The following is a 71,868-nucleotide window of genomic DNA, read 5'->3' on the forward strand; positions in this document are numbered from 1 at the left end:
ATACCTAAATTTGAACTCTCACGAAACACAAAAACAAAGTAAATGAGAGAGGATAGGAGATTGGGAATACCTGTGAAAGAAGGAAGAAATGTCTGTTGAATCCGCTGAGGCCATAAGGAAAACCGAAAAGAGCAGCTTGGCACAACGAAACGAAAGAAAAGAAATGAAAATAGATAGAAAGCCAAACACACTCCTTAAAAAGACGAGATCGCCTCGGGAAGCGTGTCTGAGACGATTAAGTGAAATAGCGTCGTCAGATCTTGACACATGGCGACCATCGAAGACAAAAAGAATACGAAACGTCCAGAAGGCGAGTTAACACCTTCACCAAAATGCCCATAATGCACGTCGCCAGTAAAAGCATCAGGCGTGATCAGCGAACGCCCGATGACATATATGAACTAACAACAAGCTTACAAACCACTTCGCCTTGTCCCAAGACTTGTGCTTGGGGGGCTGTGGACCGTCATAACATTCCTAAGGGACTTAATGGCCTCCAGAAGGTCCATTCCCTTGTCATGATCACTTTGCCTTGTCCCAAGACTTGTGCTTGGGGGGCTGTGGACCGTCATAATATTCCTAAAGTCTTAGGGGACCTCCAGAAGGGCTCCAAGATCTCCTTAAGAGGTCTAAGGCCTCCAGAAGGGCCTGGGCGCCCTCCAGAAGGGCTCCCCAGCCCCTGGCGCGCCCTACTAGAGGCACCGACTTATTGGCCATCTAGAAACCGCCTAGAACTACCATAAATACATAAATGCCCCTGTTGCTTGGAAACCAAGTAACCGAAGCCCAAGCCCATGGTAGGCTATAAATACCATTCTTGGGAGCATTCCCAAGGCATCTAATCCTCAGTCTAAACCCTAATATACGATTCCTAACCCTAGAATCCTTACCGTACTTTTTGCAAGTACAGGTCACTAGGAAATACCCTTATGGTATGCCAACAACGATGATGGTAGGCCTACAGAAAAATGCGTCTACGGTGTTTTCGCCTTATAATACTCATTTGGCCTTAGGTTCTGAACTAAGCATCTTGGTCAAAATGTTCAACAATCAATGAATACAACATCTATCATGTCATTAAGACAACATATGGATGAAAGTAACCATGCCATGGTTAATATGCTTACCCAACAGATAGGCACGGGGTTCAATCTATTGATTCATAACATAACCCATAGTTACCAAGTGTTAGCCAATCAAATGGGTCGAATTGCTGATTGTTTTGGTACCCAACAAATAGGCACATATCGTTTTATCTTTGGATCGGATGAGTTTTTGCCTCACAACCAATCCAAACCGCACGATGAACACCCTGGTCCTCCGCCCGCACAAGTACGTAGAATAATCGCTCTAGTCTTATGGGACTCAAATAGGCGGCAAACTCTACCTAGAGTTTTAACGCTACTGCATGTCCAAAGCTGGATTCGAACGAGAACCTTGATTAAAGTAAAAGTGACTCGTCTTTTGTGGGTGATTGTCTTTTTGTAAAAAAGTATGGATTATAATGGATAACACTAGTGGATCACCCCCTCCAAAAATAGAAACAAAGAATAGTAGATAACTCAACATATGGGGTTGTTTATACACGTCAAATTTTTGTTTTTGAATTTCACAATTTGGAGATGGATACGGGTTACATAGAATTTGCCAAAAAGAAAAAAATTAGAGGGTCAAAATCACAATTAAGCCTTAGCCTACAAATTATAATAACGTATTTTAAACATAAAATATGATCTTTTTTTTAGGGAGAACATAAGATATGATCTTTTTTTCTTTTTTTGAAAGATAAGATATGATCTTTTGTTTACAATGAATCGAAACAAAAATTTTAAAGTAAAAACAGATGGCTAAGTAGTCAGTTAGTCTCTATATAAATACCAACTTTTGATTACAAAGGCACGTCAATTGTAGTTTAATTTTCAAATATAGGGTGCGTTTGTTTCAGCTTTAAAAAAAATAGCTTTTTAGTTAAAAGAATCTAGAGATTTTTTTTTAGAGATTTTTAAAAAAATCTAAAGCTATTTCTGTTTGTTTACTATCATAAAAAATCATTTTTTTAAGATTTGAAACCCTTACATTAGAGTTCCTTGCATTTAGAAAAAAATAGATTTTTGGAAAAGCTACTTGAAATGAATTTTCATTTTGAGGCTAAAAATGATTTTTTTAGCAAAATGGATTTTTTAAAAATCTAAAACAAACACACCAAAAATTAAAAAAGTGATTTTTTAGCCAAAAAAATAGATTTTTTTTCAAAAAAATCCAAAACAAACCGGCCCATAAATAGACTTATGATTTATTCTACTTTGGTGTCAATGTTATTTGGCTCAATGTGCTTCGGTTCAAGCTATAATTTTGTTTATATTAATGTGGATAGTTAAATTTCTGATGTGCTTTTTTTAATATATAATTCAAGCTTTTAAGTTTTAATTTTAATGTAGTTCAAAGTTATTATTATTTTTTTTTTTGCTTTACAAATTTCTTATATGTACTTTTTATAATGTTTAAAATAGTTAGCTTAATGTAGTTGTTTCTACATCAACCATTTGTTTTTATGGTTTGTGAGAGGAATTGTTGATCCAATTCTTTGCTGTTTGGTTCTAAGATTTTGATAACAAATAAGCAAGATAAAAGCTGCTTGGAGCAGTAAAATGAGCTTTATAGTTATTGTTAACTTAGAAACCAAAATTCATAATTCATAATTTTATAAAGACTTAGGATATTCAGGCTTTGAAATATTCTACTCATACGAAACAACTTTATCCTATTAGTAAACATGACTTTTTTTCCCTCTAAAAAATAGCATAAAATTTGATCTCTATTTAGTTGATAGCTGCAAGAGTAAAATCCAGGAACTCCTTCCATCTAATACTATGTCTCATTCCTCATGACCATGACATAACTTTCATCGACATGTCTACGGTGCATAACAGTCGTCTTTGCTTTTATGGTCGGTTTCACTCACTTAACTCACAAGTTTCTTTAAGCATGACTCGCAAAATATAAGGAAGAGAAAAACTATTTTTTTTTGTCAAGTAGCCTAGTGGCTAGAATTCACCTATTTCAAGGTGAATAAGTGGGGTGTCCGGAGTTCGAATCTCAGCCCCTGCATATAATAATGCATGTCCTTGCCAACTAAGCGATGCTCACGGGGACTTGTAACAATATGCTTCTAAACAATATTTTTCATTCAATAACAATATGCTTCTAAAGACAGACTTATAACGAAAATTAAAACAAATATCGAGTAACAAAGCTTAAATCTCTACTTTTTAGCTCATAAGTAACTAAAATATTAAAACAAACAGTCTTATGGTCAACTTCTTGCGTAAGTTGTGACTTCTGAAATTAATATTGTTGCTTATCTTGAATTTTTTATTCTTTTAGGCAAAAGAACAAATTTCAAAGTTAACTAAGGAGAAAAAGGATGCTATTGAGAAAAATATAAAGCTTCAGCTAGAACTGGTATGTCATTCATTCAGTATGTTTTCTTTTAAGGATGCTTATGCACATTTTATCTTGAACATTTAATTCTCTCTTTTTTATTATTATTTATCTCTTTTCTATTAAAAATAAAAGAAAATCAGGTGATCATGATTGTTTCCTATGATCCAAATTTGTTAATTTTTTACCAGTAACATCTAAAGTGGGTTTTATGATGAAGTGTTCTTTCAGCATTTCTAATTTGGTATGTTATTGAACTATTTACATGAACTTGGTTAAATATTTCTCTCTAATTCACAATTTTGGAAAGATATGATTATTTTAGTCATCAGCATGAATAACTTAAAAGATTTCTCCGATTCCAATAAATGAAAAAAAACACATTGAGACCTATTTGGTTTCCAAATTGTAAGATGATTAATTTTGCTTTTAGATCACAAGAATTTCATTATTCAACTTGCTTTTGAAGTCAACCCACTTGAGTTGGTCCGATGGTGTTGATTTAGGATTTTAGAATGTTCTCTCTTAAAGTCTCTGGTTCGAATCTCCAGTGTCAATTTTGGCAGACTAGTTTAGGTTACTCAAAAACAAGTCTCTGGTTCGAATCTCCAGTGTCAATTTTGGCAGACTAGTTTAGGTTACTCAAAAACAAAAAAAAAAATTAGGAAGTTGAAGCTTAGAAATTTAGTGATCAGTCAAAAAATTAAGGCTCTTTTGGAATGACCTTATAATAAAATATGGGCTTAGAAGTTAATATCTCCATTTTTGTGCTGCAATTAAAATGGATATCTGTAACACTCAAGGCTGACGAGGGCGAGGAGTTAATATCTCCATTTTTGCACTGCAATTAGAATGGATATCTAGCACAAGCACTGCACCTTTCACATTTTTGAGTGAATGTTGTTTGTTGTTTCTCACACAGGAGAGAAAAGTTACTTCTCACAATGCAGATAAAAAAAATAACTCGATTGTCATAGATGTTTTAATAACTTAACAGAAACAATGGTAACACCATTTTTCAATTCGGACTTCAAATATTAAATGCCATAGATGGCCATAATTCCTATTCAAATAAAGCATTTCAAATAAATGCACCAAATGATGTTCCCTAACGTTGAAAATTCTTTGATGACATAAGTTCTTTAATGTTGTTCACTTTAGTCCCAAAATTATCCTAAAAAAGCTAATGTGATTGTTGACTTTCAATTAAAGGTATTATTTTTGTACTTGCAAAAGTACAATAAACGATATTAAGGTTTATTATTTTATTGGTCATGCCTTGAGAAGACTCTCAAGGGTGGTATTTATAGCCCTCTATAGGCCTAATCCTTCGTGACTTAAGTTCCAAGTAATGAAGGTACTTGAGTCTTTCTGCCAAGCTCTAGAGGTTTCCTTGTAATAATTGCTAAATCATTAGAAGTTAATAATTTAATCAATGATTTCTCTTGAAAAATTATTGATCGGTTGAATCTTGTCATGCGTAGAGTTATAAGAGGTGGGAGGCCAAAGACAAATGTCATATATTGTAGACACGTCGATGAACTGTATATCAAGGTCGTGAGGTGTGAAACACATAATATGACACGGATGAAGTATTTGTTGATTGGATTACTCTTGAAGCTGCCAACAAAGCACATATCAGATTTTATGCTATCTTTTAGGGAAAGAAAACTCATGTTCTCTAATCCTAAAAACCAAAGCAATTTAAACAAATGTACAAAATTAAATATTGTTGGAATGAAACGTATTCTAGTGATATGTGCCTATAATAATTTTAAATGATATCAACAATATAACATTTTTATATACAAATTTATTTAGATGCATGTTACAATAGCAGTACACTATACATACATGAACAAAAAAATGAAACAGCAATCGGATGAAAGTGTTGGGTTGGTGGCATATATATATTTTTTAAAACACAAGTTGTACATAGGACACAAAAAGCAAAGATACATAGCTTCATTACCAACCCAACTAACAGGGACTTGAAAACACAAACAGGTGCCAAAAAACAGAGGATTATATTTTTTAGCAAAGAAACCTCATTCCCAACCATGCCACCCCACCATCTCCTTCCATCATCTCCTATTTATACAATCTTTTCGGTATCAACTCCACTCATAAAAAAGATAAGTTGCAATTTTCAATCTACTAAGACTCCAGTGCCACAACAAAACTTTTATATCTTCCACCAACTCATCCACTGTCAGCGATTATTAAAAATTATATCATTTCGCTCCTTCCAATTGCCCAAATGGAAGCATGCATCATCCAAAAGTTTTTTCTAAGCTTTTATGTCCTCGCCTCCTTACTCCAAGTGCACAAATAAATTTGGTGGTGTAATGTGGTGAAATTCAAGTCACCTCATAACACCAAGCCAAACCTTTGACACCTCCTCACAATGTAAAAAAAGGTGATTTCGATTCCTCTTCCCTATCACAGATCACACAATTTTTTGAAGCTTTCAGATTCAACACATGCCGCATTTCAAGATTACTCGAGTTGGAATTAGGTCTAGTAGTAAAGTTTAAGAGAACACCACTACTTTGGAGGGGGCTGGATTCTTCCAAATATATCCATACACCACCTCCCCCAGCCTTTTCAACTCCCCTCCTTGGACCAATAAACCCTCCACTATCCTATCGCACGAGCGCACTGCGAAAACTCCCCCATTTTCGGGTTTCAACCACCAAACATCTTTCTCGTCTCCACCCCAAGCACTTGAATCACACCCACCAAGGTTCGAAGACACAATACCATCACTTGGCAAACCAATATCTCCCACCATTGCTTCTTTTTGGTTTGAGATGGAGTAAAGGCATGGAAACATCACATGAAGAGGTGAATTTCCCACCCAAATACCCTTCCAAAAACTAGTTTTCCTTCCATTTCTCAATTTTCTCACTACCCTTTGTTTGAATGAATTTGAGCCCCACACCCTCCTCTAAAGACATCAACTCCTTCCGCTACCTAAATGGTATATCGTGACCACCTATCTGCCAAAACTCTTATCCTAGACCCGTATTTGTCTTCCAAAACCTTCTTCCAAAAGTGTATTACAATCTTCGATCAACTACCATCGCTATTTGCTAGAAGACTCAAATTCATCAACCTCACATCTTCAGCTCCTAAACCCCCTTACATTTTGGTTGGCAAACATTCCTCAATTTAACCCAACAAACTTTTTGGGCCGCCTATCAAACCTCCCCAAAGGAACTCACGTTGAATACAAACTATCTTCTTTACCATCCTTTCCGGTGTTTCCAAGAAAGTAAGATAGAAAATAGGAACCAAATTCAAGACCGAGTTTAGATGCACCACACGCCCACCTAAACTCACATATTTATTTCCCCAAGAGTTTAACCTAATCTTCTAAAACCAAAATCTTTAAGTTCTCTCAATAAACTCTAGAATTTTTTTTCGGTTTATTGAGAAATTTATTATAAACCTAAATTTTTTGTTGGTTGTTGTCCATGGGATCTTCATCATCTCCAGATCTCATTTTCAATGCTCATGTATTCTGGTGGTTGCTTGGTTCCATCTCAGTATCCTTCATCAAATGTTTCTAGCTTGAATGTTACTTGTTTGCTTGCAGATTTCTATGCTCGAACTTGCCGAATACCAAAGGAAATGTTTTGAATTTGTTTTGGTAACAAAGAATTCAAATGCTACAACAATGTTCAATGAAAGAGATATAGATAAGATATAGATAAACATACATATACACTGCTGATAGAGGTATACTATTGTCTAGATTATCTAGAAAACAAAGCAATTTAAACATTAGTGCTGTTGGAATAAGCAACATTCTACAAATGATGATATGTGACTAAAAGTATAACAGATAAAAAAAATTTCTCCTATTAGTAAACATTAGTTAGTAGTTTTCTTTTCTCCAATAAAGATAACATAAAAATCTGATCGGTAGTTAGTTGGCAGCTTCAGTGTCTCACGCCTCACGATCATGATACAAATTTCATCAACATGTCTACATCATATGACAATCGTCGTCGTTGGCCTCACGCCTCAAAACATTCTGCAGATGACAAGATTCAATCAATCAATAGTTTTCCAAGAGAACCATTGGTTATAAAATGTAAACTATATATGGCACAATTATTAACTTCTACACCAAACATTTAACAATTTTGACAAGGAAAATGATACGAGTGAATCCAACAATTTAATCCTTGAAAATGTTGGCAGTTAACTTTGTCACTGAATTTAACAAAATTTCAAAATAATCTCTGAAATTGAAAATGGACAATCACATTATTGTTTCTAGGATAACGTTTGGGGACTAAAATGACCAACACCAAAGAACTAATGTAATCAAAGAACGTTGGAACCCTTATCTTCTCTCTCTCTCTCTCTCTCTCTCTCTCTCTCTTCTCAAAAATGTGTAAAATAATGATTATAGAACCCTATTTTCTCTAAAGACTAGAGTTTATATAGGCTCTACATAATTGGGATCAACTCACAATGCCTTAATGAGCCTAACCCATTTACTAATCTAATTCAAAATGTTTCTACCCACTTAACGGTAAAATATAATAATAACGGCCACTTATCGGTTATAAAATAATTCACTACAACTCTCTAATGCTTAGTAAAATAATAACGGCTCTCACTAAGCACTAAAAATAATCTTCATCAAATTATTAGATTACCCCTACTTACAAAATGACCAAAATACCCCTGAGTCCAAAATGACTGAAATACCCTTCTAACACCAAATTCTACAATTCCTAACCAAAAATACACACAGAGGCAATTAATCACATAAGAGCACATATAAACACATATAAATAAATAATAAAACAAATCTAGCGAGAAATCGGGCTGTTACATTCCTTGCTTGCCGATTTCATTGCTCGACCTCACCGAATACCAAAGGAAATGTTTTGAATTTGTTTGGATAACAAAAAATTCAAATGCCACAACAATGTTCAATGAAAGAGATATAGATAAAAGTAGAACACACAACAAGAAGTTAATTGTCCAATCGACAAGATATGTACGTTCAAATATAACTTCAAGTCTCTGAATTCAAAACTGACAAGTGATGGGTTAGTGAGTAAAGAAAAAGCACATGCCAATGGCAATGCGAACATAATTGTTTTGGGTTTATTGAGTAATTTTATGAACCAAAACTTTTTCTGGGATTTATTGCAAATTTGGAAATTTTGATTTATGAGTTTATAAGATGATGGAGGTGGATATAACACTGAGATTCATGTTATTTTGATGTGATTTGATTGGATGCTTATGTGAAAAAAGTTATATAGTCAATGGATGAAAATTAATAGGGTTAATTATGTTTCTAGTCCCTATAAAATAGCGACCTTGTAAGTTTAGTCCCTACTTAATTTTAATAGCATTTTTAGTCCCTATAAAAAAAATTTACTTACAATTTTAGTCCCTGCTAAAACAAAGTTTGATTAATTATCCTTAAACTCTTAAATTTTTGAACGATTTTTTTGAGACAAGATTAGAACACTATGAAAGGTTCGTTTACTAAAATTTAGAATTTTCAGACATGAAATGAATTAAATATGAATTTTTTAAAACGACAAAAGTTAAAGATAAAAAGTAATAAAATCTGAATGTAGAAATCAAATTTTGCGATAATTTTTTGCGGAGGAACTTTTAGTAATGTTCTAAACATGTCTGCAAAAAATTGTTCAAAAAATTAAGAGTTTAAGCATAAATTAAACAAATTTGAATTGAGTAGGGACTAATACTCAGGGCAAAAAAACAAAATTAGGGACTAAAAATGTTATTAAAATTAAGTAAGGACTAAACTTACAAGGTCGCTATTTTATAGGGACTAGAAACATAATTAACCCAAATTAATATCACTTTTTTTTTTTGAAGGAAAAATTAATATCATCTTAGAAACTAAAATTCATAATAATTTTATAAAGACTAAGCATATATAGACCTTTGCTAACATCCTAGACAAGCAACAACCATTTTGAGCAAGGTAAGAGATAGGAGCTTTTTAAAAATAATCACATTTGCCACATCAAATAATAACACAGATCTCATGATATAGATTTCATAAACCTGTCTATGATTATCACATGTCCACATTTCATTTCAATGTAATAGATATACACTGCTGGTAGAGGCATACTATTGTCTAAATTATCTAGAAAACAAAGCAATTTAAACATTAGTACTGTTGGAATAAGCAACATTCTACTGATGATATGTGACTAAAAGTAGAACAGATAAAAAAAACTTTCTCCTATTAGTAAACATTAGTAGTTTTCTTTTTTCCAATAAAGATAACATAAGAATCTGATCTGTAGTTAGTTGGCAGCTTCAGTGTCTCAAGCCTCACGATCATGATACAAATTTCATCATGTCTACATTATATGACAATCGTCGTCGTTGGCCTCACGCCTCAAAACATTCTGCAGATGACAAGATTCAATCAATCAATATTTTTTCAAGAGAATTATTTGTTATAAAATGTAAACTATATATGGCGCAATTATTAACTTCTACACCAAACATTTAACAATTTTGACAAGGAAAATGATACGAGTGAATCCAACAATTTAATCCATGAAAATGTTGGCAGTTAACTTTGTCACTGAATTTAACAAAATTTCAAAATAATCTCTTAAATTGAAAATGGACAATCACATTATTGTTTCTAGGATAACGTTTGAGGACTAAATTGACCAACACCAAAGAACTAATGTAATCAAAGAACGTTGGTACGTTGCATCAACCAGTAACAATAGGAGCGGAATTGATTCCCGTCCAAGCCTTAATGAATGTGGTATTCAAACCATACGTGAGAAAGTCTGTACTAGTATTCTTCGGTGACATACTAATCTATAGTAGGGATGAGAAAAGCCATGTGAATCAGTTGAGGATTGTTTTTAAAATGCTGCAACAAAACAAGCTTATAGTAAATAAGCTTATGGTTTTTAAGAGCCATGTGAAAATGGCTTAATGGGTAATTTGACTTATAAAACAAGTGACCTTACAGCCACACAAACTTCACTAGGACATGTTCACACACACTTTATCATGTGATATTTTTTACTTCTTTGAATCTGAAAAAGCTATTAAAATATTCATAAACAGATGACTAAGATGATCTTATGTTTCCCAAATCGCAAATTCCAGACAGTTATGAAATTCAGTTCATGTAAATAGTTGAATCACATAACAAATTTGAACATATATTTTTCATTAAAAAAAACATAACAAATGAACAAATTAGAAGTGATTAAAGCAAACTTCATTATGAAATCCACCTTGGAGTTCACTAATTAAAAAAAAAAAATGAAAATATGCATAAGAAAGTTCATGGAATAAATGCAATACCAATTCTCGGTGAAGCCGTTTATTTTGCTCAATAAGTGAATTCCTCTCCTCAGTTAACTTTGAAATAAGTGCTCTGGCCTGACATAATAAGAAACTCAAAATGAGCACCAATTTTTTCGAACTCAAATCTTACTAAGAGCAATCCAGACATGAATAGGGTCTGCCGCGGAATGGAAAAGAAAATCACAGACCAGTTCAGTAATATAAATCAGTACATAATGTCATAAAACTTGAAAAATTGTGTATTTAAACAGTATTATGTGCTGCATAGAGATTATATGTGAACCACTTTAAGCCAATGAAATAAAAATAAACCTCATCTGGAAACATAGATGCTTGAGGAAATTGTGGTTGAGGACGACCAACATAAACAACTCCCAATTTGTACTCTTCAACCTCATAGCCGGAATCTTTATCAAACTTCATGCAATGAGGAAGAAAAAAAATGAAGTAGTTTTGCAAGATGGGATAAAAATGTTATATATGTCATGTCACACTTACAATATTGTGATTCTTAAATCACTATGAAGAAAAATTCTGTTAATTGTGGTTAGTTACCATTTTTGAAGTGATGTCTTTTGCGGTTGCTCCAGCAGGCGCAGCTACACTTTGAATGAGAAACTCATCTTTGCATTGCATGCCAGGAGGTGCCTCTTTTTGGGCTTGCATTGTAACTACAAAGTGAAAATGTAAACATGACACAAACAATGAATAGGGATATAAAGTAGGTAATGTGAGAAAATTACAATCTTTGAAGATTTGGCTCAGCTAAAATTACAATCTTTTAAGGGTTGATATTTGAATGACCTTTACATAAATGTGAAATCATACGTCGATTTGTTCATCACGGGAAAGTGAATTATTCGGCTTGGATGAATATGATCATTTTCACTCGATGAAATAAAATATTTTCCTTTATTCAATCCATTCCATTCTTTCATGGAATCTTTATAAAAAAAAAAAAAGTCATATAGCTTATAATGGACAGTTATTTTAAAATGTCGCAAACATAAAAAATAGGGGGCACTAGGAGAAAAAATCAGTGTGTTAAATTGCAAGGGAATTTAACCAAGCAATTGGGGTTTAATGACCTTTATCAAACGACGAACTGTTTAAGAGAGTATGAGTTCAATTTCTAGATGAATAAGCAATTTTTTATCAGATATACTTGTTTTCCAAGTAATTTTTTGAAAGCAAACAAAAAAACACATTATTATTCCTGTTTACATGTCTTTGTGATTTTGTGTGCAAGTGGGAGAGTGAAGATGGAAGGTAGAGAGAGAAGAAAACCTGTAATATCACAAATAGACCTAGGCAACACAACTCCATAGATAGGCCTAACATCATAATTCCAAGGATTTGTAGTCTTAACCTGCAACAACACCATCAAAATTCACTCCAAAACAAAATTTACAATCTCAAAGAAAACGAAAAAGAAAAAATTGAGAAAAGAAACATAAAGATTAAAGAGTAAACTATTAAAAAACCTTAAAAGCCACGTAATTATCTGACTTGTTTGACAACTGCAAACAACATGATATCTGCTTATTCAATTCAACTGTTTCATAAAAACAAAGAAGGTAAAACAATTAATAGGAAATTAAAAACCAATCACAAAAGCCGAAAAACTGAATTTTGGACGCAAAGAGTCGTACAGGAAAATTGCAGCTCCTGGGGATGTATCTGGAGATCTGGTGGTTGAGGAGTATCATAAAAAACTCTAAATTTGCACTCTTTAACCTCATTGCCGGACTTCTTTTCAAACTACACACGATGAGAAAAGAAAACGATCAAATTATGCAAGTTGGGCGAAAAATGCATTATATGTAATGTCACACATACAATATTATGATTCATTAATCTCTATATATATAAAGAAACAATTTGTTATTTGTGGTTACCATTTCCGAGATATCTTTTGTAGTTGCTCCCGGCCATGCAACTATGCTTTGAATGAGAAACTTATCGATGCAATGCTTAATGTTAGGAGGTGCCTTCTTTTGAGCTTGCATTGTAACTACAAAGTGAAAGTGTAAATACGTTGCAAACGTACAGTAAATGAAAATGAGTATAAGAGAACAAATCCTGAAAATATGTTGCGATTTTGATGCGATTTTTTTTCTTCAGGATTTTGCCTATTTTGGGATTCTACAATGGATTTGAGTCGTTGAAGGTGAATAAAGTCGCAAAATCCTGGATTTTAGGATTTAAGTCAGAATTTTAACAACAATTACATCAACCAATGATTTATTAATCAACTAGATTAATGTGAATTGCTTACTTATGATGGGTCAAATCTTAGTTAGTACCTAGGTTAAACAGAAAGGAATAGGATATACAGTATTAAGTAATCTCAACTGTTGTTGAAAAAAAATTGAGTTGATATTGTTAGATTATGTGGCTCTAATTCTCCATTTTTTCAAGCCATTATGTTTGACTTTTACAAGCCATTATGTTTGACTTACTTGTGAGGTAAGTAACTCTTGGATTTAATGTGCCTACAATCTTGACCAAGAGAAATCCTAATTTTACAATCCAACATGTGCCTACAATCTTGACCAAGAGAAATCATAATTTTCTTCCAAGCTCTTTCTCTAGGTTGGATGTTCCAACTTTGATTCCTACTCTAGGTTGGATGTTCCAACTTTGATTCCTACTCTAGGTGGATGGTCCAACTTTGATTCATTCACTCTTAAGTATGAGATTAAGGCCTATATATATGTAAGCAACACAAAAGGCTTGAGACATAGTGAGTTATCACATAACAATTAACATACTTTGTAACATACACTTGAGTGTATTTTTGGTGAGAATTCTTGTTCCATTTTAGAGAGTATTTTAGGAGATATTGAGAGAAAATATTGTCCTTTGTCCTCATCACTATAAGAGGACTTGTTGTACTCTTTTCTTTTACATAGTGGAACTTTGCTCGTAATCGCCCGTGGTTTTTTACTTCTCATATTGAGGAGTTTTCCACGTAAATCTTGTGTGTTATTTCTCTTGTTATTTTACTTACTTCTCTTTAATTCCCAACTGCATCGATCCCGTGCTTCCGCATTGCGCTGATATCCCTAACAGATATTTCATTAAACATATGATTTGCAATGCACACATGTACAATCAATCAATTACAATATTTGTGATTTTTCAACAAATTACTTTCTTTTTTACAACCGTAATAAAACATAGTTAATTACATTCTTTATTACAATTTTACCCTAAATACAAAAATTAAATTATTGCACCATTCACATTAAAAAAAAAAAACATGATTATTCCTCTTTAGATGTTCTTGTCCTTTTGTGTGCTAGAGAGCGAGTAAAAAGTTAGAAAAAGAGATGAAAACCTGTAATATCACAAATAGACCTAGGCAACACAACTCCATTATTAGGCCTAACACAATACTTCTTTGGATTTGTAGTCTTAACCTGCAACAACAAAACCATCAAAATTACGACTCTCCTTAATACATAACTTTAGAAAGAAAAAAAAAATAAAAAAATAAATTCAAACACACTTACAAACTGAGAAAACACACAAAGAGTAGAAACATGATTAAAGAGTAAACTAATAAAATACCTTGAAAGCCACATAATTATCTGACTTGTTAGAGAATCGCAAAGTGCATGATAACTGCTTCCTCAATTCAACTGTAGAAAAATAAAATATGAAGACCCAGAAGCAAATAAAAAAGCCAAAAAAAATTGAATTTTGCATCGAAAAGTGAAGTTTTGATTTTGTTTGAAAGCTAACAGTAATGATTACATGGAAAGTGCAACTCTTGAGGATTTATCTGAATACAGAAAATATCTTTTTCTTTTGATTTTAATTTCTCAGAATCCTGAGAATGTTTCTGAATATCGGAACTATCTGTTTCTTGTGATAGTAATTTTTCATAATCTTGAGGATGCTTCTGAAGATGGTAACTATCATCAGGTTCTGATTTCAATTTTTCATAATCCCCATAATTGGAACAAGTAAAACGTGGGTGAATTGAAGAAGAAACCCTTTGTCCCATTGTTTGTGTGACAAAGAGTTGATAGGGTTTGAGAGAAAGAGGTTAAGAGAATATATATATATAGGAGAATTTATATATTTCTTGCTCGTACCCTTTTTGGAATAACAAAACAAAATAAATTAAATAAATATTTTTGAATATTTGATAACAAAAATAAAACAGAAACAAATATTTTTAGAGTAGAAACAAAACAAATGAAAAACAAGATGTCACTGCAAAATATAACTAATCTAAATAACAATAAAATCTTTTTAGAGTTTTAGAATATATCAAATAGAAATAAACATAATAAGAAACAGACAAAATTAAACGAAACCTTTTTGTGATTTTTATTTTATATGTTTTTGTTTTTCTAATCGTATATTTAAAATGAAAGATATAGAATGAAAATAGGATAAATCCAAATTAAAATGAAAGATATAGAATGAAAATAGGATAAATCCAAAGTAACAATTTCAATTGTCTCGTCGAAATTAATCAACAATCTTCAGCAACAAGGTCAAAAACTTGACGAAGGATTTAAAAAGTGTAATAAACTGTTTTCACCTAGTAGTAACATTTATAAAAGTTCCTTTGCGTAGAGATTGTAAATTTTCTACTCAACAATATCAATTGTCTCTAGGATGTGTAAATTGGAGGGATGCACATCGTGTTAGAGTTTAGATTGGAGCAAAGAAAAAAAAAAGTTAATAAAATCAATGTAAGGACCATAGTAGTTAATAGCTGCCGATAGCGGCCGCGCGTAGCGTAGCAGCAAAAACTGCTATGCTAATCGTTGAGGTACAAAATGAGATAAAGGCCACTTCAGTTGCAACAGCGGCATAACGGAGCGGAGCGGATAGCGGCCGCTTCAGCCGCTATTTGATTTTAGTTGAAAATTTTCAAATTGATACTATTTTTAAAACATTTTGTATGAGTTTTCAAATTTCTAAATTGATTTTAGAGCATTTTGGAGATTTTTAAAACCAAATTGACTCTGTTGTATGGTTTCTCTGTTCTTTTTTTCTTCCTTTGTTTTCTTTTGTTTTATGGTTTCTCTTGATTTATGATTTTTTTAATTGTTCTTCTATCTTTTGTTTTTTTGTTGTTTTGATTGATGAATGTCTCATGAGATTTGAGTGTTATATTTAATTTTATATTAAATACAAGTTTTTTTTAGAATTATGTAAGTTTGTTTATACTTTATACCATTATTCATGTAATTTGTTAAAAAAATAATCAAATATCTGACCGTTATTTGTCATACTCCTATATACTAACCCACTATCCTACTTTCGAGGTCGACCACTACGCACGGTTACCCAAGATTGACTAATATGTTGAATTTTGATTAAGACTTTTGATATTATGTTGGAGACTTGCAAACTTTCATAAGATTTGGTTTTTTTGTATGATTCATGAGTAAAAGCTATCATAAGATTTGGGTGTTTTGTAAGATTTATGAATGTTTAATGAGATTTGAATGTTATATTTAATTTTATATTACATATATGTTTGTTTATAATTTATAGTATTATTTAAGTAATTTGTCAAAAAAGTTATCAAATGGCGGTCATAGCGCTATGCATTATCCCGCTATCGCATTTTTGGGATCGGCCGCTATGCACCGCTATCCGTAATTGACTACTATGGTAAGGACATTGATTATGTCATTTTCAATCCTCTAAGTGGTTTTCATTACATTTGAACATAGTAGCCAGCTCCTTAGTCCGACACTAGTACAGTAGTACTCTTGTCTTGAGAAGATTTGCTTAATTTGGGAAGGAAACTACCACTCTTCTCATAATCAGAACACCCTAAGTTCTTAACTTTACTCTTGGTTTGGTGAACTTTTCAAATTTGTCATCAATAACCTTTTTATACCTTCTTAATCTACTTAAAATTGAATCAAGGTGATCACTCAATCGGCATATACATTGAGGACATTCTAAACACTAATGAGAGTACATACAATACACAAACTTTTGGTGGACTTTACAAGTTATAACTTGTCTTAGGTAAGCGGGGGATAAATTTTAGAAAGTAGTTTTATATATTAGGAGCTACGTATCCACTACGTTTTGATCCATGATTAACATTCCAACAGTTACCAAGCCATTATGTCTTCTCAAAGTTAGTTTAGCAAAACATGTTATAAACATAAAGGGTGGCTTGAAATTAAATAGGCTACAATTACAAATAAAATTGCCCCATTGTGTGTATGTACAACAAATAAGCAAGTATAGAATGAACATAAGCTCAGGAAATGAACATATGGATGGAATCCACTCTGCCAGAAAGAAAAAGTAGACAATAGAAAAGTAGACTGTGGAATTTTATATATTTGGTCTCATAGATATCACTGGTCACACTAGAACATCATGACTAACATAACAAGCTTGACTTGGTAAAAGGAACAATACTTCAAACAAAAATTAAAATAAACCAAAAGGGTTAAAGGAGTCTACCGGACCTATTCTGTCCATGGTGTGAAGGTGGTGGTAGGTTTCCCATGAACTTGTTGACATCATAAGTAGGAGCTTTGCTTGAATGGTGATGGTAAGTAGATATGGTGGTGAATGAGTTGAATTGTGATAAATTGTTAAGGAGTTTGGAGAATAGGTAGGGTTGCCTTGATTTTTGATGAGTCTAACGTAATCTTTTCGTTTAGGTGAAGTTGTGATTTGATGAATATGGCAGAATGAGTGGTAAGCGTGGATTATGAGAAAAAATATTTTGGGTGTGTTTTTTAATGGTGAAAAGGAAGGTTAGGATGAATATTTGTTCATAATTTGGTCGATGGGAAGATGAAGGTGGTTTAGGAAGCATTTTGAGAGAATTAGGGTTTTCTTCAAATATTAATAATTCAAATAAAAAAAAAAACTATAACACAGGTTGCCTCCCATGAATTATTAATATTTGAGGAGGCATCCTCGTTTGAGCCTCTTATAAGTCGCCCAAACGTCTCACTTTTGATATGGACAGTGCACACTGCTCAAGTACTACGACCACAAACCAATTAGATTCTCATAATCACAACGCTCTAAGTTCTTATGGATGCTCTTAATAGTACAAAAAGGAGTGAATACATACCAAATTCTTGTCACAATTATATAATAATAAGGGATACATGATGATTACACTTTAACAATCACTTAAACTATTGTGAATCCCTACAACCGAGGTTAGTGGTCAGAGTGATTGGATTATGTCATGGACACCAGTAGATGCATGTCAAGCATTATAACAATTTAGTTTGAATTGAGTGGAATCATGAGGACAAGGCAACGCTAAGATAGTTTAAACGAATAATAACTAGTTCAAATTGCACAAACCGCAATCAATTGATATTGGATCATTTTATGAACATTCGAAGACACACAAAAAACATTGAGAATATGTGGATGACCAACCTATTGTGATAGTTTGTGCAACAAGTTTGTGATAGTGGACGAACAACTAAAAAAGTTTGCGCAACAAGAGCAGCATCAGGAGAATGCAAGTGACAAGCACAATGAGGGAGGAGCCTCAAGTGATTATTTTTTGATATTGAAGAACATGATGATAATGATCGATGATCACAAGGAAGAAAATGCTCAACATGAAGAAACGATCATCATGAGGATAACGTTGGTAATGTTTATCATGTTGAACATGGCATTAAGAATCATGCAAGGGAGTAGGGACACAAATAACCGTTCTACGGGTCCCATCCCTCGTGGTTCTTAAGGAAGCTCCTTTCTTGCAACTTTATATTTGCTTTTTGGTTTTTTTTTTCTTCTTTTATTTGTTTTTTCTTCTCTTTTTTCTTTGTTTTTTAGGTAAGTGTCTGTTCCCCCTATTTTGTATTTTTCCCCATTATATATGTGTAAGGGAACCAACCTCGTTGACAAAGGATTATGCTCTATAAGGGTGGCAACATAGTTGAGATGTCTTGCATATCATTATGCTTGTAACTTATCAAAATAATAATAATAATAATAATAATAATAATAATAATAATAATAATAATAATAATAATAATAATAATAATAATAATAATAATAAGAGATATTTAAATAATGGATATTTAAATATTTTTTATTAATTTATTAGCGAGAATGAATATATGCAGACACAAACACTATTACATTCGCATCTATATCCATTAATTGATAAATAATTAAAATATTTGTTTATTTGACCTGCACGGATATTCGTAAACAACTCGGGTCTGTTGCAAATTTTATCCACGAATACCCCACATATATGGGTCTTTTGGTCATCTCTAAACCTACTATGAAGAATCACCAAATCATCTATTCTATATATAAAAGTTGTCCCAAGCCAATTTTGAAGCCCTAATTTTTCCTAAACCCTAATGAATAAATTTACTGTTTTATCCCTAACCTAAACTTTAATTCCCAAAAACCTAAACCTTAATTCCCTGACCTATTTTGACCTATCTCTTATTTCTGCTTTATCAGTCGTATTACTCCTGTCATCCCTCACCATCGTCGACGACGAACACTGTGAGTCCAATGTTGTCGACCGCCGTCACGCTGATAGCTCTTTCCCTCGCACTCGCCGCGACGATTTCAGTTAGTTGTGGATCGTTAAACATCAACACTTATCCTTCATCTATTCTATATATAAAAGTTGTCCCAAGCCAATTTTGAAGCCCTAATTTTTCCTAAACCCTAATGAATAAATTTACTGTTTTATCCCTAACCTAAACTTTAATTCCCAAAAACCTAAACCTTAATTCCCTGACCTATTTTGACCTATCTCTCTTATTTCTGCTTTATCAATCGTATTACTCCTGTCATCCCTCACCATCGTCGACGACGAACACTGTGAGTCCAATGTTGTCGACCGCCGTCACGCTGATAGCTCTTTCCCTCGCACTCGCCGCGACGATTTCAGTTAGTTGTGGATCGTTAAACATCAACACTTATCCTTCATCGAATTTCATCTCTTCCAGAAAACCCTATTCAACAATTTCAAAACCCTAGCCCCTTCAATGGCATCAAAGAAGAAACAATCGGAAGGAATCGCTTTGTTATCCATGTACAACAACAACAGCGACGACGATATGGAAGACGCTGAAGAAGAAGAAGGCGTGAATCGGCAGGAGGAGCAAGATGACGCCGCTGAACAAGTGGCAGAGGAAGAATTGGTTGCCGATACAGATGGAATGACGGTTGCTGATTTCGGAAAGGAAGTTACCGGCGAGGGTTTTACTCTGAATAGATTGTTTTCGCCGGTGCAAGAGCAACAACGGGTGGAATTGAATATTAGTAAGAGTGCCACACTTACGATAGTTGATTATGGTCATGATGAAGTAGCAATGTCACCTGAACCGGAGGTAGTTTTTTTTTTAGTTTTTTTTCCCTTTCTCTTGGAGCATTCTTTCTGTTGTGATAAAAATTGATTTTGAATTAATTGATTTTACTTAAAAGTAAGTTAGTATGAAATGGTATATGTTTGGAGAGTTGAGCGATAAATTTCAATGTAAAAATCACGTTTTGACTCAAAAGCTAAAAATTATAGCTTCAAGTTAGAATCAAATTTTGGAGGCACTATCAATTGTACTTGAGAGCAACCATACATGTCAAAATCAATTTTACACCTCTTGAATCAGTTATGGTTGCTCCAAATGTGGAACCAAACATAGGTTTAGTTAGATTATACACTGAAAGGTAATGGTGTTAGTTGGTTTTTGTTGCAGGAGGGAGAGATGGATGGTAGTGGTAGAGTTATGTTTGGGGACCAACATCATGTAACCAATGATAAGTTCAATTTTCAGAAGTTGCAATTGCTTTTATGTATTTGTTCGATTTCATTACTACAAATGTACTCATTTTAATATGTGACAAATATATGGAAACTTCCAAAGGCCATTGTTTTGTTTTAAAAAAGTGACTTTTTCACGAAAAAATTGTAACAAACGGGATCTTAGGTAAATTGTTTATTGTTTATGTTTATTTTACTTCCCAACATGAAATTTTTCTGCAGGCGATTTGCTAGATAGAACATCATCAGGGACAGCACAAGTTTTGACAACTAACAATCAAGCTAACACTCCCCAGTTTGAAAGATTGAGGTTTGTACATTATTATTTTTTGTTTATAATTGCATAAACATAATATGTGTAATGGGCTCTATACTGAGTTCCTTTTCGTTAATTTTTTTGTGCCTTCAAATGTATGAAACATTACTCCCCAATTAGAGAGCTTGATGTGTTAGCGGCGTCGATATGCTGACGGAGAGGGAACAGAAAATTCTCAGCGACACAGTTGATTGATGAGGTTTTACTATCCAATCAATGCATGCTTTAGTTTATTAGTGTATTTTATTTTGGGTTTTTTAATTTATTTTGTTGCTGATATTTTGAGGATGATGGTTGTGGGTGAGTATTGCAAAAGTAACGGTTTTCATGGTTGTGGTTGTCGAATCTTCTTTTTTTAATATTTGAGCTTGGTGGATCTGAAATGGTTGTGAGTACCGTGTGTTTGTGAAATTTTTTGACCGTGTGTTTGTGAAATTTTTTGAATGAACAAAGAGAGAAATAATTGCAATATTTTATAGAGGGGTGCTTTCTATTAAGGATATTGAAGAAAATCCACTGTCATCTGAAGAAAGAAACTTTTGCAAACTTATCTGTGTTCATCATCATCTGATAGGGAGAGACTGATCCAGTACATTCAAGATTCTGCTACTTTAGTTATTTTAGATTGCCTTTTTCAACATATTCCTGTAGAGATTCCCTTGAATCAGAGTCTGAAGAAGAAAGATGCAGAGCTTTCTGGTAGCTTATCAAAATTTGCAAGTGCTGCGTTTAAGCCACCAACACTGGTTCACTGTTGTTCTCTGTGGAATCTCTTTGGCCTATTGAGTCAGATAAAATTACATCACTTGCTGGAGCAATATATGGCTTGATGCTTCATGTTATTCCTGCTTATGTTCGTGGCTGCTTATGTTCGTGGCTGGTTTAATGATTTGTGCGATCGTAACATAACAACTGTCTTTGAATCCTTTACCAGGACCTGCTGCAGCCATCCTCTCATTGCAGATGAATTGTCCCAGGTATGGTGTAATTTCATGTCCACATAAAGTGCAGTTTTGTTTTTTTGTTAAACTGCCTGATTTTGTTAAGTTGCACAATATACTCGGTACATATTTAGTTATCTTGGTTCTGTTTTTGTTTTCATACACCTTTCATTTGTCTAAGTCATATACTCAAATGGTTTTTTTTCCTTTGCAGGGAAACCATCTTTGTAAATGTCTCACCTAGACAATTTCAACATAACAAGAACAATAAGGAGGCGGCTGATAATTTGCTTACGCTAACAGGTTTTTTGAATATTGCCTTCCCTTCCTCTATTGTGAGAAATGCATAACTGTAGATTCTGTTTTAACATTGTTCTTTTCAATCTATGATTGCACTATCATTTTCATGGAAAATGCTAATTTAAATTGAAACAAAGATGCTTATTATTCCTCCAATTTAAGTTAGCTTGGTAATTACTTTGATTCCTCAAAATTAAGTATGTTTCCTTCACTTTTGTTTCTTAATTGATAGTGCTAGAGTTGAGATCCTAACACTGGCACTCGCATGAAACAGATTGAAGAGTATTATTATCAAACTGTATAACCTTATTTGCAAGGAACACAGAAAATAAAAATATTTCAAATTTATAAAAGCAAAATTAGATGATTTTTTTATTATCAGTAAATGAGAATGAAAAAAAATCAATTTTAAAGTGGAGAGTAAGAGTTTTAAATCCGTGTGATTTTTTAATACGTTAAGTGAGGTGTGTCTGATGTACTATTCTAAGAAAATCATGATTTCATATTTAAATAATCTTCGTTCTTGCTATTTTCTCTTCTAGATCTTATTTTTAACATAAAGGATAAATTTCCGTAGAATTTAGAGTTCTTGCTATAAGTCATTACAAACTTATTTTACGAAGGGGCCTTATTCTTTATGATTTTGTGTTTCTTGCTATAAATCACTAAACTTTTGTGAGCTTCTTCTCATTTTGTTATGAGTATGTTTCGTGTTTGAGTTTCTTTTAGTAGAAAGAGAAATGTCAAAAGATGATTTTGTTTATACGGTTTGAACTTGATTTTCATGGAGGGATGCATCTTCACTCTTCAAATCTACACACATCAAGACAATGGTGAAGTGAATTTGCAGGGTTCCTTGGCATACTAGGTTACTTATCAGAAGATTTTAATTGTCCTTTTATGGTCAAGTTGGGTAAGTTAGTTCATTTTCCTTTTTTTTTTGTATGTTCTTGGTTGCATTGATGCATTGAGCATGGCTGCATATAGGTTCCTAAAATTGAATGTTGTTTGTGTTAATGAATTGAATCTTGGTTCTGTTTTTTTTTTTTTTCATACACCTTTCATTTGTATGTCATATTTTCAAATGGTTTTTATTTTCCTTTGCAGGGAAACCAACTTTGCAAATGTTTCACCTATAAAATTTCAGCATAACAAGAACAATAAGGAGGGGGCTGATGTTTTGCTTACCCAAACAGGTTTTTTGAATACTTCACTTCCTCTATTATGAGAAATGCATGATTGTAGATTCTGTTTTAACATTGTTCTTTTCAATCTACGATTGCACTATCATTTTCATGGAAAAAGCTAATTTAAATTGAAAACGATGCTCATGCCTTGAAAAATATTCCTCCAATTTAAGCTAACATGGTAATTACTTTGATTCCTCAAAACTAAGTATGCTTTCTTCATTTTCGTTTCTTAATTGATAGTGCTAGAGTTGAGACCCTAACACTGCCACTCACTTGAAACAGATTGAAGAGTATTATTATCAAACTGCAGGACCTTATTTGCAAGGAATACAGAGGAAATAAATATTGCAAATTTATAAACGAAAAATTAGATGATTTTGTTATTATGAGTAAATGAGAATAGAAAAATCAATTTTAAATCCGTGTGATTTTTTAATACGTTAAGTGAGGTGTATCAAATGTACTATTCCAAGAAAATCATGATTTCATGGTTAAATTATCTTCTTTCTTGCTACCTTTCTCTTCTAGATCTAATTTTTAACATCATGGATAAATTTTCACTAAATTTAGAATCTTGGTATGAGTCGTTACAAATTTATTTTTCAATGAATACCTGAACCTCCCTGCAATTTGTTAGTAATAAACTTTTGTGAGTTTCTTCTCATTTTGTTTTGAGTATGTTTTGTGATACTGATTTTCTTTCAGTAGAATGAGAAATGTCAAAAGATGATTTTGTTTATATTGTTTGAGCTTGATTTTCATGCTTCAAATCTACACACAGCAAGGCAATGGTGAAGTTACTTTGCAGGGTTCCTTGGCATACTAAGTTCCTTATCATAAGGTTTTATTTGTCCTTTTATGGTCAAGCTGGGTAAGTTAGTTCATTTTCCTTTTTTTTTTGTGTTCTTGGTTACATTGATGCATTGAGCATGGCTGCATCGGAAGGTTTTATTTGTCCTTTTATGGTCGGGCTGGGTAAGTTAGTTAATTCAACTTATAGTGAATGTATCACCAAGTTTTGAAGAGGCAATATTTTATGTGTCCTGTTTATCAAGCGAGCATCTGTTACAACCTTATAGGCATGACAATGTATAGCATTTGGTAGAAAAGGAATGGTTGTGTGTGGGAAAGCTGCAGCAGGAACGGTTTTGTGGTGGCAAGAGAGGTATAGATACAATCCAAGACTGAAGAGTAGTGCACCAGACTCAAAATGCAGCCTCTGATGGACTGCAACACAAGAGGCAATGTTGAATGGATGAAAAATACCGGGGAGCATGATAAAATGCATTATGAGACTTTTTTTTTCCAGAAGAAAACTAGTTTGGTTACGGAGTATGCTTGAGAGATGAGTTACATTTGCTGCTGAGAGAGGTGAGTTAACTTTGATTGATTATCTGGGTTGTCCATGGAAGCTGCAAATGGATTTTTGCCATGCTGGTGACCTTTTGTGCGTTTGGTTTTCTCTGGTGAATGGCACCAACTATGCAATGCCCGTAAGTTGGTTGCAGGAAGCACTGTGAAGCTTGGTGTAAGAGAGGAAGCTAACAATAAGGTGCTCTATCTCTGCCCCCCACCATTGTTGGTGCTGAGATCAACTATGCCAAGCAACTACACGCACCGGTGTTAATGGCCCAACATATCGATATGAGCAGTATTTCTGAAAGAATTAGGAGTGTGGCTTCTTTTGCTATGGGTTGTTTTGTCAATTAGCAATGTTTCCATCGTTGTGTCAGTTGGTGTAGTCTAGGTTTAGTTATTTTGTTTTAATCAGGATGGATCATGTTTGCTGCCTTTTGGGTTGTAATATGTGTTTATTTTGTTGTTAGTGTTGTTTTAATCAGGATGTATTGCTCTCTTTTTTATGTTTTTTATGACAATTTGTGCTTCTATGTATAATGTAATGTAATGTTAGATGTTGTTAAGTTGCTAAGTTGTTACTTTAAGTCCAGTTCCATTCTCACAATGTGTATCGAACAAATGTTGTGTTAATTTTATATTTTCTTTTAAAATTATCATGTTAACTCCCATCCATTCTATTTCAATTCACTTTATCAGTTTGCATGTGTTACAATCAGTGTTATATGAAGCTTAATTTCTGCCAGGTTATATATAGTATTGACAGGACCAAGGTTTTAAATTGTTTAAATTTAACCATCACCTATGGATGTAAACCAGTAAAAAAAGTTATATCTTTAATAATTTGGTAATGTGTAGAATAGGATTGATATCAGGTTTAGCTAATATCTAATTCAGTGTTGGTGTTCAAATAATTTTTTTATCAAACACTATAAGAGACCCGTGCGATAGCAATATATATCACTTTTTATTTTGTTTTTGATTTGATCTCATAACTATAATGTTATTGATACTGATTCATTAAAAAAAAATAGGTGTAATTGCAGTTTTGGTCCCCCTATCTTCACCATTTTGCGAAATTGGTCTCTTATTTTAAAATTCCACAATTTTGGTTCCCCTATTAAATATTTTGACTAAAATTTGTGATATGATATGTTTTAAATTAAGTTTTAAAGGGAATTTTTTTACAATTTCATCGATGTTGTTGCTACATATTATCTATTCTAATGACGCTTCAAGTGCGATCTCTTTTTGACTATCATATTTTTGTTGTTTTTTATGTCAATTAACCATGCATTTTCATATATATATATTGTGCAAATTATAACCCATATCTTATGCAACCATACTCAAGGTAATATTTCTCACCTCTTATGACAATAGCAGAAGCCATTTCTTATAACTGGTCCTTTTTGTAATGCATGTTCTGCGCACTACTCACTTTTTCAACCATTGAACTCAAGTGTTCAAGCTCTAATGATAGCAATTTCAGAACTCACAGGACTGCCATGTGTTGCACGATATCATGGAGATTGAGAGGTGGGGTTTGCCTGGTGACAAGTGTTGCTAATATATTATGCTCATCATTGACCCGTGCGGTAGCACGGGTGCGCTAAATATATGGGAGTTGCTAATGCCTTTAATGGCACTAAGTTGACACTTAATGGTGATTTGTCTGATGTCGCTGCGTACATGACAAGGTAACCATTTACATTTTTATATGTTTTAGAATAAAGAGAAATTTTTTTTGTCGTAATTAAGTTGTCTGGAGGTCCTCCCATCGTTTATGGGTAGCTTATTTGGCATACGACCCTAAAGATATCCACTAACAATAGTTTTCTGATAGCATGTTAGAATTTGTAATAAGTAAGAAAGTTTGAGAAGATGTGCACACAGAAAAGGGCAGCACAATATTAATAGTAACACTGTCAAATATTATTGTTCAATTATTATTAATAGGTTACATGAGTGTCATGTTGTCGTCCCTTACCTTGCTACTTGAGTCTCGCTACTCTTCTGTTGTCGAGCTTAGTGTGGATGGTGCTGCCGCAAACAATTCAAATGTTCAGATGGTAATTATTACATTAATTTTTCATGAGTCCGTAAAGGTTTAATCCGTAACACAATTGATCAAATTGTTTGTCGCAAATGTCTGCAGGATGTACCAAAGGCTGAGGACTCATGCAGCAATACATGTGTGGTTGACACACCAACCACCAAAACAGGTGCTAAGAGGTCCTCTAATAGCATTGACTCTGTGGCTGATGATGGTGGTGAAGCTGGCCAGACGTCGGTCACAAAACCTACCAGAGTCAGGGTCAGTCTTTGAAAAATGTTGGTGTCTATCTACTGTCTCCTGTTTTTTCACATGGACAATTGTACGTCGCAGTATCGAGGGTTACTTCGAGGGATGGTTTAAAGATATTGATCAATGACGAGGACGACCAAGATACTGATGTGACATCAAATGTGGTCTATAGAGAAGTTTTCCGTAATGTGTAGCACTTGGTTTTGTAGTATTGTTGTTATTGCATTTTGGTACTATTTTTATGTCGACGGACGTTGGATTTTCTTTTCTTCAATAAACTATGTCATTAAATTTAAATGTTATGTTACCGTAACAGGGTCGATGTCGTGGAAATTGTTTAATATGGTACATTACAAAGGTTTCTGACAATTTATTTTATGAATTGAATTATACTATTTTTTCGATTCAAGTAAAATGTTTACTTTCATATTTGTGCTATATTTTTTCTTTTGTATGACCCGTGCGTTAGCACGGGTCGATGATCTAGTACTATATATAAAAGTTGCCCCAAGCTAGAATTTTCGCCCTAATTAAACCTAAACCCTAGCGAATAAAATTCCTGTTTTAACCCTGACCTAAACCTTAATTACGAAACAGCTATAGTAACAAATGAAGAGAAAAAAAAGCCAAACAACTATACGCGCGCTCAACAAGCGTCTTTCTCTTCCCTGGAAACAATCACTCTGACCTAACCCCTCTCTCTATTTTCTCTCACACCCATTCTCTGAATACCATCATCTCCCTCTGCCACCGGAATCTAGCGGACCTCCGTCGTATCCGCACCATCACCTGTGGCCATTTCATCTCCGCAGCAGCCGTATCACCACCATCACTAACTCTGGTCATTTCATCTTCGCCGCCGCCGTATCTGATTCTGACCCATCTTCTTGCTCATATCAGAATCTCCGTTTCTCTCTCATTTTCGCTCTGAGCAACTTTCGCAGTCCTTCAGATGGATTAACCATTCTCAACCATCCTTCACCATTAGCGATTTCACATTCTCCCCCCAACCTTTTGATTCTCCTCAATCACTGAGTCCAAAAGGTTCGATTTTGAATCCTTCCTATACAGAAACACAAAAACGCTGATCATTTTCGATTGTTGATTCAAAAAAGGTTTGATTTCTTCTCATCCAAATCTCATCGGTTTCATCTAAATTTTATAATTTTATATGTTTTGTTCATGGTTTAAAGATCAAACGTCGACTAAGCTTGGAATGAATTTATATGTTCTGTTCATCATTTAAAAAAATAGTAATTCTTCTACCCCACACCTAGCACTCTAATATCATGGGTCAAACTTCAGCTGGTGACACTTAATTGTTTTGATTTTTTTTTTTTTGAAATTTGTTGATTGTTGTAGGTTCGGTGAGATTGAAATGATTCGGCCGTCATCTTCAAAAACTGTGCTATATTCTCATAAAACTAACGAGAATGTAATTGTGACGGTTCAATTTTTGTCTTTGAAGTAAGTGATTTGTGCTTTGTTATGGTAGTTTATGTTTATTTGATTGAGGTGTCGTGTATTATGTGTTTGACAGTCCAAGGGAAATTCACATGGCTAGGAGATTGCTTAGTATGCAGATGGAGATATTGTAGTGTGTAATGAGTATAATCCGTCTATTGGTTAAGCTACGGTAAAAATATGCCAAACTCATTTTGTTAATAGGTTTTTTGTTGTTTAAATTTGTTCATTTGGTATTTACATTGAAGCATTGAGTGCTTTTGTTTTGAGATTTAATGTTTTGGTTTGATCGATGCAGGGTCTCAGTAGTATGAAGTAAATGTAAAGGTCTTTGATAGTTGCTTATATGGAGAAATTGTGTATCCAGATTAGAAATCTTCATGACTATTGAATTAGGTAGGAAATATCAAAACTCTAATTTCTCGAGCAAATTAAAATTATTTCATGCTTACTTTTGATATTGTGGATTGACAAAAATTAAAGTGATTGATGTAACTTGAATATTTTGATGATTTGCTGCTGTACTTTGAGAGTCAAAGGAAATTAAAAGCATGACAAATACAATTTTTTGATTTAACATAACGGTTTAAATTTTGATTTTGATTTGATTTGCAAGGAGTTAAGTTAAACTGTGTTAATTGAAAATGTTGGTCAGATTTCTTGAACGGTGAAGTGGAGGAATCGAAGACAGTGGCAGAGGGTGATTATTCAATCGATAAAAGCAATTAGTGATTTTTAAAATTTCACCGGAAGGTGATTGTCATGACCACTTATGATCTAGATAGGTATTTTTCATAATATTCATTGGTTGGATTGGATGTATCAGTCTCTCTATCTCATCTAATTATGTTTCTGATTTTTTTTTCTCCCTATTTTTTCTTCACTTTTGCAGGTTTTCCTTTTTGGTAGGATTGTGTTTATTGAGGAATGCATAGCTTGACTGTAATAATGATGTAGAACAAGAGGATCCATCAACTATTGGTATTTGAGAAAGCTTTAAATTTGACGGAAGCAAGAAGACTAGATGGATAAGTAACTCTCTCAATAGTTAGGTGCAAGATTTAATGAATCAATTTTGGTTAACACAAACTCAAAACAACCATTGATACAACCTCTTTGTTATTAAAATCTAGAGATCTTTAGGCCGTTTTACCAATTTTTATGTCCCTCTCTTTCATTTCATCAGGCACCCAATTTCAAGCCTCTATCCCCAATTTCTTTCAACCGCCAAATCAATTGCCACCTCTCGAGCTTAAAAATTGAGTTATAGGTATGAATATAGTGTTTTTTTTCCTGTTTCTCTTGCAGAATTTTAATTTTATTTTGATATGTATGCTAACATGGTAACTTTGTAAAGGTTGTGTAATTTTTTTGACATTTTATAACAAGGTAACTTTGGCTAGGTTTAAGAGAATGATATAAATGAGGTTATGACTATATTACTATTGGAAGGAAGAATGAAGTCAGTGTGGAATAAATTATTTAGAACTTCATTTATCAAACCAGATGATAACAAAAGCACTCTGGAAATTATGTTGTTCAGCTTTAATTACTTTCCCTTTAAAATGTTTGAAGGAATGCCTCATTGGATTTCATTTTCACCACTCATACTTTCTTTTGGGTTACAAATGTGTGTTTCAGTTAAGCCTTGAAAGTCTCTGTTTTTTGCCTTGACATTATTTTGCTAAGAACTTCTTTAACTTAATAACCCTTTTTTTCCTCCTTTGCAGGATTGTTGTCATTCTTGGTTGCCATTAGATTAGTCACTAGGATTATGCATATTAGCTGTGGGTTTATTATGCTTCTAAAGCATGTGGTTCTCTATTAAATCTTGAACTTCTTTTATGTCAGGTAATAATTTGTCTTACTCATTGGTTCTATCAAATTGGATTCAAAATTTGAGCTTTCCTTTGGCAAGAAATGGAGCTAACTATACATATGTCTATAGAATTTATAACTTTTGAATAATTGCTTTTGACTTTTCAAAATGAATGATTGTTTAGTCTGTTATCTTTATATTTTTATTAATGTCTTGATTAAGGCTCATACTTATGGCCGCGAACTTGATACATTGTTGACATATTTGTTTCTTATTTGCATATTCTGTATGAATGATGCCTATGAAAAATTGCAAAATCAATTATTTGAACATTTAGGGCAATGTGTGACTATGTCAGATGACTTCATATGGAACTACAATTTAGTAACTCAACGTATCAATGATTGGAATAAGTTCTTTGTGTCCATTAAATAAATTTGTTCAAATTCTAGGATAGAGCAAGATGTGTTCAAACGGATGCCTAATTAATTAACAGACATATATTTTCATCTTAATTATGGACAATTAAGTTGTGATAGTTGGCCTTTCTGTGGTGGTGCAGGTCACTATATTGGTGTATATGTATCTTCTATATCTGTTTCTTATTTGCTAATAAGCGTTTTTTTAATTAAAGTATTTGATATCAAATTGTGCATCACCATCATACTCAGGTGGAACATCATATTTTCTAGAGATGATAACATATTGCATTGATTTTATTTTTTTTATATTGCATTGATTAAAGTCATACTCTTTGTAGCAATTTTTTTTTAGAGAGGTGGCTGATTTTTTACTCTGTAGTATTTGATTGTCTTTAGATCTCTCTAATGTCGCGAATGTATATACACGAGTCTATTGTAGCTATTTGAGATAATCAATGGTGTATCTAATTAGATAGACCGGACTACTACCTGCTGAAAATTCTCAGTTTCTCAGATTTATTTTAGATATTTCTTGATAGTTTAATGAACAAATGAGTTGTAGCCAATGATTATTGTCTTTAAATTTCTCAATGAACGACTAGATTTCATTATGATCTTGCAAAGCTATTTCCAACACTTATTTTTTTGTTGCAAGAATTACAAATTTATGTGATTTTTATTTTCTTATCAGTGCTATTTTGTGTGTAATTTACCACATTGTTTATGATTTGAATTTCTAACTATCTTTTTATATTTTAATAACTTATACGCTGGTACAATGTTTGTGGCCATAATAAGGTTCAATTTTGTATGAATACTCAAAAGTGCACATTAAGAGAGTTCTACTCAAAAGTGCACATTAAGAGAGTTCTACTCTTTTTTTGGAATTCGAGAATTTTCCTGGTAGTATATCTGTACTTTTTTCATTTGAGAGGTCTGCTACTAATGCTATGTCATGTTTTGCTAACTTGCTGCTGTAGAGTTTTTGGGCCATTTTTTCCGCGGTGTTGTTCTAATGCCTATTCAACTCACATTTTCTGGTCTCGGAAGATAATTTCGAAGCCCGTTTTGGTATGAGGCAGCTAGAGTTTGTGTTCTGCTGCAGTTGTTCTAATCCATATGTTATGTAAAAGCTACATGTTGTAATCTTTTCATGTCCTAATCCATATTTTCTGTAAAAGTGATAGTTGTTATCAAGAATATAGATTAAAAATGCAACATCTCATGTTCTATTGTATTATGAATGTCGTTTTTAACTTGCCAATTTATGTATGATAAAAAGTCTCACTGTGGGATACTTTGAATTTGCTGAGTTTGAAAGGAAATAGGGTGGACTTAGTTTAACTTCTTCACCTACTATTTTTTGTTCAATGTAGACAGTTTCCTATAGTTGTGTGTTATACAATGACCATTAACAAAATTTAAGGGCAATCACTAAATCAGGTTGGTATATACCTTCCACATCGTGTTCTCAAATGGTCAACTTTATGTATCAATATCAGGGGTTACCTCATGAAACGGTCTGAAAAATTTGCTAATAGATGAACATGGTGTTTGCATTGATAGTACTTCGAATGTAGTGTTTAAAGAAATTTTCCAAAATGTGTAGACACGAAAACCTCAATTACTATTGAATTTAAAGTTATGACATTTGAACATTAAGTTGAAAATATACGATGTATTTTTGCTTTTCTTTACTATATTTACATTGTATATGACCCGTGCGGCAGCACGGGTGAAAAGTCTAGTCTGTTTTAAAGACTGCTCAAACCTAAAACAAGTCATATATTATAACAAAATGATTAGAAATTGCATAGGAACGTGGCCACCAAGTAATCTAATATCATTTACCTCACAATCATATTTTATTCATGGAATATGATTAGAAATTGCATTCTCTCTTCTTATATTCTTTTCTGAAGCCCGTCCCCATTCTCATTTCTTCATTAAAATATTTATTGTCAACGATTCAAAATTGAAAGTTCCACTATAACTTAACTCTTTTCTTGAGATAAAACAATTCCAAATAAAAAGTCTAATACTTTGTGAAAAAAATGGGAGAACCAATTTCTGTTGTTAAATTGAAGAATCAAGAAGATAGTTTATACCTTCAGATACACCCTCAAGAGCTACACTTTCCATGTAACTAAGCCTCTTCAATTCCCAAAAACCAAAAAAATATATAAATGAGAAGTTTCTAATTTCTATTTCCTTTTTCATTTAGTGTCTTGTTCTAATTTCTAATTATTTTCTTTAACACTTTTTTGGTTTTTGTGAACACAGTTGAATTGAAAAAACAGATCTCAATCTCTTTCCAGATGTCTAACAAGTCTGATAATTATCTGGCTTTCAAGGTATTGATGTTTCTATTTTGTTTGTTTTTATATATTGTGTTATTTAGGAAAGGTTATAATTTTGATTTAGAAAAGGTTGCAACTTGCAGGTTAAGACTACAATTCCTGAGAAATATTGTGTTAGGCCTAATAATGGAGCTGTGTTGCCTAGGTCTACTTGTGATATTACAGGTTTTGTTCTCTATCTTCTCCACTCTCCCTCTTGCATACAAGAGCACGAAGAATAATCAAGATGTTATATTTGTTTACAAATCATAACATTTTTATAAATGATTGAAGTTAATCATTTTTAGCTAAATATACTTCTAAAATAGTCTTAGCCTTAGCTTATCTTTATAAAAACAAAACATGGGTTGAACTAAGCCTGATACCTTGAGCATTCAAAAGTTGTTCATGAGTTCTTGTTAGTTTTTTTTTTTTTTTTGTCAAGTAGCCTAGTGGCTAGATACACACACATTATGTGTGGAGAAGTGTGGAATCCGGGGTTCGACCCTGGCCCCTGCACAAATTATCCCTGGTAGCTATCAATTGAGCTACATTTACTGGACGAGTTCTTGTTAGTTTATGTTTGCTGAAAGTGGTTGTTGTACTACTAGAAATATTAGTTATATTTTTTTATTTTATTATGAGTTATCAATTGTAAAAGGTACTTTACTTACATAACAAATAATTTACATAACAAATAATTGATATGTTTCCTCTAAAAAAACAAATAGTTGATGTGTTGGAATATTTATTTCACTATTTTTTCGTCAACTATTGTGATTGCTTATTTTATCCTCCAATGTTTTCATGGTAAATCTTGTATAATGTCAAGTCTTCCGTTCTTTTATTCTCACTTTCATTGACTGTTTGCGTCATATTTACATTTTCACTTTGTAGTTACAATGCAAGCTCAAAAGAAGGCACCACCTAACATGCATTGCATCGATAAGTTTCTCATTCAAAGCATAGTCGCAAAGCCTGGTGCAACCCCAGAAGATATCACTTCAAAAATGGTAACTAAGCACAAACAACAAATTGTTTTTCACTCATGCTGCATATTTTAATCGTTTTCTTTTTAATTGCATGTAGTTTTTTCAAGATTCCGGATATAAGGTTGAAATGTGCAAATTGAGAGTTGTTTATGATGCTCCTCCTCCTAACCCACCATCATCACCAGCTCAAGCATCAGAATTTGATTTATTAGATAATCAGGTTTCTTTTAAAAGTAGTTCATATATAATTTCTGTGCAGCACAATATACAATATTAATTGGTTACTGCCCCTATTGATTTGTGTTGGTGAATAAGAAGTGGAAAAATACGTTTTATTGAATAACAATATGCTTCTAAAGGCAGGGTTGTAGCTAAAAAGAAAATAAATATCGAGTAACAAATCTTAAACATCTGCTATCTTGAATTTTTTATTTTTTAGGCAAAAGACCAAATTTCAAAGTTAACTATGGAGAAAGACGATGCTATTGAGAGAAATAAAAAGCTTCAGCAAGAACTGGTATGTCATTCATTCTGTATGTTTTACTATTTACATGAACTTGGTTAAATATCTCTCTTTAATTCACAATTTTGTAAAAAAAAAAAAAACACATTGAGACCTATTTGGTTTCCAAATTTTAAATTAATTAATTTTACTTTTAGATCACAAGAGTTTCCTTATTCAACTTATTTGCACGCTTCTTCTTTCTTTGTTGAGTTATTTAGAAATTCTTTTGTAACTGATAAATGGCATTATCAATGGTAACACCATTTTTCTATTTGGGCTTCAAATATTAAATCCCATATATGGCTATAATTCCTTGGTTACAACCAGAACTTTTGGTCTATTAATTCCTATTCAAATAAAACATTTCAAATAAATGCACCATATGATGTTCCCTAACATTGAAAATTCTTTGATCGCATTAGTTCTTTAATGTTGTTCACTTTAGTACCAAAAATTATCCTAAAAATACTAATGTGATTGTTGACTTTCAATTTTAGGTATTATTTTAATAATTTGAAATTTTTTGGGATTCACTCTTATCATTTTCGTTGAATAGAAGTAGCATAGTAAAAATGCATCCATGCAAAATCTGACAATTTTAGAGATTAAACTGATTAATTGTTTATATCATTTTCCTTGTCATAATTGTTAAATTATTAGAAGTTAATAATTTAATCAATGATTTCTCTTGAAAAATTATTGATCGATTGAATCTTGTCATGCATAGAATATTAGGAAGCGTATGGACAAAGACGAATGTTGCATACTGTAGACTCGTCGATCATGGTCGTGAGGAGTGAGACACATAATATGACATGGATGAAGTATTTGTTGATTTGAATACTCTTGAAGCTGCAAACAAACTACATATCACATTTTATGCTATCTTTTAGGGAAAGAAAAGTCATGTTCTCTAATTACTAAGAACCAAAGCAATTTAAACAAATGTACAAAATAAAATATTGTTGGAATGAAACATTGTCTCTGTATTCTAGTGATATGTGCCTATAATAATTTTAAATGATATCAAACAATATAACATTTTTATATACAAATTTATTTAGATGCATGATACAATAGCAGTACACTATACATACATGAACAAAAAAATGAAAAAACAATCGGATGAAAGTGTTGGGTTGGCGGTGTGTGTGTGTGTATATATATATATATATATATATATATATTTAAATCAGCATATTATCTATAATAAAAAAAATCATAGGTGCCTTGCACAAGTTGTACATAGGACACAGAAAGCAAAGATACCTAGCTTCATTGCCAAAAAACATAATGAGGATTGTATTTTAGCAAAGAATCCTCATTCCCAACCGTGCCACCCCACCATCTCCTTACATCTCATCTCCTATTTATACAATCTTTTGGGTATCAACTCCACTCATAAAAAAGATAAGTTGCAATCTTTAATCTACTAAGACTCCAATGGCATGATATCTTCTACCAATTCATCCACTTTCTTGGAAGGATTATTAAAAATTATATCATTTTGCTCCTTCCAATCAGGGACGGATCTAGAAATTTCTTCTTGAGGGGGCATATTTTTTTTTGGTGGTGGCCGGGATTTGAACTCCGGACCTTGCATATTTTATGCATCGTCCAAATCAACTGAGTTAAACTCACGAGTACTCTTGCGGGGCATATATCATATGCTATAACTTTTTTCTTTCATAAAAATTCATCAATACATACACGATAAAATAATTATATTATTTACACTAAAAATCCTCTTTTTTGGTAAAACAATATGAGTTTGGCTAAAATTATAGCTAATTTAGAAAGTTAATACATTAATAGATACACAAGTAATTTTTTATTTCAACTAATTTGTTTGAAATATCACTAATTTAATGGGGGCAACATTTAATCTTTAATGGGAGAAAAAATAAAATATTTAATTTTTGTTAAACAAATAATTAGGCAAGTGGGAACAGCGGGCCCAATCCCTTACACCTGCATCTGTGCAAATGAAAACATATGCCAAATAATCCAAAAGTCTTTTCTAAGCTTTTATGTCCTCGCCTCCTTACTCCAACACTCCAAGTGCACAAATAAATTTGGTGGTGTAATGTGGTGAAATTCAAGTCACCTCATAACACCAAGCCAAACCTTTGATACCTCCTCACAATGTAAAAAAAAAAGGTGATTTCTAGATTCCTCTCGCCTATCACAAATCATACAATCTTTTGAAGCTTTCAGATTTAACGCATGCCGAATTTCAAGATTTACTCGAGTTGGAATTCGGTCTAGTATAGTAAAGTCCAACAAAACACCACTACTTTGGAGGAGGACGAACTCTTCTAAAGATATCATACACAACCTCCCCCAGCCTATTCAATTCCCCTTCTTGGACCAATAAACCTTCCACTATTCTATAGCACGAGCACATCGTGAAAACTCCTCCATTGTCGGGTTTCAATCACCAAACATCGTCCTCATCCCCACCCCTAGCACTTGTAATCACACCGTTAAGGTTGTAATTAAATCTCGCTCCCAATTAAAAGGGGAACTATGCCACGTTAGGTTCGAAGACACAATACCATCGCTTGTCAAACCAATATCTCCTACCATTGCTTCTTTTTGGTATGAGATGGAGTAAAGGCGTGGAAACATCACATGAAGAGGTTTATTTCCCACCCAAATATCCTTCCAAAAACTAGTTTTCCTTCCATTACTCAATTTTCTCACTACGCTTTGTTTGAACCAATTTGAGCCCCCCACATCCTCTAAAGACATCGACTCCTTCTGTAACCTAAATGTATATCGTGACCAGCTATCCGCCAAACCTCCTATCCTAGACTCTTATTTGTCTTCCAAAACCTTCTTCCAAAGTGGATTACCAACTTGGATCAACCACCATCGTTGTTTTGCTAGAAGACTCAAATTCATCTACCTCACATCTTTAACTCCTAAACCCCTACATTTTGGTTGGGAAACATTCCTCCATTTCACTCAACAAACTTATTGGGCCACCTCTCACACCTCCCCAAAGGAACTTGCGTTGAATACGAACCATCTTCTTTACCACCCTTTCTGGTATTTTTAAGAAAGTAAGATAGAAAACAGGAACCAAATTCAAGACTGAGTTTAGAAGCACAACACGCCCACTTAAACTCACATATTTATTTCCCTAAGAGTTTAGTCTATTTCTCAACTTTTCCAAAAACGGTTCCCAAGTTAAGAGCTTTCATTGATTAACACCCACCGGTAACCCCAAATAAGTAAACGGTATTTTTCCTTCACTACAATTCAAAAGAATTACAAGTCATCTCCATAAATGTCGATGAAACATTTATACCTATCAAATAACTTTTATTAAATTTAACTTTCAACCCCAATACCATCTCAATAAGGTCTTTAAAGTCTAAAGATTCTCCGCCGTAGCTTACCTATACACAAAATATCATCCGCTTATTGTAGATGAGATGCTAAAGTTCCTCCTCATTTTCACCTCAAATCCTTTAAACACGTTTTTGTTGACGGTGTTATTCATCAAACAACTAAAGCCTTCAGACACTAAAAGGAACAAAAAAAGGTGTCAAAGGATCCCTTTGTTTTAGTCCCCTTTGAACAATAATTTCCTCCGTTCGACTCCCATTAACAAGGATAGGCATATTACCACCGAAAATTCATGCCTTCATCCAAGCCACCCACTTATCACACAACCTAACCCTTCTCATCATATATTCCAAAAAACCCCAATCAACGAATAATAAGCCTTCTTAAAATCCACTTTTAAAATCGAGCATTCACGCTTTGACATTTTCGCCAAATCTACCACTTTGTTCATAACCACACCCCATTCATCAAATGCCTACCTTTCAAAAAAGCTGATTGAGAGGTTGAAATAATAGAATTCATCACCTTTGACAGTCTTGCCGCCAAAACCTTGGAGAATAGCTTATACACACTACCAAATAGTGATATTGGGCGATAATTCTTTAAAGACGTATGTAACTTGTCCTTCAGAATCAAAGTCACAAAGTAGGACAAAAATATTTGTGGAAGTCTTTCCTTGCCATGAAATTGATCAAACATTATCCAAATTTAATGTTTTAAAGAGTACCAAATCTCCTGAAAAAAGCATTATTAAATTTGTATTCTTATGGTCAAATTTGCATAAGGATGTAATTGAAAAGAGAAAAAATCAGCCAAAAATGTTCTACTTTATTTATATATAGTGTAGATAATGTGTGTCACAAATGCAGACATAAGAAAATGTGTTGTTGATCTAAACACTAGAAAATTGTGTCACTAGTCAATAAGTTAAAAATGTTTTCAAAATTGATTATGTGAAATTAATACAATCAAAATAGGGATTGCAATATAATGTGTCTTGGTCCAATTTGTCAAAAAAAATGTGTCTTGGTCCAAATTTCTAACTATTTTAATTTCTTGCTACGTAACATTAATATTATAAATTGATGTTTTAATTAATTTTTTATACTATAATACAAAAGTCAAACAAAAAAAGAAATTTGTACTGCTGCTGATAGCAACCTAACAAAAGTTGGCATCACCGCAAGATTACGTGTTTTTATGAAAATTAAAGTAAATTGACTAGTATCCGTCTTAATGGCTAATGTTAAAGTATTAGGTTGAATTTTTAATGGCTAATGTTATTCAATCAATCTACAAATTAAGAAGTCATTTTTTTTTTTTTTTGAGGGAATTAAGAAGTCATGTTGACTAATTGGATTAATATTTTTCTTATTTAAATCTTATATTTTTGGGCACGTAAGTAGAATGATTGTTTATTCCAACGTCACTTTCTTTGGATAGATGAAAGCTTTATAAATTGATTTGTTAAATCCAACGATAACAGGTTCGTTGTGTAAGATAAAATATTCTTTCTTCCATTTAGAGGTAGACAACAGTCGGATTCGATCTGAAAACCTTTATCCTAAGGACACCCGCAGTTGGTAAAAAGGAACCCATCTCTGACCACTAGTTCATGCGGTTAAGATGGGTTCATATAGTAAAAAGTTGGTTTGATGGGTTGGTTGCTTTTGTTTATTCCGGTAGTCATCTTCAAATTTTATGTAAGATCATAACTATTGTTGTTAAAATTCCGAATTAAATCTAAAAATTTAGGATTTTATGATTTTCTTCACTTTCAACGACTCAAATCCATAGTAGAATTTTAAAATAGGTAAAATTCATCGATTTTGGTTACGATTTCATATAAACTAAGTCATTTTTACTATATATTTATGATATATATTTAGTATTATTTTTTTTTTTGGTCTTGCTAACAAGTGCCCTAAGGGCATTGTTTAAGGAACCCCCAAAAGGAAATTATGTCTTGAAAATACAAGTCAAACACTTGTTAAAGTTATAATCGTACAATATCCAATGCAAAAGTTGTTACTTTTAATGCTTAAACAATGCCCTTAGGGTACTTGTTAGCATTTTTCTTTTTTTTTTTTTTGGTAAAATTCATTGATTTTGATTACGATTTTACGATTTCTTATATCGATACTACAAAAGTAGCTTAGTAAAATCCTTCGATCGTGGTTGCGATTTTACGATTGTCGATTTCTCTCTTCTCTTTCGACCTGAAGCAAAATTCCGATTTTGACAACCTAGATCATAACGACATGGGTTCAACTTCGATAAAAAAATATAAAGATATATACAAAGGAAAATGACAGTGAATCATACTACTTGTAATGTGGTGGTCGTGGAATGGGTTAAACGGAGGACCAGATGTTAATTTTGTCATGAGTAAGCATGTACTTATTAGTTAAATTTTGTTCCGCAATTTTGCAGGAAAATTTGTAATAACATAAGAACCTCCACAATAAATTTTGGAGTTTTTAAACGAGTGATGAATTCATTTTGAATATCTTTAAAAATTTAGAATTAACTCATCCCTCATTTAAAAATGCAAGACTTTGATAGTGAAAGTTATTAATTGCGATTATTTTGTTGGAACAAAATGCGTTTAACAATGAACCTTAAAGAGTTTTGATGATAACAAGGTACTAAAAATTGTAAATTGGACTAGCTAATATTTGTTCGAGTGTACATGACCATAGTTAAAAATTTACATCATATAAAGGTTCTGAAGAACAAAAAGAGAGCTAAGGAATCAAGAAAAGGAAGCTTTAAAGCGTCTGAAGACAAGTGCTCCTGAAGACTAAAAGTGCTCCTGAAGACAAAGTGCTCCTGAAGAATGATGACGTCATCAGATGCTGAAAGTCATCAGAAGCAGAAGTTCATCAGGAGCGGGTAGTTCTGAAGCGACTTCATCAGAAGCTGAAGCTCATCAGAAGCTGATCATCACCACAAGCTGAACATTCAAGGATCAACACTTCAAAAGCTGTCTATTGGATTCGAAAACACTGCAGAAGACTAGTGGAACTTTGCAACGGTCATTTTGGTGAAGATTTGAAGGCTTTGGAAGCTTATCTTCAAAAACGTTGACATTGTAATATGTACGAACTGTACAACCACCTTCTCCACTACTCTGTTTTGTGTCCACGCTACAAGACAAGAAAACAACTCCAGAATACAGCTACGCCTGCAAAGATGTTCCTTCACAATGGGAATGGATTTCAAATTGGTTCTTCATAGGACAACAACCAAATCAGGCAAAAGATCATTGGTGAAAGATCAAGCTTCAACAACGACTCTTTTGATGTGCTGGCAATTTCACAACGTCTCTTTCACACCTCTATATAAAGGAGTGAAGACTTAGAGATTGGTATACGACTCTACTACAATTTACAAGCGCCAAACCTCTGCTAAAATTGTTCTGCTTTCAAAGTCACTTAGAATTTCTGTTTCTCAAGTTCTTATCTTAGAAATTCTTAAGTCTTAGAGTCTGTATCTGATTTGTTTTGTGAGCACCTCTGATTGTATATCAAGTGTTCAATCTCAAACAATTTTCTGTGTAATTTTGTTTGTCTAGAAGTCTCTTGCAGTTGTGCTTGAACATAGAAGTCTGTTGATTGTGTTCTTGAGCATAGGAAGACTCTTGCAAAGTGTGCTTGAGCAAAGGAAGTCTCTTGCTGTGTGCTTGAGCAATTATAATCAGATATTACATTCTAGTGAAATCTCCTTGGAAGTGCAAGGGGGACTGGACTACTTCCGGATTGTGGAAGGAACTAGTATAATTTGCTTTGTGTCTTTCTTCTTCTCTCTCTCTCTCTCTCTCTCTCTCTCTCTCTCTCTCTCTCTCTCTCTCTCTCTCTCTCTCTCTCTGTTTTTATCCGCTGCGTTCAAATTCTGATTATCACTTCAGAAGTTGTCTCACTTAGCTTCTGACCAGTGTGTTCAGTTTAGGAGAAATGAAGAATTTTTCAAAACACAATAAACCCCCCTTCTTGTGTTTTTCTCACCTTCAGATTTAAACATCCATATAAAAGCGGGGAGTGAAAATCGACCCATCAGTATATGCTTCCTTGAAACAAAATTGTGATTTCGCACGTCTTAATTGAAAAATCAAAATAAGCCGAGATCTCTTAAGAATGCTATGATACTTTACAGATCCTTCCTGTGTATTTTTATATATAGAAAACCCTGCAAGAAAAATATAAACTCAAAATTCAACTTCTAAGTTGATGTTTTAGTTGTTTTGGTTTTCGAGATTTTGATGCTTTAAAAATTCATAATTAAATCGTTCTGTGTCGGAAAAGTCTAATTATATCTGGGAGACCTTATTTTAATGTCATAAACATGACTGCAAATAACAATTAAAAAAATTCCTACATCTAAATGACTTTTTTGGACGTTATGTCTAAAAAAAAAAAATTCTATGTTTTTTCTTTATTTCAGATTCTCGATTCATGCTACTAAAAGAAAGAAATTCCTTGAGCCAGAAATAAAATATGGGAAACACTGCTTAGTACGTGAGAGAACCAAAGAAAACAAACGAATTACAACCACCCCATGATTTCCACTAAAAGCCTGTAACCACAAGTTTCTCTATGTCGATTTTCGTTGCTTTTCCACCCGTACTATTTGTCATTGCTGATAAAATGTTTAGGTTTCAGCCAAAAAAAATTTGGAAAAATAATAAAATTTCGAGGTCATAAAAAAAACGTGGCAAGATTCCCTGCAACGCCAACGTCTCATGTGTGATTGGAATGTAGAATGACCAAAATAGAAAGAATATTAAATTACAACGGTAGAATCTGTGTTTTAATTTAATTTTTGCATGGGTTATTTTCCGCGTATATTACATGGGCTATTTCAATAATTAACGTTATTTATTATAAAAGAATTTATGACAACTAAGCGATAATCATTTATTAAATTCAATAGAATTTTTAGGTACAATACAAATTTAAAGTTGTTAAAAACAAAAATGTTGAATTCTCAAACAAACTCACTATATCCATGACAATAGCATAAAAAAACACTTGAATCAAATAAACATTGCACCAAGACCAAAAATCAAGTATATCAACAATCAATGTTGTGTCTTGACATATAGATCTAGGATTCAATGTGGTAACTTTAGGAATCGAATTATGGGTCTTTGCCAACATTTTCATTGATATAAACATTTAAGACATGATTATTTAACCTATGCCATTAGAGCACATAATAACGTTCTCCTTTAGTTATTCATGATATATGAAACGTGGCCACCTAGTAATCTTATATCACTTACCTCACAAATCATATTTTATTTATGAAAAATGATTAGAAAAATTCCATTCACTCTTGTATTCTTTTCTGAAACAAGTCCCCGTTCACATTGCTTCATTAAAATATTTATGGTCAACGATTCAAAATTGAGAGTTCCGCAAGCTTATCTGTTTTCTTGAGATAAAACTAATCGAAGTAGAAAAATGTCTAACACTTTATGAAAAAAATGGGAGAAACCATTTCTGCTGCAGCTTCATCCTCAGCATCTAAATTGATGAATCAAGAAGATAGTTTCTACCTTCAAATACATCCTCAAGAGCTACACTTTCCACGTAATTAAGCCTCTTTAATTCCCAAAAACCAACAAAATTAAATAAGAAGTTTCTTATTTCTAATCCTATTGTATTATGTTTTTTTTTTTGAGGGAATCCTATTTTATTATGTGTCTTGTTTCTAGTTCTAAATTCTAATAGTATAATTTTTTTTAACACTTACTTGATTTCTGTGAACCAGTTGAATTGAAGAAAAATATCTCATGCTGTTTGCAGTTGACCAACAAGTCAGATAATTATTTGGCTTTCAAGGTAATGATTTTCTTTTTCGTTTGTTAGAAAATGATGAGTTGTGCATTTTTTATAACTTGTGCCCTTAAAAAATACGTTAAAAAATTAAATATAGAAGTATTTTTTTAAAAATTGTGTATCTTAAAAATTAAAAAATAATTTTTTCCATTAGTAATCTTGTCCTTTAATTCTTTTTTATGCTGCATTAGAGGATCCATGTTTGCTTAATAAATTGAGTGTTATTTAAGAAAAGTTGTAATTTTGATTTGGATTGAAATTGATGGTGTTGCAACTTGCAGGTTAAGACTACAATTCCTGAGAAATATTGTGTTAGGCCTAATATTGGAGTTCTGTTGCCTACGTCTACTTGTGATATTATAGGTTTTCTTCTCTCCATCTTTCTCTACCTTCTTCACTCTCCCTTTTGCTATCAAAAGTACAATGACATGCAAAGAATAATTATAATGACATTTTTATTATTGAATACTTATTTTAAAGGTAATATTTTCCTCCGATCTCAATTATAAGAGGATGAACACATTGTTATCCTTAAGTTTGGTTGAATATGTGCTCATCATCTAATTATTCAATACATTATTTTTTTATTTATTAATTTAAAAATAAAATAATATTTTGAATAAATTTTGCAAACGGAATCGCTACCATCAAACTTCAGGGTATCTAAAAAAAAAATCCTTTATTAATTTAAGTTTTTAAAATTTTACATGTACACCCTTATAGAAAACTGTGAGAAATGATGAAAATAAATTGGGTCGAATTAGACTTTACAAGACTCAAGTATGCCTTAATATAATAGTTTAAGGTCTAGGTCTGGCTTATAGCATGTCATAGGTTTAATTTTAGTCTCGAATCTGGTATTTTTTAAATGTCTTGTAGGACTATGTATCCTACTTATAGATATTCCGCAGAACATCGGATTCCTGCAGATTTTGACTAGGATTTTGGTTCACAGGTAATACCTTCTTGGTAATTGTTTCCTTAGAATTTTAGGATCCGCAGAAAAGAATAATCTACAGGAAAAGTGAAAACTATAGGGTCATATTCAATATTTTAAATTAAGAAATTCAAAATCTTACAAATTTCCATAAAAAAAAATCTTACAAATTTCACCTAAAAAAAAAAAAAACCTTACAAATTTCATGATAATGAAAAAACCCGCAGGAAAGGCCATATGAAAAACCGTAGAGCATCTGCAGGTCTCAGGAAACTGCGTCTGACTAATGCGAACTGAAGCAAAATCCTCAGGAATTCTTATGGATAATTTCTTGCATGAAAATCCGCAGGAACAACTTGAGTTTCTAGTATTGTTTGGTCTATATTTGTAGGAATATTTATCCTACTTAGTATAAATAGTAGGGTTCATTTTTGGGTCGTGCCCATAGCAGACATCCCCTTTTCTAACAAAGTAGCATCCTTAATTACAGTGTCATGAATATGTTGGCATAATGTTTACATGGGATTAGTTGCCCAATATCATGAGTTCTATTCTTTTATACTAACTTTTCTAAGTAGCATCCGTTTTTACTTAATGACTGTTTATAGTTACAATGCAAGCCCTAGAGGAGGCACCTCCTGACATGCAATGCATAGATAAGTTTCTCCTTCAAAGCATAGTTGTAAGGTCTGGAGCAACCACTAAAGATATCACTTCAGATATGGTAACAAACAACAAATTGTTTCTTGATAGTGTTTTCCACCAACATAACATATTTTAATTGTTTCCTTTTCTCATTGCATGAAGTTTTATAAAGATTCCGGATATGAAGTTAAAGAGACCAAATTTAGAGCTGTTTGTGTTGCTCCTCCTCCTAACGCACCATCACCAGTTCAAGCATCTGTCTCTTTAGATCAGGTTTCTTTTTTAAAAGTAGTTTACATATAATTTCTTTGCAACATAGTATACAATTTAATTGGTTTTTGACCTCGTTGATTTGTGTTCGTGAATAAGCGTGACTCAGAGTATAGGGAGAGGAAAACAGTATTTTATTGAATAGCAGCATTTTTTTATGTTAACACTACGGTTTTCAAGGGAAAAGGACACTAGTAATTTGGAGTTCGTTCTTGAGCTAAGTATAGTCTGACCAATAATTGTTCCACCTAGCAATCAAACTCAGGTTTTCCCAAACGATTCATCGTTTAGTTGAACTCATTAATAATTTGAGTCCAATTACTTTATTAAACTGTATTCTTTTAAATGTAACTGAAATAAAAATAAACGTAGAGTAACAAACTCCTAAACTTTAAAGCTGTATTTAATGTTAAGTAACTGGAATATTAAAACTTAGTCAACTGGTGAAGCTATTGGTAACAACTACTAAGTGTACTTTGTGCTGTTGGACTGGTGGTGTTGACTTTGGACCTTAAAATTTGAATCACGAAGCCTTTTTTATTTTCAATCCAAAGCTTAAATCTCCAAAATACTCCCACAACCTCTAACTGTGATTTGAGAAATAAATCCAATACATTTGGGTTCAACAATCTATAAAGACTGTGTAATATTTGCTCTCTTTAAATGAAGCAGTCGTTTGAGGTCCATCTTGCTTGCTTACCAAGGTTTTTTCTTTGAGAATTAGTTTCAAGTTCTTTGTTTCTCTCAAGATTGCTTGTTTGAAAGGTAATCTTGCTTGCTTACTATACTTTGCTTACTATACTGATATACCTTGTAGATTGGTGATTCATCATCTAAGTCAGGTAGTCATGAAACAACTCATTTCGTTGCAAATTCAGTACAATTGCATCATGAAAATGGCCTAATCTTTTGAGCCATATCTCCTTATTATTTATAGTAACTTGATAAGTTGCTTGCTTTTCCTTTTGGATTAAATGAGAAACTTTTGCTTCTATTTTAATGCTCAAAATTACCTTATCATTGACATCTTTGATAAAACTATGATTACTTTCAAAGATGACTTTAAATTCTTTATCATATAATTGACCCACAACTAGAAGGTTTTGATCAATCACAGGTACATCAAAAAATATATATAATAACTTTGTCCATGTGCTACTTTCAATGGCTACAACCTTCTACAACAATAAGCTTACCATTAGTGATTCTGACTATTGATACATGGTTTATATTCAACTGTCTCAATAGTTCTTGTCATGGGTCATGTGACTGATACAACCATTATCCACTATATTCACTTGAGCTACTTCTTGCAAAACATGTTGCTACAAATTAACAACAGCCTTCCTCTTCTTCCAATTGTTGGTCTTCAACTTAAGCCTCGTTATTTTGTTGGAAATTGCTTATGTAGATTCTCTCGTGACGTCGTAGCTTATTGTAGATTCTCTCGTGACATCATAACTTAAGCCTCTTCTTCATACACTAATTTATTAGCTCATAAGTAACTGATTTTGTTTGAACAAAAAAAAAGAAAAAAAAAACTCCTAAGCACTTCGCCAACTATTGCAACTATAAGTAACAATTGCTGATACACACGTTCAAACGTCACTCATAATTGCACGTTACAAATCTCTACCTACAAGCCTTCAATAATATATACTTTTGATCTTAACCTAAGTAATTATGATAATGATGTTTCTCATTAATTTACATTCTTAATTGTGATATTGAAAAATAACTTGTTGATAAACCCCATGTCTCTATAGACCTTATGTTTATGTATCGATTATTATCGAAAATATTTGAATTCTGAAATATTGTTGCTCATTTTTTATTTCTTGTTATTTTAGGCAAGGGAACAAATTTCAGAGTTAACCGAAGAGAGAGATTATCTAAAGGAGGACATTAAAAGGCTTCAGCAAGCACTGGTATGCCATTCATAACATGAACATAATTTGGTGATCTTGAATATTTTTTCGTATGATCTTGATTGTTATCCTACGATCTTGAATATTGGTCATGGGTTAAGTTATTCAACTATTTACGTAAACTTGATTTTTTTTTTTTTTGTCAAGTATCCTAATGGCTAGAAATTCACATATATATTTAAGGTGAAAAGATGGGGTGCTAGATATTCGAACCCTAACTTCTGCATATATTATGCATTGTCCCTATCAAATAGAGCTAAACTCACAGGGACCAATTAAATACCTTTCTCTTTATTTCAAAATTTTGGAAAGATAAGATTATCTTAGTCATCTGTAAGAATACCAAAAAAGATTTTTTTTTCTTCTGATTCCAAGAAAGAAAAAATTCACACTGAGACCTATTTGGTTTCCAAATTTTAAAGTGACTATGCTTTAAGATCACAAGAATTGCCTTCTTGAAATTGCTATGGATAAGATGTGAATTCTGAAATATTGTTGCTTATTTGATTTTCTCATTATTTTAGGCAAAAGTACAAATTTCAAAGTTAACTAAGGAGAAAAATGATGTTATTGAGAAAAACAAAAAGCTTGAGCAAGAACTGGTATGTTATTGATTTCATAAATTTTCTTTTACGCATGCTTATGCAAATTTTATCTTGAATATTTAGTCGTGTTATATTGATTGTTATCATATGACCCAAATTTGTTATCTTTTATCTTTAATATTTAGTCGTGTTATATTGATTGTTAGCATAAACCCATAGACTATTATCTAACAGAAGCAATGTGATTTGATTTGCTTCTATTTCTTAGTAAGAAAACATAATATTCTTGCTCTTGTGGTCTTGATTCATACTATTCTTCCTCTTACATATAATTTATCTTAGACTATGCCTTTATCATCGATTCAGTTCCTAAAATCAAAAGTAGTGACCAATTTAATCTATGAAAATTATTGAAATTCCATAATCATCCCGATATTTGAAAATTCATCGATCACATTAGTTCTTTAATGCTGGTCAATTTAGTCCCAAAAATTATCTTAAAAACACTAATGTGATTGTCAATTTTCAATTTCAGATATTATTTTAAAATTTTAATAATTCCAGTGATCAAAATAGCTACTATAATTTTAGGGATTAAATTTTATGGTTAACTCCTATCATTTTCTTTGAATATAAGTAGCATAGTAAGCATGTATCATTGCAAAATCGTACAATTTTAGAAACTAAATTGATTATTGAATATTTAAATTATATCATTTTCCTTGTCACAATTGTTAAATTATTAGTGTAGAAGTACATTACTTCAATTTGCACCATAGTGTACATTTTATAAACAATGGTGTCTCTTGAAAAATTATTGATCATTTAAATAATTTTCCTTGTCAGAATACCTTGATTGTGAAGCGTCAGGCGCGTCAGGCCCAAAACGGTTGTTGTTGTTGTTGTATATTGTAGATAAAGTTTATCACTCCCAACTCCATAAAATGTGTTTATCACTCTTCAAAAGGTATATGTTCCATCGATAAATGGAAAGGATCACAACTCCATAATATGACATATATTAGGATGATTGTACTTGTTAATTGGATGGATCACTCTTGAAGTTGCCAACAAACTAATAAAAAAATTGTGCTATTTCTTAGGGAAACAAAGTGGATAATATTTTTATTTGTTCAACATTATGGCACATATCTGTGTTATTATTTGTTCAATCAAATCATTCTAAATATATAGTTGTAAAGATATTGAAGGAACTAATGGAAAAGATGGCATCATAATATGATTTTACATTGTCAGTGTATACAAGAGAAAATCCAACTTTAGTTTCTAGAAATTTGAAGTCTAAAATTTCTTCTTCGTCCACTTCTACCTTCACCAACATTAAGTAGTTTGGGTATATGTATATATAAGAGTGTTTTTAGATATTGCATCAAATCTGTTGCAAAAAAAAAAAAAAAAAAAAAAAACTGCATCAAATTAAAGACTTCGACCAATTAAACCATCGATAGACATTTACAACGGTTTGGTTATTTTGGTTATTAGACCGCAGTTTAGTCTTGGTTCAAGTGGTTTATGTTTGTTGAAGCATACAACAAAAATTATTTAAAAAAACAAAACATCAGGGAAATGATAAGCAAAGAATAAAAAGAAACTTTTGAACTGCATTAAAAAGAAAACCAAAAGCTCAAAAGAATTAATCTATATTGTATATACTTCTTTTTCTTTGTTTTTGATAGGTCAAGAGATAGGTAAGGCATAAGGTGAATCTGAAAGACAAATACTCCACCTTATATTGTCTACTCATAATATATTATTTTAAAAAAAGGAATATATATATCTTGCAATATCTTGCAAATTACAACAATATGTTGCAAATTTCTACTGATAGCTCCTCACACTGCTCTGCTCCACATTACAACAATATCTTGCAAATTTCTACTACTAAAAAGGCAAATGTTTCTTTAAATGATTTTGACTACTAAAGTGGCATTTCTTATTTCCCAATTGACTAAAGAAAAGGTATTTTCTATGCAAAAGAAAATAAAAACAAAGTCTTAGGAACTTAGCATTGAACAGGCTACGATTCCAGCAAGAATGGCAACTAAAAATGTTTGTGCAAACAGTTAAAGTAATCTGTACTATTTGGAACAGCATATTTTTTGAAGAAGAATTGAAACAGCATATTGATGATAACAATACAAAGATATATTAGGCATTATCAAATAATACACTAAGTTTAAAACGTATCTAACATAAGACATCACTAACCGGCAATTCAATGCACTAAGTTTAAAACTATGGCCAACATAAATTTTTATGTGCTAAATTGTTGTCTAGTTTGTATTTCTTTACCCGAGGAATGTTAGAGAAACACAAGCAACCGTACCATACTTCAAAACGTGTTTTTCTTTGCGCAGATTTTATTGGCAACCTGTATGTACAGATTCTGCTCGGAATTTCTTTGGCAATCGTTAGTCATAAAGAAAACACCAAGCCATCTCCATAATTCTCTGGTTTTTTATTGTAAAAACGTCATTATGCTTCACAAAACTTATTCAATTTTCCAAAGGTAAATTCAGCTCCATTGTCGAATCTGAGGACCTACACTTTGCACATTGCTTCGAGTTTCAAGCCAAGATAATATAGTACGAACTTTCATTCGGATGTGGTGTGTACTTGCAAAAGTACAATAATCGATATTAGGGTTTAGTATTGTATTGGTCATGCCTTGAGAAGACTCTCAGGGGTGGTATTTATAGCCCTCTAGGGGCCTGATCTGTGGTGACATAAGACTCAACTAATAATGAGGGTACTTAAGTCTTTATGCCGAGCTCTAGACGCTTCTAGAAGATGGCTAAGGCGGCGCCTTAATTTTGTTCAGGGCCTCATAGGGCTGCGCTTTAATTTTGTTCAGAACCTCATAGGATTGACATTTCTTTCAGGGCCTCATGGGGTTAACGAATAAATTGTTGGGTTGACAGGGCATTCAGGGCCTCGTAGGGTTGACACCTTAATTTTGTTCAGTGTTGACATAGAAGTTGCAGTTTTAAACTAGTAGAGGAATCAGGCGATAAGAATTTAGAAAATAGGGTGCCTCGTTAAAAACCACTGCCCTTGCAGGGGAAAAGAGTACCACCTACTTCTTTTTATCAAAAATGAAATATTGAAATACTAACAGGCGACATCTTCATGTTCTCATGCTCGCTTTAATTTAAACTACGAAGCAAACATAATTATCTAAACATAAATAAAATATTCAACTAAAGTAGTGATGCAAGTTGACTGAATTCCATGTCCGTGGTATTGGGTCACCATTCAGTTCCTTTAGCTTGTAGGCTCCATGTGACAACTTTTCCTTAATCTTGTATGGTCCTTCCCAGTTTGGCATCATCTTCCCAATTCTAGTTGGGGCGACTACTGTAACAGCCCGATTTTCGCTAGATTTATTTTATTATTTATTTATGTGTGTTGTGTGTGCTGTTATGTGATTATTTGCATCTGTGTGTATTTTTGGTTGGGAATTGTAGAATTCGGTGTAGAAGGGTATTTTAGTCATTTTGGACTTAGGGGCATTTTGGTCATTTTGAGAGTAGGGGTGATTTTGTAATTTTGGTTGAGGATTATTATTTTGAGTGTTAGTAAGAATGTTGTTTTACCGAGTTACTAGAGAGAATGTAGTAATTATTTTATTTACCGGTAAGTGACCGTTAGTGTTGTAATTTTACCGTTAAGTGAGTAGTAACATTTGGGGTTAGAATAGAAATGGGTTAGGCCCATTAAGGTTGTGAGATAAGCCCAATTGAATAGAGCACATATATAAACTCTAGTTGTTGGTGAAATTAGGTTTTACAAACATTTCACATTTCATTCATTGAGAAAAGATAGAGGTAGAAAGAGAAAGAACAAGAGGAGAAAAAGGGTTTGAAAAGAGAAGATCTAGATGAGGCTAGAGGGAGCTAGAGATTCAAGCTTTGGGAGCTAAAGTGAAGTCCTAGTTGATAATTGTGAAGAATTAAGGTAAGGGGGTTAGGCTTTAATCATAATCCTTAGTTTAATTTCTACCTTAATTCTTTACATAATTGTGGTTAAGTGCTTAATTTGATTTTGGTTGTAGAATTTCGTGCTTAATGTTGTTGACATGATTATGTACATGAATTGAATGATAATTGTGATGTTGTTGTTGAATTTGTATGTCAAAATGGGTAGATATGAATATGATATGTTTTTGCATGAAATTGATGATGAATGAAGTTGTAGTTGTAGAATTGTGAATGAATTCATGTTCAAATGTTGTTGTTGTTATCTTGACATATATTGTTGTTGAATTGATGCAATGGGCATCATTGAATTGGGGAATTATTGATGAGTTTGTTGTTGTTGATGAAATTACATGCTCAATATATGTTTACATGTATACTTTGTTGATTTTGTTCAAATTGGTATAAATTAGTGTTGTTGTGGTTGAGTTGTGATGAATTCATGTTTGAAGGAAGTTGTTGTTGAATTAGATACGTTGATGTTTTTAATTTATACCATGGGTATTCCATTTTGGGAAGTTGTTGTTTGAATTGGTGAAGTTTGTGCCAAGTTGTTTATGTGAAGGACCAAAATGAACTTTTGAAATATGAAGTTGTTGACTGAGTTTTTGATGTTGTTGGATGAATTTGACTTGGTATAATTTCTGTTTTCATGTTGTGGTTGTGTTAGTGGAGTCGTTTGGGAGAAAACGGGTTTTTCGTGTGAGATGCCGGTGTTTAAGTGTTTTTGCAAATAAGTGATTATGTAAGGTTTGGGAGAAATGATTTTTGGATGGTTGAAACTTGAATTTTTCTGTAGATTATGATAGAGCTAAGTGTCAGGAGTATGTAGGCGAAAACGGCATCGAAATCCGATTAACGGTTTGAATTTTATGCGCGAAATGGTGAAAACGGAAAAACGAAGAAAAACGGTGCTGTCAATCGAGCACGGCCGTGCCGTGCATGGCACGGGCCGTGCTAACTTTCTGTACCTTTTGGCACGGCCGTGCACATGCGTGGCACGGGCCGTGCGTGCTGACAGAACTTCGGTTTCTGCGTTTTTTGTGCTTTTTCACCCATTTCTGCTTTGAATTGGCCTTTGGTGTAAACATGAAAGTTTTAGATAATTTTGTTAGCTTTCCAATGGCTTTGGTTTGACTTGAAAATGATTCATGGATTTTAATTTATGAGGAAAACACTCTAAGGATGTCTTAGAGAAATTTTACGAAAACTCCGCATAACTACTTTTAAGTCGACCCAAACCTTATGGATTGCTTCCTACTTTCAAACTTGGATTCTATAAGTTCAATTATGGTTTTCAAACTATGATGTGTTGGGTCTAACTTGTTTTGCTTAGAAAATGGGAAATTTCTTGAAAAGTGTTTCGGTGAGACGAACTTTGTGATTTTCTTGAATTCGTCATTTTTGGCCGATGAAATGCTTATGTATCCTCTACTGCATCTATAAGTGACTTGTGAGAATACATGGCATATGCAATTGAGCTTGTGGAATTGGTTTTGGTTCATAACTTCTATTATTTTTAAATGGAGACTTTTGGAGACGAACTTAGTAGAAATGAATCTTGTTGAACTAAAGTTTTATGAATCTTTTGTGAATGGTCACATATGATTAAATAACTGTGTTTGAATGATTGTGGAAGGTTGAGAATGATGTTTGTCATAAATTGTTGTGTTGTTCCATTTTACTTGATTTATGTGATGTAAATGGAAATGAATTGTAAACCGATGTCGATGAATGTTGATGAATTTTATGTGAGATGTGATTGTCGAATGTATGGGCATGATTCTTGATAATGCAATGTTGTTGAGTTGTTGAAATGTAAAAGGAGGTGTACTTTTACATTGTTTTGATAGTTGTTATGTTGGAGTTGTGCATTATCGAGTCATTGCTATATGTCCATGCATCATACCATGTTGTTGTTGTTGAAATGTAAAAGGAGGTGTACTTTTACATAGTTGTTGTAAGAGGAGGTGTACTCTTACATGTAAGAGGAGGTGTACTCTTACTTAGATGTTTTGGTGGCATCTATTGTTGTTGATTTGGTACCACATGCATATATGTGTCAAGTCTAGGCGCATTGCATATTGAAATGTTATCTCGTTGTTGCATGTGAATGGTGATTGTTGATGATAAGTGTGTTTGATGAATACATACTTGTGACATTTGGAAATTAATGGTTGATGAGTTGTGACATAATTGAATATGTGACTTGACGAATTTGTGTATTGGTGAAATTTGGTGAATGTTGTGATTGTGTGGATTGGTGTATAGGTACATAGGTGGATTTTGTTGATGGTTGTGAATAATTGAATTATGTTCTAATTGCATGTCTCACTTGCTTATACTTATACACTTGGTGAATCTATTTGATGATAATTGATTGGATGATAATGATGATGTGAGAATTGTATATGTATATACATAAGATGTGGTGATTTCTTTGATGATGATAATTATTGCTTGTAACTTGAAATGATGAATTGTACTTGTTGAATTAAGCATGCTAAATGAGTAATGAGGTAAGTGATGTTATCATTGATTGATGTTGATAAATGATGAGCTTTTCTTGATGACTTAATTAGAGGCTGAATATGCATGCTATGCTATGATAATAATGTGATAGCTTGAAATGTAAGTGATGAGGGATAATAATGATCATGTGATGCTAGTGTTCTAGGAGGGAGGGTTATGTATATGTGATACGTGTATGATACACTTGTGGAGATGAATTTGGAATGATAATATGCATATGTTGTGATTACTTATGAATATATGTATGGATTTTTATTCTTGAATATATTCTTTCATTTCCAATGTTCATGATAAATGTTTTTCGTGGATTATGATTAATGTAATGCTTACCCCCAGTGGTTTCGACCGCCTACCTGTCTGTATGGATGGGTAGACGTTGTGCAGGACTAGACGCTTGGTGAGTTTGCTTGTTGGATGTTTGGACGACGGGAGCTTTCTCCGTTGTCGTGTCAGTGTCGTAGTATCTAGGCTCTGATTACGATTAGCCTCTGTTTGTCGGTTTGGATTCTGTTCTTATGTTGTTGCTATTGTCCACTTATCGGACTTGGAGTATTTTCATATGAGGATTTATTATATATATATATATATATATATATGCATGATATCTTTTGGTTTGTTTTGAGACGTTGTTTTATCTTGGTTTTCGGGTGTCAAACATTGATTACGTTTGAACCTTTTTAACCTTTGATATCTCATTTTTTTTTGGGAAGGGAAAAAATAAGCAAAACCCTTGAGAATCGAGGTCCGGGAGTTGTTTTCGCTACGGGAAGGTGTTAGGCACCCATAACGACTATAGTATCCTATAGGAACCGTCTTTACTTTCTACGCGCGCGCTTTATTTTTAAATGCTATTTGGAAAATGATATTTACACCTAAGAGTTTACTAAGTCAAGAATTGGAGGGAGAAGAAAGTGTTTGGATTTTTATTTTATTTGAATTGAAGGAATATTATTTCCTTGCCTACGTACCCTTTTAAGGGATCAAATCCACCGTAGTTCTCTTCCAAAAAAATGTTTTTGTTTTTGTTGGTTGATTTTAAGTTTAAAAATTGAATTTTGAGGAATGAGAGAGAGAGAGGCCTCAAGGGCATAAGATTGTGAAAATATGAGGTTGAATTAGCCATTTTACAAAATGAAGTCTAAGTATGATTAAAATTCATTAAAGTTTTTGTTTAAGAAAATAAAGGGAAAATCAATGGGATTTTGATCCCAAAGTTTATTTAGAAAGTTATTTGAGTGATGTTGTTCATATTTTTTGGAAAAAAGGATTTTTGCCTAAGTTTCAAAGTTCCTAGACATACATCTAAGCATACGTTCCCTAAACATACATCTAAGGCATGCATACCCTAAACATACATCTAAAGTATCTATGTGATGTGTGTGCATGTGTCGGTGCTTGTGTCGGTGTACATCATTAGAGTCCATTGTCCTTTACATCATTGGCCTAGATACATGCTATGGTCTTGCAAGAATTTTAAAGCATTGAAAGAAAAATTACAAAAATTCCTAGATTTTACATTCTAACTTTTGCATGAATTTTAAAGTGCAAGAAATAAAACTAAAGCTAAAGGATGAAATATACTTATGGCATGTATGAAACATGAAGTAAAATGGTTAGTAGCACAAATGATATAATAGCAAAAGATGAAGCAAGTAAAGTAAACAAAAAAACACATTGAAACTTGACACTTTTTAGACATTTTGAAAGGGTAAGATCATAGAAAAAATAAGGCAATGACATAGAAGTAACCAAGGGATTGTGGGCATATATTTTGACACATTTTGAAACCAAGAATTTACCAAGAGCAAAAGAAAGATTAAAATGCAAAAAATCAACATAACAACATGCTTAAAATAAATCATTATGAATCTAGTAAAATGCGAATCCAATGATCTAGTATTGTAGCCAAATTTTCAGTCATGATACAAGAATCAAAAGGACTAACATTTCACAAAATTCACAATGATTCCTATGAGCGTAGTTATCACATTTATTTCCACATTTTTATCAAGATTCAAATACAAACTTACAAGCAAACAAAAACGAAACTCACATACATTTTTCATGCTTTGGAGGTAAAATCCATCATGCACAAATTCAAGGAACATACAAGAAAACTATGCAAGAAGTGCATGATTAATTTGGAGTTCTTTTACAACATTTTAACGAAAATGAACATTATTGGATCAACAAAGAAACTAATGCCTTTTCCACATTTTTAGAACCAAATTAATCATGTACTAATGCAAAAAAAAAAAAAAAACAATTGGAATTAACAAGAAAAGCCTTGCGAATTTTTAGGACATTTTAGTACAAAAATGGATCAGATAGGGGGTGTAAACATCAAGATTTATCACAAACGCACTAGCAAAGGGGGGTTCATGTAGCAGGAGGCCTGGAAATTGGGCTCAAGTGGCCAGAAACGGGTCAGGGCTGCAAAACGGGTCGAACCGGCTGAGAGAGCACATATAAGCAAGAAAAACCGGTCCAGAACTCTTTCTAACCCTCCCGTTCTCTCTCTAAACTATTTTCTTCTCTCTTCTCACTCTAACACACAGACACATCGGAACCAAAGCAAGAAGATGACCGGAGCGCCTCCGGTGCGGTGGTCGGCCGTAGCGCCGCCGCACCGGAGAGTTTTTTACGCAAGCTTTTTATACCAAAGGCTCCGGTTCGTCCTCCTCTTTCTTAATCCGGTGTCAGATTTTCGAAAACGTACACCAAAAACTCTAGATCTACAAGTTTCAGGTTCGTATCTTTTTTGAAATAAACACACCACAGAGTATCATCAATAAACGTCGAAAGAAGAGGGATTAATTACCATTTTCGGATCGAAGAATAAGGAGTGAACGGAGAACCTTTAGAATCCAAGCCTTCTTCTCCTTTCCTTTGCCTTGTTCAGTTCGTCAGGATCCCAAAGCTTGCGATGATACCAGTGCGATTCCGTTCAGGTGAGATATGAATTCGTACTTGAAACATTGTGTTTTTATGTTTCGGAGTTCGGATTTATGGCCGTTGTTGAAGAACAACGATGAATTCGTCCTCAGAATTGGAAAGTTGTTACGGATTGAAACCTATTAGTTTCGAATCTGCGAGGAAATGTAATGACGAATTTGTAAAATTGAATGAGAATGGGAGAGATTGATCAGTGATTTTGTGTAGTTGAAGGTCGTTGTGGTGGCGGTTGGGAAGTTAGGGATTCTGTTACGGTGGTTTTAGGTGGTGGAAGTGGTGGAGAGAGTTGGTTATGGTGGTTAGAGTGGTGGAGAAAATTTGTTAGGGTGGTGGTTACGGTGGAGGAAGTTTGGAGAAGAGGGAAGAGAGAGAAGGTTGTTAGAGATGATGTGTCAAAGAATGAGTGGGAAATTGGAAAAAATGAATGGTGTTGACCCTTTGACTGTGATGACTGGACCTTTATAGGTGATGTGTAGATTTCTGGACCAATAGCCTGTTGACACGTGGCATAACTAACTTTTGGACAAAAGAATCTGCAAAATAAACAAATAGAGGACCAAATTGCAAATAACAAAACCTTAAGGACTAAAATGAAAATAAAACTAAAATTGGGTAAAAAATGTAATTTTGAAAATCACGTAAAGTGAAACGATTAAAAATAACAAAACGGACTAAAATGAACCAACTACTAAATGAGGTACTTTAAAGTAACCTCTCTCTGCCAAAATTTTATGTGAAATGACCAAAATGCCCCTAGGGACTAAAATGACTCAAAATGATTCAAACGCAATTTTAAAATGGTTTTTTAATAGGGAATTAAAGCAAGAGTTTATACGAGCAAATTAAAAGACTCTGAGACAATTTTTGGAGATTAAACAGAGTTTTAACACTGAAAATGGCTAAAATGCCCTTAGGGGCTAAACTGACTCAAAATGACTCAAATGCAGTTTTTCGAATGGATTTTAACATGGAATTGAAACAAGGATTTATACAAACCAATTGAAAAGACTCAAACAATTTTCAAGGATTAAAATGAGTTTGAATGCAGGAAATGACTAAAATACCCTTTTTCATGGATTTTGCAAATAACATTGAAATGAGATGCAGAGAAAGATGCAATTGATCAGAGGCACATCAAATGACTTGAAATGCAAGAAAAGAATGATTGAGCTAGTATTTTTAGGTCCAAAATTAGGGTATAACAGCTGCCCCTATTTAAGTTTCTTTGTCCGGAGGGTCAAAAGACGAGGTCTTTGATTTGACGGGACGAAGATACTTAAATATTAACATTTGCACTGTTTTTGGACATAAAAATACGCTCTCAGATTTTCAAAATCATGAATGCCATGCAACATTTTGATTATGAATGCAACACAAACAACTGGAATCTACAAAGCATGTCATATCACTGGGGATTTAGGTAGATATTGACAGGGTAGACAGACCAGGGGACAAAAGATAGGTACAAGCTGTTCTTTGGATCGAACTAGCCACTTGACCAAGAAATACAAACAAGAGATGGGTACAAGCTGTTCTTTGGATCGAACCCGCCACTTGACCAAGTAATACAATCAAAAGATGAGTACAAGCTGTTCTTTGGATCGAACTGGCTGCTTGACTGGGAATAGAAATACAAGATGGGTACAAGCTGTTCTTTGGATCGAACTTGGCACTTGACCGGAAACATAGACATATAGAAAGATACAAGCTGTTCTTTGGATCGAACTTGTCGCTTGATTGAAAACACAAACAGATAGGCAGGTACAAACTGTTCTTTGGATCGAACTTGCCATTTGACCTGGAGGCATAGACAAAAAGTTGAGACAAGCTGTTCTTTGGATCGAACTTGCGACTTTATCAATATCACAACATGTAGGTTGGTGCAAACTGTTCTTTGGATCGAACTTGTCGTTTGACCGATAACAAAACATAAGCAGGGTATAAACTGTTCTTGGGATCGAACTTGCCGTTTGACCGAAAACATAGGCATGTAAGCAGGTGCAAGCTGTTCTTTTGGATCGAACTAGCCACTTGACCGATAACAAGACATATAACAAGATACAAATTGGAAGTAAGTTGATATTGACTTGATTTGAAGATAGACATGACCATTATTGTTGGCCCAAGAGCGAATTGAGAGTGAATTAAAATTGACAGAGACATTGAATTGAATTGAAAATTGATATTGAAATAGACATTGGAGGTTGAAAATAGTCAGAGACATAGACATTGAATTGGAGAGTTGAAATTGAGTTGAATTGGAGATTGAAATTGAGTTGAACTGAAAATTGAAATTGAATCGAATTGAAAGTTGAGATTGAACTGAATTGGAAGTGGACATTGAGTTGAATTGAAAATTGAGGTTGGAAATGCAACATGTATGTATGGTATAACAAGATCAGTAAGTTGAGATTGAACTGAATTCGAAGTGGAAATTGAGTTGAATTGAAAATTGAGGTTGGAAATGCAACATGTATGTATGGTATAACAAGATCAGTAAATGTATGAGCACATAAAATGCATGATTATGCATGTATAAATGCTTGAAATGCATGATTGGTTCGCAGTTTGACAGAGAAGTTTCAAAGAGACAGACAAAACATTGGAAGATTGGGCACGTAGTGGCTCGTGCTATAACATATTCATATGGAAATCCTCTTTGGAGAGACCGTCGTTGGAAGACGTATCAAAACCATGGCTGAGGGCAATAAAAACTTGTAGAGGAGGGACCCTTGGAAGATTCTTGGATACAGGTGTCAGTGCTAGGTAAACATTGGATGTTCGCATCTGTGGTCAATGCTTTTCATTCTTTCGTTCTTTCATTCTTTCATTTTTCAATCCCATTTTTGCCTGAACCGCCCTTTCGGGTTTCCGATTCACCGGGAATAAATTCTTTTCATTGCCCCATTTTTGCCTGAATTGCCTTCATAGGTTGTCAATCAGCGGGGTGCTCTTTTTTGCCTAAACCGCCCTTTCGGGTTTTCGACTTAGCGAGCCTTTCATTTTGCATTTTTTTCAAATTTTCATTCTGTTTTTTCATTCTTGTCATCGACCACAGATCATCCTGGGAAACAACCTGCTTGTAACACGTATTGGAATAGACATTGACACTCATTTATTCATGCATGTTTCGCTGGAATGTACCTTATTGCTCAGGTTTGTTTTCAAAATAGACGGAAAAGATTTTTCAATTTTCAAAAATGTTTGTTTCAGACGTTGACATTATCAAATAGAAAGAAAATATTTTGTATATAGCTTTGAAAGTAGAAAGAAAATAGAGTTTCAAACAATAGCACAGGCTCAAATTGTTGTTGAAGAGTGAAAGTCAGCCAAAGGCATAACCCCACAGATTTACAAAGCTTGGAAAATGGTAATTTTATTGGTTGGTGGTACATTGAACACGATGACCGCTACATTTCATAGAAATTTTGAATTCACAAGTACGGAAGCTTCTGATGAAGACGACCATTGATAGTTGCAGATGCCCCAAGGGGTGATGGTGGTTTGCCAGATATAGTTACTTGTCCTTTATTATCAATCTCATTTTTGCATGAACCGCCCTTTCGGGTTTTCGGCTCATCGAGACGCTCATTCTTGCCTGAGTTGCGTACAATCTCAGCGAGCTTTTTCATATTCATTTTTTTTTGTCCCTAACTTTTGCCTGGATCGCCCTTTCGGGTTTTCGATCCACCGGGAAGCGCATTTTTGCCTAGGCCGCCCTTTCGGGTTTTCGACCTACCACGCTGTTCTTTTCTCTTTAGACAAAGTATTTCTTGACTATATCGGCATTAACAGGATTTGGGAGTTCAACACCATCCATGTGTGTAAGGATCAAAGCACCACCAGAGAAAGCCTTCTTAACAACATAAGGGCCTTCATAGTTAGGCGTCCACTTGCCCCTTGGGTCGGGTTGCTGGCTTATCCTTCTTTTCAATACAAGTTCGCCTTCCTTGAATTCACGAGGTCGGACTTTCTTGTCAAACGCATTCTTCATCCGTACTTGATACAACTGTCCATGAGCCATAGCATCCATACGTTTCTCTTCAATCAAATTCAACTGATCATACCGACTTTGACACCATTCAACCTCAGTTAATTTTGCTTCCATGATCACTCGAAGAGACGAAATCTCCACCTCCAGAGGGAGAACTGCTTCCATACCATATACCAGAGAAAAAGGCGTTGCCCCAGTTGAACTGCGCACTGTAGTACGGTAACCATGCAAGGCAAAAGGTAGCATCTCATGCCAGTCTTTGTAAGTAGTGACCATCTTCTGAACAATCTTCTTGATATTCTTGTTAGCGGCCTCGAATGCACCATTCATCTGAGGTCTATAAGGAGAAGAGTTATGATGTTCAATCTTGAATTCTTCACATAAAGCTTGAATCATGCTATTGTTCAGATTGGAACCATTGTCAGTGATGATCTTGTTGGGAACACCATATCGACAGATGATGTTATTCTTGATAAACTTTACTACTACTTGCTTGGTCACGTTTGCATAGGAAGCAGCTGCAACCCACTTGGTGAAATAGTCAATTGCCACTAAAATGAAACGATGTCCGTTGGAAGCCTTTGGTTCAATTCTCCCGATCAAGTCAATGCCCCACATAGAGAAAGGCCATGGGGAAGAGATAACATTGAGAGCGTGTGGAGGCACATGGATTTTGTCAGCATAGATTTGGCATTTGTGGCATCTCTTGGCGTGCCTGTAGCAGTCACGCTCCATAGTTATCCAGTAATAGCCGGCTCTTAACAGTTTTCTTGACATGGTGTGACCCGTAGCATGGGTCCCAAAGGTGCCGTCATGTACATCATGCATCAATTTCTCAGCTTCTTGTTTGTCAACACATCTCAACAAGACCATGTCGTAATTCCTCTTGTATAGGATTTCTCGTCCAGAAGGAATCTGCTAGCCCATCTTCTCAAGGTCTTTTTATCCCTGTTGGAAGCACCAGGTGGATATTCATGATTCTGCAAGAACTGTTTGATGTTATAATACCAAGGTTTTCTATCATTCACACCTTCATCAGCTTGATCTGGCATATTTTCAAAAACAAACACATGAGCGGGTCTATCAAGACGCTGCACTTTGATTACGGGCACATCATTCCAGTGATTCACACGAAACATGGAAGACAACGTAGCAAGAGCATCAGCCATCTAATTCTCATCCCGAGGGATATGGTGCAACCCAACCTTTGTGAAGTATGTCAACAGACGTCTTGCATAGTCACGGTAAGGGATCAGCTTCTCATGATGAGTCTCCCATTCACCCTTTATCTGATTAATAACAAGTGCAGAATCTCCATAGATGTCAAGGTGCTTAATTCTCATATCAATGGCTTCTTCAATGCCCAAGATGCATGCTTCATATTCAGCTGTGTTGTTCGTGCATTCAAAAGTTATTCGAGCAGTGAAGGGAATATGGTCCCCCTGTGGAGTTACAATAATGGCTCCAATCCCTTTACCATAAGCATTGACAGCACCATCAAATACCAATCCCCATTTGCTATTGGGATCCGGCCCTTCATTGATCAGTGGCTCTTCACAGTCCTTTGCTTTCAGATACATAATCTCTTCATCAGGGAAATCAAACTTAACTGGCTGGTAATCATCAAGAGGTTGACAAGCAAGATGCTCGGCAAGGATACTTCCTTTGATTGCCTTCTGAGCTTTGTACATAATATCATATTCGGACAACAACATTTGCCAACGTGCAATCTTTCCAGTAACAGCAGGCTTTTCATAGATGTACTTGATTGGATCCATTCGGGATATCAACCAAGTTGTGTGATTCACCATATAATGACGCAGGCGTTTGGCAGCCCAAGCTAAAGCACAACAAGTCTTTTCAAGCATTGTATACCAAGTCTCACAGTCGGTGAACTTCTTGCTCAGATAGTAGATATCATGTTCTTTCTTTCCAGTCTCGTCTTGTTGACCGAGAACACAACCTACGGAATCATCTAACACTGACAGGTACATAATCAAAGGCCTTCCTTCCACTGGTGGGACAAGGATAGGTGGTTCCAACAAGTATTCTTTAATGCTATCAAAAGCTTCCTGACATTCATCATTCCATACAACAGGCTGATTCTTTCTGAGCAATTTGAAAATTGGTCCACAGGTAGTAGTCATGTGAGATATGAATCTTGAAATATAATTCAGGCGTCCGAGGAAACCTCTGACTTGCTTTTCAGTTTGAGGGGCCGGCATCTCTCTGATGGCTCGGACTTTGTCAGGATCAACTTCAATGCCTATTTGGCTGACAATGAATCCTAGCAACTTTCCAGATCTTACACCAAATGTGCACTTGTTAGGATTCAACCGCAGCTTGTACTTTCTCAATCTTTCAAACATCTTTTTCAAATACGCAACATGCTGCTCTTCATCACTCAATTTCACAATCATGTCATCAACATATACTTCAATCTCTTTGTGAATCATATCATGAAACAGAGTAGTCATACCTCTTTGATAGGTTGCACCAGCATTTATCAAGACGAACGGCATCACTTTATAACAGAATGTTCCCCATGGAGTGATGAAGGACGTCTTTTCTCTATCTTCAGGTGACATCCGTATCTGGTTATAGCCAGAGAAACCATCCATAAAGGAGAACACTTTAGATTGAGCAGTACTGTCAACAAGCACATCAATATGAGGCAATGGGAAGTTATATTTTGGACTGGCTTTGTTCAGATCTCTGTAATCAACACACATTCGAACTTTCCCATCTTTCTTTGGTACTGATACAATGTTGGCAATCCACTCAGGATATTCAGCTGTCATGAGGAAGCCCGCATCAATTTGTTTCTGCACCTCAGCCTTGATCTTAAGAGCCATGTCTGGACGAGACCTTCTCAATTTTTGTTTGACGGGAGGACATTCAGGTCTTGTCGGTATCCGATGTTCCACAATCTTGGGATCTAGACCTGGCATATCTTCATAGGACCATGCAAAGACATCTGGATAATCATGGAGAAGCTGAGTAATCTTCTTTTTCACTTCTGGCTTAAGTGCAGCACCAATCTTGATCTCTCGCTTGTTCTCTTCAGTGGCCAGGTTGATAAGCTCAATCTCTTCCAGGTGAGGCTGAATGGCTCTCCTTTCTTGCTCAAGCAGTCGAGTGATCTCATACGGTATCTCTTCATCATCTTCCTTATCTTCAGCTTCATACACAGGGAATTCAAAATTTGGAGGAACCATAAGGTCACTGTGTTCAACGGGTTTATTGTGGTTCAATCTGCATAATATGATTGGGATGATTTTAGAAAAATGTTTTTCATGCAGATGTTTGAAATTAATAAGAAAATACAGATGTTTTGGTTTTTTCTGGCATTACCATTATTTCCAAGAAAAAAGCACTAAAAAGTAAAAAAAAACAAAGAGTCCCGGAAAAGACAACAACTTTTATTGATAACGGCAATCCCGAAACAAACATGCCCTTACAATGATATCACTTTCGCCTTGGGCAGAGCGAAAGGATTGTTATTTTGAAAACAAAAAAGCATGAGCAACAAGACACATTACATGGAAGCATGCATGACTAAAGGAACATCAATGACCTCCCAATTTCTCACAGTGCCTCCTGGTACAACAAATGTAGGCACATAACTACTTTCAGCAGCATCTTCAGCAATAGCATTAATGAACCCAACACTATAGAAAGTTCCTGTTGAAATGCCTAAGGTCGGGGAGAATCCAAGGCCCTCCTTACGCTTGTTTTCCAAAATCTGTATCACCTTGCCCCAGCCAGCAGCTTGCCCTTCTTGAACAGCTTTCTGGGCGTCTTTCAATGAAGCCATACTAGCACTGGCTCTTCGGGGTTCTGCACCTTCAACAGTCAAGCCTTGAAATGACGTCCCTTCCGCGGACCCTGCTTCAACACAAGAGAAAGATGACACTTGGCTAACCAGATACGCTTTTTCACCATGTACAGTGACAAGCTTACCATTCCTTACAAACTTAAGCTTCTGGTGTAGAGTAGAAGTTACTGCCCCAGCATCGTGAATCCATGGTCTTCCGAGGAGACAACTGTAAGAAGCATTGATGTCCATGACCTGGAAAGTGATCTGGAATGTCTCAGGACCAATGGTGATCGATAGATCTACCGCCCCAAGAACATCTTTGCGAGACCCGTCGAAAGCCTTAACCAAATAGCTACTTCCTCTTAGAGAGAGTCCATGATGACTCAACTGTCTCAGCGTAGACTCAGGCATTAAGTTTAAGGATGATCCAGTGTCCACTAATACATTGGATATCATGTCAGACTTACAGTGCACTGAGATATGCAAAGCCATGTTGTGGTATTTCCCTGCTTCAGGGAGCTCATCGTCACCAAACCCCAGGTTATTGCAAGCAATAATGTTACCCACTATTCCATTGAACTGATCCACAGAGACTTCATGATCAACATAAGCCTGTTCCAATACCTTCATTAACAATTTCCTGTGAGCTTCTGAGCTCAAGAGCAGAGACAAGATGGATATCTTTGACGGAGTTTGCAGCAGCTGGTCTACAATCTTATAATCGCTCTTTTTGATAAGCCTCAGAATTTCGTCCAGATTAGACTCTTTAATAGACTGGCATGATGGGCCGGCGTTCTTGTCAACAGGAGGAGCAACTGGTGGAGTTATTGTAGCAACAGGTGTAACCACCTTCTTTTGGAACACAGGTGGACGGACTTTTCCGCTTCTTAGTGTTGTAACTTCTCCGGCAACGTTATCAACCGTAGCTGGGGATACCAGAGGCACTTCCACCCCATTCTCAATCATAGTTGCATCATACTTATAAGGGATTGCCTTCGTAGAGGCATAAGACACCGGACCAGGCAACCTGATTACTAAGGGTTTAACATTCCTCGGCTGTGGTACACCCGTAGCAGGAGAATCATGAAACACTGGCACAATCACAGAAACATCACTGGCAATCAAGTGTTTATCATCCATTAGGCTTTATATATCATCTTGTACCACACAACAACCCATAGGATTTTGAAGACATTCTGAACAAGAAGCATGATCGTGATTAAACAAAGAAGCTTGGCAAAGTTTGACATGTAGTGGCACCAAAGGAGTAGCAACATTACGGACATCTAAAACGGGAGCCTCACTAGGAACCCGAACTCCTTCAAAAGCCTCAATCATGTTAACAACATCATGATTTGGAAGTGGATTGTCAAGAACATGAGGAACATTATTTTCAAAAGTCAACCGTCCTATGTCTATCAGATCTTTTACCAAGTAAGATTTGAGCGCCTTGATGGAAATCACAAGTAAGATCCTGCCGGAACCTGGGAGGCAACGGTGTAGGCGGAGGCTTGCCGGGTCTGGTGACGCAGTGGCCTTTAGCAAGTAGGGTTGGGAGCAGATCAGCATACCGCATTGGTATTGGTGGGAAATAAGTCTTGGGCCGAGGACCCTGTTGTTGCTGCTGTTGCTGTTGAGCAGGAGGCTGCTGTTGTATTTGTTGAGCAATGGCATTAACGGGCACTGGTGGTTGACCCGGTGGCAGAGGATATTGCTGGTAGAATGGTGGGAAGAAAGGATGTTAAGAATACTGCATATATTGGTAGGGCAAAGGTAACTGAGCAGCAGCTGTAGACTGGTTACCAGATACCATCCCTACTTCGGATTCTTTCTTCTTATGGTGGCCATTACCATACTTCTTAGGTGCACTAGCTGAGGATTCACCCTTTCCAAGAACAATGATACCTTCTCTGACAGCCTCCTTTAGACGAGTTCCCACAGTAACCATATCGGAGAAATTATTTGGAGCAGATATTATCATTCTTTCAACATATTCCTTCTTCAAAGTTTTCAGGAATGTCTGTGTCAGTTCTTCCTCATCAAGTTGAGGAGAAACACGGGCAGCTGCCCCTCTCCATCTCTGGGCATATTCACGGAAGGTTTCATCTGACTTCTGAGACAAAGACTTAAGAGAATCCCTATTCGGCTTTAAGCGGGTGTTAAACTCATAGTGATTTTCAAAAGCAGCAGCGAGTTCCTCAAAAGTATGGATATTGTCTTTGCTTAAACCAGTGTACCAATCTGCCGCATCTTCCATCAAACTATCTTGGAAGCAGTGGATCATCAGCGCATCATTATCTGCGTAGTTGGCCATTTTTTGGACGTATCGGATGACATGGCTGTGTGGACAAGAAGATCCATTGTATTTGTCAAAATCTGGCACTTTGAACTTCTTAGGAATCTCAAATCGGGATACTAGGCATAGATCACGAGCCTTAGCAGAAACACCGTTCCCACGGCTAGCTTTGACCTCACGGAGTTCTCCAGCTAACTCTCTTAACTGTTTTCTCATAGCCTCCATTATAGGGTCTTGTCCACGCGGAGTGTCAACATCGATTACCTGTTGCACAGTGTGTACAATAGGATCGGTAACAACAGTAGTCACTTGAGGCATAGAGGTAGACGTAGGAGTAAAAGTTGTCATAGGAATGTGTCCTTGATTGCCAATACCAGAAATACCAGCCGCAGTATTAGGAGCATAGAAAGCTGAGAGTCCATAAGGGCGTCCATTAGGCATAACAAATCGAGCATCAGACATCACAGTAGATAGTGGGATAGATGGAATCACTTCAGTAGAAGCTGGGACAGATGTGGCTGGTTGTTCTTGTGCAGCTATCATAGCGGACATAGTGTCATGAGCCTTAGCCAAGTCTTCTTTGATAGCAGCCAATTCGGCACGGAACTGAGCATTTTCTTCTTCAAAGTTAGCCATGTTTCTTCTCTTGTACAATCTTGTTTGATGAACTCTATCCGGTTGGTAAACCTTAGGAGCACGAGCCACTTTTCAGACTGCGGCGGAAAAAACCAAGAGGCAATGAGCACGAGAGAAGTCTTTTTGTGACCAATGAATGAATATGATGCATGAGATGTGTTAATGCACATGCAAAAAGACTCTTTTTGTGTTATCGAAGGGTTTTAGACAAATTAGAAATTTGTAAACATTACTAAACAATTGAAACATCAAAACCAGACAAAACAATCAAGCATCACAGAGTCTTTACAAGATAATTCCCTTTGAAATACTAAGCCAAGGGATAGACTTTGAAATGTAAAACAACATAAACAACTGGAAATAACAACAGGAAAAAGAAATCCTCAAGCATAGGAAGTGGAAGCATCATCCTCAGACTCAGACTCATAGCTGCAGTATCGGGCATAGAAGTTACGGGCACCCCTAGCCCTCTTGGATTCCCTCATAAGCAACTTATCCTTTTCTTCAATTTCTCTCCTAGCTTTAGTCAACTCTTTCTTCAGTGTCAACACCTCATGAGTCTTCTACTCATCTTTTCCATCCAAAGTCATGATCAAGTTCTCAGCCTCATAGTATCTAGTCCTCCACTGATGCTTCTCTCGACTCTCCATAGCTAGATGCTCCTGATACATCTCCTGAGTAGGCGGAAGTAGAGGCAAAGGCATGGTTGGAATAGATGCAGACACATATCTCATGGCGGGGTAAGGCATACCAATCTTCTCAGCTTGGATTATCACCCACTGTGTATAGGCCTCATGAGCAACACCGGACCTTACACCCATATGCTTCACCTCTTTCTTTCGAAGCTTAGACCAAGCCTCTATGAAATCCTCTCTTATTCCTGTGGGTGCATTGGAGTAGTGGAAGAATTAAGGAGATGTAGCAAGATTGATGGGCTTTTCTTTCATCGGGAAACCAAATTGTCGCAAGGCGAGCTCCGGGTTATAGTTGATTCGACCCCGGGTACCAAGAAGAGGTACATTAAGAAACTTCCCACCACCGAAGATGATTTCCTTGACTCTAGCAGCGGGAGTGAGCCAAACCACTTCATTAGGGGTGAGAGCCATGATCCTTTGTGAAATAGACCAATTTTCTGGATTATCATGGAAAGACTTCGTAAGGTGCGAAATAAACCACCTATAGAGGAGAGGCACACAACAAAGAATGTATCCACGACCCTTGCCGGATCGATCGTGAATAGCATGGTATGTGTCAGCTAGCAAGGTAGGAACCGAATTCTTGGAGTGGAAGATCATAATAGCATTCATATCCACGAAGTCATCAAGATTTGGAAAGAGAATAAGCCCATAGATGAGGAGTGCAAGAATAGCTTCAATAGTGTCCTGACAAGTGGTCTTGAGGTTGGCTTTCTCAAGTAGATACTTCGAAGTGGACCCTCGGATGTGAGCCTTAGTGACAAGATTCTTGGAGACATCGGTGGTCTTGAGATAGAGATCTTTAGCAATAACCAATGGAGTAGGAGGATTCTGAAGTCCCGCGAAGGGTACCCCCTTAGCAATAAATAGATCCATCAAGCAAGAATAAGCCTCGAGTGTGGCCACCAACTGAAAGTCGGGAAAAGTGAAGCACTGATAATCCCAATCATAGAATTGCACTAGAGTGTGCACAAGCTTCTTATCCACATTAGTCTGGAGAAGAGTAAGTAAGGCCCCGTAACGATGTCGAAAACCAGTCGGATCCTCGATCTTGAGTGCCAAATCTTTCAAACTAGCCAAATCTACTTCCTTGAACTTGTAGGACTTAGTCTTCCCCATTCCTACAATGTTTACAAATTCAATTGGTCTAAGATCTTCGATAAATGCATGGAAAAAGAGTTTATGCATGTATGCATGATTATGTTCAAGTACGGAGAGAACATGGTGGGTTGAAATTCAAAGTCAAGGAGTCATGGGTGGACACGGTGTCCGGCAAAACTAGGGCTTTGGATAATAGTAACCAGGTTCTAAAAAGGTTCCCAAGTTGCAACCTCTCCGACGTATAACATGGTGCCACGAGACAAACACTCGCTCCGTGATTATCCGTAAGAAGGTCTAACTTGAGTGTAGTATCGCGTGACGACTAAAATTCGAGACAACACTCGGTTTAACCTCCGCACTACATTCTAGAAAATGGCCATGGATGGGTTTGGTTATCTACGGTTCATAGCGTCATAGAACAATTAGAAGTAAAGTGCCTAAACGCGACAACACGCGCCGACAACATCACCCCCCAAAATGCCTCAGCTATGTGGGATTGATCGCATAATCCAATACACGAGGCAACCCTCGGAATGAATTGTCGATTATATCCCCCCTAAATCCTAAGTTCACTCAGCCCGGGTGTAGGGCTTTTGATATTCTCACCCCACACGTTTGCAAGAACTTAAACAATTATTCACATAAGAAAGCAAAAAAGAAGCAAGTAAAAACGAAAGCGCGTGGAAATAAAGACTAGGCGTAACTCTCGAATCTCCCCAGTGAAGTCGCTAGCTGTTTTATCTTGCTTTTCGGGTGTCAAACATTGATTACGTTTGAACCTTTTTAACCTTTGATATCTCTTTTTTTTTGGGAAGGGAAAAAATAAGCTAAACCCTTGAGAATCGAGGTCCGGGAGTTGTTTTCGCTACGGGAAGGTGTTAGGCACCCATAACGACTATAGTATCCTATAGGAACCATCTTTACTTTCTACGCGCGCGCTTTATTTTTAAATACTATTTGGAAAATGATATTTACACCTAAGAGTTTACTAAGTCAAGAATTGGAGGGAGAAGAAAGTGTTTGGATTTTTATTTTATTTGAATTGAAGGAATATTGTTTCCTTGCCTACGTACCCTTTTAAGGGATCAAATCCACCATAGTTCTCTTCCAAAAAAATGTTTTTGTTTTTGTTGGTTGATTTTAAGTTTAAAAATTGAATTTTGAGGAATGAGAGAGAGAGGCCTCAAGGGCATAAGATTGTGAAAATATGAGGTTGAATTAGCCATTTTACAAAATGAAGTCTAAGTATGATTAAAATTCATTAAAGTTTTTGTTTAAGAAAATAAAGGGAAAATCAATGGGATTTTGATCCCAAAGTTTATTTAGAAAGTTATTTGAGTGATGTTGTTCATATTTTTTGGAAAAAAGGATTTTTGCCTAAGTTTCAAAGTTCCTAGACATACATCTAAGCATACGTTCCCTAAACATACATCTAAGGCATGCATACCCTAAACATACATCTAAAGTATCTATGTGATGTTTGTGCATGTGTCGGTGCTTGTGTCGGTGTACATCATTAGAGTCCATTGTCCTTTACATCATTGGCCTAGATACATGCTATGGTCTTGCAAGAATTTTAAAGCATTGAAAGAAAAATTACAAAAATTCCTAGATTTTACATTCTAACTTTTGCATGAATTTTAAAGTGCAAGAAATAAAACTAAAGCTAAAGGATGAAATATGCTTATGGCATGTATGAAACATGAAGTAAAATGGTTAGTAGCACAAATGATATAATAGCAAAAGATGAAGCAAGTAAAGCAAACAAAAAAACACATTGAAACTTGACACTTTT

At 34.5% G+C, this 71,868-nt stretch overlaps 4 protein-coding genes and 4 long non-coding RNA genes across 10 annotated transcripts; 7 read left to right on the forward strand and 1 right to left on the reverse strand.

The window, feature by feature from the left end:
* Positions 1-7,126: 7,126 nt before the first annotated feature.
* On the reverse strand, positions 7,127-14,843 carry LOC146927236 (vesicle-associated protein 1-2-like). 2 transcript variants are annotated; one of them, XM_085700574.1, is made up of 10 exons: positions 14,377-14,843; positions 14,144-14,225; positions 12,699-12,814; positions 12,453-12,561; positions 12,285-12,355; positions 12,088-12,169; positions 11,356-11,471; positions 11,113-11,217; positions 10,798-10,875; positions 7,127-7,483 (listed from the first exon to the last, which is right to left on the reverse strand). In XM_085700574.1, the coding sequence occupies exons 1-10, from the start codon at positions 14,512-14,514 to the stop codon at positions 7,436-7,438; spliced, it is 945 nt and encodes a 314-aa protein (XP_085556700.1). In that variant the 5' UTR covers positions 14,515-14,843; the 3' UTR covers positions 7,127-7,435. The 2 variants fall into 2 exon arrangements, with proteins under 2 accessions (XP_085556700.1, XP_085556699.1); XM_085700573.1 differs by lacking the exon at positions 7,127-7,483 and adding an exon at positions 9,505-9,869.
* Positions 14,844-19,593: 4,750 nt separating this feature from the next.
* On the forward strand, positions 19,594-20,642 carry LOC146927237 (uncharacterized). Its single transcript, XM_085707041.1, has 2 exons — positions 19,594-20,141; positions 20,505-20,642. Exons 1-2 carry the CDS (start codon positions 19,797-19,799, stop codon positions 20,640-20,642), a joined length of 483 nt encoding a protein of 160 aa, XP_085563167.1. The 5' UTR covers positions 19,594-19,796.
* A 45-nt stretch (positions 20,643-20,687) lies between these two features.
* LOC146927238 (uncharacterized) lies at positions 20,688-25,246 on the forward strand. 2 transcript variants are annotated; one of them, XR_015005614.1, is made up of 5 exons: positions 20,688-20,879; positions 21,006-21,862; positions 22,041-22,129; positions 22,917-23,039; positions 23,234-25,246. It is a non-coding gene; the product is annotated as an uncharacterized LOC146927238 (long non-coding RNA). The 2 variants fall into 2 exon arrangements; XR_015005613.1 differs by having other exon boundaries at positions 22,041-23,039.
* Positions 25,247-26,221: 975 nt separating this feature from the next.
* Positions 26,222-27,375, forward strand: LOC146927239 (uncharacterized). Its single transcript, XR_015005615.1, has 3 exons — positions 26,222-26,744; positions 26,831-26,989; positions 27,062-27,375. It is a non-coding gene; the product is annotated as an uncharacterized LOC146927239 (long non-coding RNA).
* A 305-nt stretch (positions 27,376-27,680) lies between these two features.
* LOC146927240 (uncharacterized) lies at positions 27,681-28,608 on the forward strand. The gene is made up of 3 exons (XR_015005617.1): positions 27,681-28,095; positions 28,343-28,415; positions 28,521-28,608. It is a non-coding gene; the product is annotated as an uncharacterized LOC146927240 (long non-coding RNA).
* Positions 28,609-28,672: 64 nt separating this feature from the next.
* LOC146927241 (uncharacterized) lies at positions 28,673-31,929 on the forward strand. The gene is made up of 5 exons (XR_015005616.1): positions 28,673-28,840; positions 29,100-29,229; positions 29,337-29,476; positions 30,175-30,295; positions 31,666-31,929. It is a non-coding gene; the product is annotated as an uncharacterized LOC146927241 (long non-coding RNA).
* Positions 31,930-32,621: 692 nt separating this feature from the next.
* On the forward strand, positions 32,622-35,568 carry LOC146927242 (vesicle-associated protein 3-1-like). The gene is made up of 7 exons (XM_085700585.1): positions 32,622-32,827; positions 32,969-33,039; positions 33,129-33,210; positions 33,922-34,037; positions 34,114-34,236; positions 34,456-34,533; positions 35,249-35,568. The coding sequence occupies exons 1-7, from the start codon at positions 32,740-32,742 to the stop codon at positions 35,291-35,293; spliced, it is 603 nt and encodes a 200-aa protein (XP_085556711.1). The 5' UTR covers positions 32,622-32,739; the 3' UTR covers positions 35,294-35,568.
* A 7,683-nt stretch (positions 35,569-43,251) lies between these two features.
* LOC146927243 (vesicle-associated protein 3-1-like) lies at positions 43,252-49,294 on the forward strand. Its single transcript, XM_085700584.1, has 8 exons — positions 43,252-43,472; positions 43,654-43,724; positions 44,003-44,084; positions 45,267-45,382; positions 45,466-45,576; positions 47,424-47,501; positions 48,026-48,103; positions 48,893-49,294. Exons 1-8 carry the CDS (start codon positions 43,358-43,360, stop codon positions 48,959-48,961), a joined length of 720 nt encoding a protein of 239 aa, XP_085556710.1. The 5' UTR covers positions 43,252-43,357; the 3' UTR covers positions 48,962-49,294.
* Positions 49,295-71,868: the final 22,574 nt, after the last annotated feature.

Source organism: Medicago sativa, chromosome 4, assembly GCF_051527215.1.
Source record: "Medicago sativa cultivar Bolivia chromosome 4, Bolivia_mono, whole genome shotgun sequence".
Lineage (NCBI taxonomy): Eukaryota > Viridiplantae > Streptophyta > Magnoliopsida > Fabales > Fabaceae > Medicago > Medicago sativa.

Coding starts and splice junctions, on each gene's coding strand:
- LOC146927236 (XM_085700574.1), bottom strand. CDS start 14,514: ATGCAAAATTCAATTTTTTTTGGCTTTTTTATTTGCTTCTGGGTCTTC. Junction 11,472..12,087: donor GTCTATTTGTGATATTACAG/GTTTTCTTCTCT, acceptor TTCACTTTGTAG/TTACAATGCAAGCCCAAAAA. Junction 10,876..11,112: donor CATCTATGTTTCCAGATGAG/GTTTATTTTTAT, acceptor TTATTATGTCAG/GCCAGAGCACTTATTTCAAA.
- LOC146927237 (XM_085707041.1), top strand. CDS start 19,797: ATGGCATCAAAGAAGAAACAATCGGAAGGAATCGCTTTGTTATCCATG. Junction 20,142..20,504: donor CAATGTCACCTGAACCGGAG/GTAGTTTTTTTT, acceptor TTTTTGTTGCAG/GAGGGAGAGATGGATGGTAG.
- LOC146927242 (XM_085700585.1), top strand. CDS start 32,740: ATGGGAGAACCAATTTCTGTTGTTAAATTGAAGAATCAAGAAGATAGT. Junction 33,211..33,921: donor GTCTACTTGTGATATTACAG/GTTTTGTTCTCT, acceptor TTCACTTTGTAG/TTACAATGCAAGCTCAAAAG. Junction 34,237..34,455: donor TTGATTTATTAGATAATCAG/GTTTCTTTTAAA, acceptor TTTATTTTTTAG/GCAAAAGACCAAATTTCAAA.
- LOC146927243 (XM_085700584.1), top strand. CDS start 43,358: ATGAAAAAAATGGGAGAAACCATTTCTGCTGCAGCTTCATCCTCAGCA. Junction 43,473..43,653: donor TCAAGAGCTACACTTTCCAC/GTAATTAAGCCT, acceptor TCTGTGAACCAG/TTGAATTGAAGAAAAATATC. Junction 44,085..45,266: donor GTCTACTTGTGATATTATAG/GTTTTCTTCTCT, acceptor GACTGTTTATAG/TTACAATGCAAGCCCTAGAG.